This window comes from Notolepis coatsorum (genome assembly GCF_963971535.1).
Source record: "Notolepis coatsorum genome assembly, chromosome: 19".
Classification (NCBI taxonomy): Eukaryota; Metazoa; Chordata; class Actinopteri; order Aulopiformes; family Paralepididae; genus Notolepis; species Notolepis coatsorum.
In genome coordinates, this window is record NC_140183.1 from 92,862,903 (window position 1) to 92,934,991 (window position 72,089).

Sequence of the window (72,089 nt, forward strand, 5' to 3'; positions counted from 1 at the left end):
CCTCTGGCCTCATCTGCCTTGTGTCTGTTGTGTGTGTGTGTTCCCCCGGGCACAGACATTTTAAACCTTTTCAGACCTGCGCCCCCCTGCATGAAGGACACCCACCCTCAACCAATCAAAACACTCCTGAGGCCGTCTCTGGCCTCTGTCCGAAAGAAGATCCTCCCTCTAGTAATTTCTCTAATATTATAGTTTTCTAATTAAAGCCTTTTTGGTATCTTAAAAACTACATAATACTTTCTAGTTTATCCAAATCTCCTATTTCAGCCTTTACAAAATGTTCCTAGTACGTTTTAAACATGATTTATCCTAATTGAGTCCTTAATTTAATATAAGAAGTATTTGAATATTCCAATCTATTGCTTACTTTATTTGTCCTTTTTCTAGGTATAGGCTAATCTACTTTTGCAGTCTGTTTTAAGTTCTAAACACACTATTTTACTTAACTTGGTTTCCCCGCTAGTAATAGTCTTAAATATTAGTTCTAAATTAACTAGAATCTTATTTCTTTAACAATGATATGGTTCTCCTATTTTATTAATGTTTTTAGTGGGTATGCCAGCGTTTGATCCAATATCCACCCTTTCTCTTTGTCTCCCAAAAATGGAGGGAAAATCTACATGTGGCTTCTAGCAGTGTCTGTTTCTTATTCTCGTTTGAGGCTGGTCATAAACCCCTCTTCCCAGTACGTTCCCATGGCAACCTTACTTATCAATCACACTCTATCGCGGCCAGGCTGACAGAACCAATCCAAAGTGGTTCCACAATCTGTTTTTAACTGTATGTACTCTAAGTTTCTAAAGTGAGTGTCCTGTTTACTTTACTGCCGTGTTGCTCCATTCAGTATTTAGCTTTTGCAGACAAACTGATCTGTCTTTCAGGGTCTTCCCAGCTTTCTACTCAAGGTCTGTATCTGACCAATGTGTAACATTTACATGGAGTATTAGATTGTACGATTACGGATACCAAACTACAACAATAGGTCATTCATATGCCCCATTTGAAGGCACCACTAGACACCACGGGTCTGAGCGAAGAATCAAGCATAGGAAATGTGGGAGGACCGCTGTTTCTTGTTGTGGATGGTTAAAACCTTTGTCTACATGTTGTGGTGTGGAAGTGGAACTGAGGATTAACCTTTTTTTGTTTTGAGACCCTGTTTGCTCCATGTTCGCTCGGAACCCGGCCAGAACTCCGACCACCGGACTCTGTAAGTAAGCTAATGTTTATGTATTGACTACACTACTGACACGTATTTCATACAATTTACTGTCAGAAAATCCTAACGTATCCTTTTTAACACATAGATTTTCAATAGAATCCAAGTGCATCGCAAAACTGTAAAGAAAGTAAAATAATAAGTAGGCTACTATCTGTTTAGGCCCACGTTTCACATTATGTCCTTCTGAAAATCTACATGTATGTGTCTACTAGAGTGGACCTTGTACATACACAATACAAAATAACACATTTTCAATCACTGTCACCTACTCACAGATCAATTTAAAACTGCTTTTCAAATGGGTAGTGGGAATCAGTCATTTTTTGACACTGAGAAAACGGCATCCCTTAAGAGGAGGAGGAAGCAGCAGCCTCCCACCTGGCTGTCCCCGCTCCAGCCACACCAGAGCCCTGACCAGGTCCAGGTGAGAACCCTTTACACCACCGTTCATTAGTTATATTGAATTTAAGTACCGTGAACTGTTATCCATGATTCCTTTTCAAATGTTTTCATGATCAGTTGAATTAAATTGATTTACATTTTCTCCAATCTCTTCTTTCAAGGCTATGGAATGGATGACAAGCTCCAGTGTGGAGAAGGTCCCGGATATCTTTGATGATTTGCTGCGACCCTCTCAATCTTTCGTGGACTTTCAGCCCTCTGGGGCTTCATCACGCTATCACTTGCCCAGCCCCCATCTCACCTCACACTGGGGTGCTCAAGTTTCTCCACCTCGGCTGTTGGATGATGGTTTCAACAAGGACACAATTAGAGAATCACCTAGGTTGGATTGTTCTAAAAATGGCTTTATTAACCAGAGAGAAAGAAGCATTGGGCCTCAGTATCACGAGAGCAGCAGGTACCCCTTACACTACCTAGCAGGGCTGCCAGATAGACATCCAACAGATACTAGGCAAATGCCTCAGGAGCAAGATCCATTTGAACTTGATAAGCAGCAATTTTATCCTTCCTCCTCTGCTCAAGTTCAACATTGTCGAGTGAGAAACCAGCTTCACCCTTTCTCCCTTTCCAATCGGCCTCCAACCAGCCCACTCCCCAGGTCCCACCACAGAGATATCATGCATCATCCCCCATATTACAGGCTCCACAGAGGCCCTTCTCTTCCTTCCTTTCCAAGCCCTGAGTGCTGGTCATTCCCCCCAATGAGACTTTACTAATGTACGAAGAGGCAGGTCATATACTGTACACCTGCCTTTGCAAAGTGCTTGGGATTTCCTATGTTAGAAGTAATACTGTTTAAACTGAAATCATCAAATCATACTGTTCACAGTCAATGGAATAGTACTTGGTTATTTGCTAATGCTGTACAAACAAACACACAGTACTACTGTAAATGTGATAGTTTAAAATTCTATGATTCTAGATGTTTTCCCCTTTTTTTTGTATTTTTTTTTTTTTTAAATTTTTTAAACAAACACATAAACTGTTATGGTTTGACACCGACCCCAAACGCTACGACACAAAGAGAGTTGTTTCAGAGTTGCCAAAACAAGGGCTTGTTTTATTTCACTAAATAGCAGCATAAACTTGGTTGAGAACAAACAAAGACTGGGATACAAGCATAGAAGAATGTTGCTGCTCTGCAGCTTCTCCCGGGATGGTTCGTCTGAGGAATCAGACGGTGACGTCAGAGCCGCTCTGCAGAATCCTCTCGGCAGCTCTCCGAGGTGGTAACGGGACCGAGAGGGAGAGAGGGAGCGGGTTAGCTCAGAGTACAGTTGGGAACAGAGCAGGTGACAGGAGAAGTGACTTGTCCCAAGACAGAGTAATCCAAGTGACTGAATCTTCGGTGTAAATACACACTGTGAGTAATGTCCCAACAACAAATCCACGTGATAGAATCTTCGGTGCTAATACACACTGTGAGCGAAGTCCCAATAATAATCCAAGTGATAATATCTTCGGTGTGAATACACACAGTGAGCGAAGTCCCAATAATAATCCAAGTGATAATATCTTCGGTGTGAATACACACAGTGAGCGAAGTCCCAATAATAATCCAAGTGATAATATCTTCGGTGTGAATACACACAGTGAGCGATGTTCAAGCAAATATTATCCCAAATGAACAATCCAAAAAGCAGGCACAGGGTGAGTGACAGTCTGACAAAAAGCAGGATCTCTTCAGTGTTTAACACACACGAAAAACGAATAGGGTCAAAGACAGTCTAGCAAAACTCACCCAGGCGCTGTGCGTAAAGAGAGCAGGATCAAACAGGGCGAGCGCGTCGCCACGGGGAACGGGTTGTCCAAGCGGAATACTTCTTGAATATCCTGGGAGGCAAAGCACAGGGGAAAACAGCAGGCAAGGAAGGAACGGCGAATGCTGATGATATATCAAAACGATCCAACAACACTTGATGGGGAATCGGGGTATATATAATCAGAGGAATGCTTAATGACAAGCTGTGACAGCTGCGGGATGAGATTGACAAGCGTGTGGTTGGGGAAGCACCAATCAAACGGCGTCTACGGGAAGAAGCGTGTGAATAGGAGAATGCAATTGATTAACAGAAAACTAAAGGAACAGAGCGAGTAGGCTTAAAGGAACAGAGCGAGTAGGTGAGCAACGGACAAAACCTCACAGTACCCCCCCCTCCACGGGAGCCACCCGGCGACCAGGCCGACCCGGCTCGTCAGGATGGGCACGATGGAAGTCAGTGATCAAGCCGGGATCCACGATGAGCTGTCGGGAGACCCAGCTCCGCTCTTCAGGGCCGTAACCCTCCCAGTCCACCAGGTACTGGAACCCCCGACCCCGCCGTCGAACGCCCATCAACCGGCGAACCTGCCACTGGGGGTGACCATCCACCATCTCGGGAGGCGGAGGATCAGGAGCTGGAGGCATCAGGGGACTGAGGGAGACGGGCTTAACCCGGGAGACATGGAAAACGGGGTGAATGTGCATGGACGCAGGAAGCTTCAGACGCAGGGCCGCCGGACTGAGTACCTTCAGAACCTCGAAAGGTCCGACGAAACGGGGGTTAAGCTTCTTGGCCGAGGACCGAAGCGGGAGGTCCTTCGCGGAAAGCCACACCCTCTGCCCAGGGTGGTACGTCGGTGCAGGAACCCGGCGCCGGTCGGCCCCACGACAGGCGCGCTCAGATGTCCGGAGCAGCGCGGTCCTGGTGATCTCCCAGACCCGTCGGCAGCGGTCGAGGTGGACCTGCACGGAGGGAACTGCCACCTCCGTCTCCTGTGCGGGGAAAAGAGGCGGTTGGTAGCCCAGGGAAACCTCAAATGGTGAGAGGCCGGTGGCGGAACTGACCATGGAATTGATGGAGTACTCGACCCAGGGAAGGAAACGGCTCCAGGAAGCTGGTCTCTCGGCTGCCACACACCGAAGAGCAGACTCCACGCTCTGGTTCATCCTCTCCGTCTGTCCGTTAGTCTGGGGATGATAACCAGAGGAAAGACTGACCGTCGCCCCCAATCCCTTGCAAAAAGCCCGCCATACCTGGGAGGTGAACTGGGGCCCCCGGTCAGAGACGATGTCCTGGGGAAAACCATGAAGGCGGAACACGTGGTGAGTCAGGAGGTCCGCCGTCTCGGCCGCCGAGGGAAGCTTGGAAAGGGCCACGAGGTGAACCCCCTTGCTGAATCGATCCACCACGGTCAGAAGGCAAGTGTTCCCCTGGGAGGAGGGAAGACCTGTGACGAAGTCTAGCGCCACATGTGACCAAGGACGGCTCGGAACGGGAAGTGGCTGTAAAAGCCCGGAGGGTGCCTGGTGCGAGGCCTTGCTGCGGGCACAGACCGCGCAGGCCAATACGAACTCCTTGACGTCGTTCCGCATGGTGGGCCACCAGAAACGACAAGCCAGGAAGGAGAACGTGCGATGAACGCCCGGGTGGCAGGCGAACCGGCTGGTATGGCCCCATAGCAGCACCCGGGACCGGACAGAGTCGGGGACGAAGAGACAATGAATCGGAACGTTGCTTGGAGCACGCTGGAAGCGTAGGGCACGTCTAACCACCCCCTCGATGCCCAAGGTGATGGCTCCAACCACCCTGGCCTCCGGGAGGATGGGAGTCGGGTCCTCAGAGGGTGGAGCCCCCTTGGAGTGTAACCGGGACAGGGAGTCGGCCTTCGTGTTGCGGGAACCAGGACGGAAAGTCAGCGAGAAGTCGAACCGACTGAGGAAGCTGTCACGAAGGACGTCGTTCATGAGTGCCTGGAATACCGCCGGGGCGTTGGTGAGGCCGAACGGCATCACCAGGTACTCGTAGTGGCCCCTGGGGGTCTTGAAGGCGGTCTTCCACTCATCGCCCTCACGGATACGGACAAGATGGTAGGCACTCCGGAGGTCCAGCTTGGTAAAGACGGTAGCCTGGGTGAGAGGCTCGAAGGTGGAGTTCATGAGAGGAAGAGGGTACTTGTTCTTGATGGTGATCTCGTTGAGCTGGCGATAGTCGATGCAGGGTCGAAGGTCCCCGTCCTTCTTCCCAACAAAGAAGAAGAGGTCGTGGTACTCGGGAGGTATGGATGAAGAGTCCGGAGACGACTCACCAGCGGTGTTGGTCCAATGCAAAGATCTCCAAGGGCCTCACAAGGTCCTCAAGTGGAATGTTGGCCCGGGTAGCAAACTCGAAGTCGAGGAAATTCTCGTCTGCCCCAGAGTCGATGAGTGCCTCCACCGTCGCTCGTTGGTCCGCCCAGGCCAGGGTGACGCTCATCAGATGGCCAGGTGGTGCGCGGCTCTGGGAATGGGAAAAACGGCTCACCAGGATCTCCCGGGGTCTCGGCGAGCCTGGTCTTTTGGCCGGGTGGGGCAGTTGGCGATTCGATGTCCCTCCCGACCGCAGTAGAGGCAGAGACCGGACCTGAACCTCGCCTCACGTTCAGCCTGGCTCAGATGAGAGCGTCCCAGCTGCATGGGTTCCTCCTCGCGAACCGAACGGGAGGGTACGCTACCACCAGTCGTGTTGAGGGCAGGGCGACCAGCAGTAACGTCATGAGTACGGGGGGTCCGGGGTCCCTCAGGAGGTACCAGTCGGGTCCTCTCACGCCTTCTCTCCTGGAGGCGTCCGTCGATGCGGATGGCGAGGCTGAACAGGTCCTCGAGGGAGTCAGGCTCCTCCCGGGTCGCGAGCTGGTCCCTGACTGCGTCACTGAGCCCCCTCATGAAGGTTAGGCGAAGTGCTGGGTCGTTCCATCCACTCTCCACCGCCGCCAGACGAAACTCCAGGACGTAGTCAGTTACCCCGCCGCTCCCCTGTCGGAAGGTACCCAACCGGGCTCCAGGGTCCAGACCATGCTCCTGAAGGAAGTGAGGGTACAATTAAAGCGTTAACGGTGTCGCTCAGCGTGTGAAGCTGAACGAGTATACTTGACTGTTGTCCTGCCAGAGCGGCCAGGGACCCTTGAATAGGCTGGACCTGTTCCCTGAGATCATGCACCGCAGCCGCAGCCCTCTCTAGTTGGTGACTGTGATCCTTGGTCAACTCGATCTGATTAGCTAGTGCTGTTCTGACTCTCTCTGTGTCGGCTGGGGTCGTCATTTTGGTTGGATCGTAATGTTATGGTTTGACACCGACCTCAAACGCTACGACACAAAGAGAGTTGTTTCAGAGTTGCCAAAACAAGGGCTTGTTTTATTTCACTAAATAGCAGCATAAACTTGGTTGAGAACAAACAAAGACTGGGATACAAGCATAGAAGAATGTTGCTGCTCTGCAGCTTCTCCCGGGATGGTTCGTCTGAGGAATCAGACGGTGACGTCAGAGCCGCTCTGCAGAATCCTCTCGGCAGCTCTCCGAGGTGGTAACGGGACCGAGAGGGAGAGAGGGAGCGGGTTAGCTCAGAGTACAGTTGGGAACAGAGCAGGTGACAGGAGAAGTGACTTGTCCCAAAACAGAGTAATCCAAGTGACTGAATCTTCGGTGTAAATACACACTGTGAGTAATGTCCCAACAACAAATCCACGTGATAGAATCTTCGGTGCTAATACACACTGTGAGCAAAGTCCCAATAATAATCCAAGTGATAATATCTTCGGTGTGAATACACACAGTGAGCGAAGTCCCAATAATAATCCAAGTGATAATATCTTCGGTGTGAATACACACAGTGAGCGATGTTCAAGCAAATATTATCCCAAATGAACAATCCAAAAAGCAGGCACAGGGTGAGTGACAGTCTGACAAAAAGCAGGATCTCTTCAGTGTTTAACACACACGAAAAACGAATAGGGTCAAAGACAGTCTAGCAAAACTCACCCAGGCGCTGTGCGTAAAGAGAGCAGGATCAAACAGGGCGAGCGCGTCGCCACGGGGAACGGGTTGTCCAAGCGGAATACTTCTTGAATATCCTGGGAGGCAAAGCACAGGGGAAAACAGCAGGCAAGGAAGGAACGGCGAATGCTGATGATATATCAAAACGATCCAACAACACTTGATGGGGAATCGGGGTATATATAATCAGAGGAATGCTTAATGACAAGCTGTGACAGCTGCGGGATGAGATTGACAAGCGTGTGGTTGGGGAAGCACCAATCAAACGGCGTCTACGGGAAGAAGCGTGTGAATAGGAGAATGCAATTGATTAACAGAAAACTAAAGGAACAGAGCGAGTAGGCTTAAAGGAACAGAGCGAGTAGGTGAGCAACGGACAAAACCTCACATAAACAAACATGACAACACACGATAAGATATACAAGCATTAGTTGTCAGTGCACATCCAATTAAATCACATTTTAGTTAATTGTCTTATATAGGATATACCCTTAATACCTGTTATCTAAAAACCTACACACATATGCTCCAGCTTGTACCCCCCCCTTCCGGACCCCCCATTGGATAATCCATCCACTTTCCCTCACTCCTAACCAGACATTACCATTATATGCTAGCTTTTATTTTCTCCACCACTTCTAACCACAATGTCATTTTGGATTCATTGAGACCCAAAATTCTTGCTGTAGATATTTCTTGATAGATCACATCGAGATATGTAATAATCCAGACCTTTCGGCACATTTTTTCCGGTTGGAACCATCGTGATGCTATCAGCTTTTTAGCCACTGTAATACCCGATAAAACCAATCTCTTTAGCTGTGGATGTACTGCACACTCAAAAACATCATTCAGCAGTAGTACAGAGGGGTGTACAGGTATATTCCAAGTTAAGAGATTTGATAGTTGCTGGGTCACCTCTTTCCAGAATATCTTAACTGGTGGGCAGTCCCAGTACATGTGCATAAATGTCCCCTCGTCCCCATTTGTACATAAGGAGCATTTGGAGTCTTGTATAAGACCAATTTTTTTCAGTCTTATAGGAGTCAAGTATGTCCTGTGAATATAGTTAAGATTGATTTGTTGATGGTCCGGGTTCCTTGATGTGAATCGAATATTTGCCCAGGCTTCTTGCCAATCAAAATCACTTTCCAGGTCTGGTATATCCCTCCTCCAGACGGAGTCTAGGCGGAGGGTTTCATATGAGGATGTTAGTAATTGATGATAAAAATCTGAAACAAAACCTCTTGATGTCTCTCTTTCATAGAAGAATTTGTGGTATCTGTGGTGTACAATTGGTATATTTAATGGAACACCGTGAGCCTTCAAACATGTCAATAACTGTGCGTAAAAGTAATATGTGGACTTGGTGAGATTACATTTTTTGCGTATTTCCTTGAAATTACAAAAACCCTGTTTATTGAAGATGTCTCCTAATGAGTGTATGCCTTGCTTTTCCCATCTAGGGAATCTTATAGGTTGTTTTCCTATCCAGAGTGTATTGTTATTGAATAAGGGAGTATGATTATGCCATTTATGTAGGGTAGAATATTTTTTTTGTGTTTCACGCCCTATCCGGATCGCATGAGTGATTATGGGGCCAAATTTTCGTTCGCATTGCTTAAATGCTAATTTGGTGTATACTATGCCCTTCAGCTTGTGTGGAGCTACTATATTTTCTTCTAAATTTCTCCAGGATACTGATGCTTGGGGATCAAACCATGTTGTCAGTGGTCTTAAAGTGTACGCCTTAAAGTAGTGGTAGAAATCTGGAAATGCCATACCTCCGTCTGCTTTGTTTCTCTGTGCGGTGGATCTTTTTATACGTGGTGGTTTGTTATTCCAAATAAATTTGTATGTGGAGGAGTGTAATTCTTTCCAGTAACCCTTTGGAGGGGGTAACGGTAGCATTGAGCTGAAGAAGTTGATTCTAGGTAGGACGTCCATCTTGATTATTGATATACGTGCCTGTACTGAGTTTTTAAGTTTCGACCACCTGACAAGGTCGTATTTGATTTTGTTTTGGATTTTTATGTAATTGTGCTTCACAGTTTGGCTTATGGTGGGGAATATCTCAACTCCCAAACATCTAAATTGTTTTACCATCTGTATCTCTTTTGGGAGGGTTATATTTCTTTTTGCAGGGGCGTTAAGTGGGAGGAAGGCCGACTTCGGCCAATTTATCCTAAATCCCGATAGATCTCCAAAGTCCTCAATCAGCTTGAGAAGATGAGGCAATGCTGTGTTGGGGTTTTGCATGAACAGTATTACGTCATCCGCATATAAACTAATTTTGTGTTGTGTGCCCTTGATTATGATTGGTTCAATGGATTGGGATTGTCTTATATATTGTGCTAAAGGCTCTAATGATATATCGAATAGTCCGGGACTAAGAGGGCAACCCTGTCTGGCTGAGCGTGATACCGGAAAGATTTTGGAGATGATTGTACCTGTTGTAATCATGGCCGATGGGTTTTTGTATAATACTTTAATCATATCAATGAATCCTTTTCCTAACCCCATCCTTTCTAATACTGCCCATAGATACGACCATTCCAACCTGTCAAAAGCTTTCATTGCATCCAGGGACAGCATCGCCTTAGGTATGGTGTCGTCCTTGTTGGCATCTAGTACGTGTAGTAATCGTCTTATGTTATCGGTGATCAAGCGACCTCTTATGAAGCCAGTTTGGTCCGGGTGAATTAAAGATGTCATATGCTTTTGTAGTCTGAGGGCTAATACCTTAGAGTACAGTTTGATATCGGTTCCGAGGAGGCTTAAAGGTCTATAACTACCGCACTCGGTGGGGTCTTTGTCTTTTTTAAGGAGGACTGTTATGAGTGCAATATTGTCATTCTTATGGAAGTTCCCCTCCTTAACTGAGTATAAAATCATATTTAGTAATAAGGGTCCAATTATGTCCCAACAAGAGAGGTACATTTCTGGTGGGATACCGTCTCTTCCAGGAGCCCTACCACTTTGCATTTCAGATATGGCCTCCCTAAGTTCATCTAGTGTGATCGGTGTTTCTAACTGTTTAGCGTCATCCTCTGAAAGTTTAGGGAGAATAATTTGATTAAGATATGTGTCCATTTTGTTTTGATCGAAGGTCGTTTCTGATTTATATAAGTCGGAGTAGAATTCTTTGAATGTATCATTTATTTTTTCAGGGTCTGTTTCAAGTACTTGTTGTGCTCTAATGGTAGTTATATCTGCAAATTTTGCATTAATTCTTAATCGCATGGCTAATAGGTGACTAGGTTTAGAACCTTGGGAGTACTGCTGTTGTCTTGTGCTACGTATTTGTATTTCCGATTGTTGTCTGTATATTTCATTGATCTCTTTTTTTAGTACCTTAACTTGATTTTCTAGTTGAGTTGAGTTGTTGTATTTTAAAGAATTAAATAATGTTGAGTAAAGCGTTTCCAGCTCAGCCAGTTTTGTGCATCGATTCTTGCGCATTTGAGGAAAAGCTATCAGTGAAATCTTTGATCATTCCCTTTACCGACATCCATATTATTCTGGGGTCTTGCACCGAGTTTGCATTCTCCCATAGGAATACTATAAGAGCTTCTTTGAGTTGTGTAATGAATTCCTTGTTATTAAGCAGCATCGAGTTAAATCGCCATCTTGGGGCTCGGGAAGATAGTATACCAAATGTTCCTTTTAGGAGTAAATAACAGTGATCTGATAGTGTATTGGGTATCATTTCCACTTCATAGTTATCAAATAGTCTCGGGGATGCAAAGACATAATCTATTCTGGATAATGTGTTATGTCTCGCAGATCGACAAGAGTACTTTCGGGTCGTGGGATTAAGTGATCGCCATAAGTAATTTACACCTGTAATCTTCGACCAATCCTTTAATGCATTAGATGAATTATTTTGTTCGCTGGAAAAGGCGAGGTAAGATTTGTCCATCCTTGGATTCCAAATGGCATTAAAATCCGCACCTATTATAAATGAGTAATCGGGAAGGTCTAACATTGCATTGGTTAGTGTAGTGAAGAAACCCACTTCGTACAAATTTGGGGCGTATACCGCTACCAACGCTATTTTCCTGTTCTTGTGTACAATCTTAGCTATAGTTATCCGACCATCTACATCAGACCATACTCCCTTTAATTCAATATTCAACTTACGTTTAACTACTATGGCTACACCCCGGGTTCTCGTACCAATAGAAGAGTGACTAATATTATGATATGTGTTGTCCGCTAACTTATCTATGTCTTTCTCTAGAATGTGCGTTTCGCTTAGCAGAGCAACGTCCACCTGTTCTTTTTTCATTAGTGTGAGCACAGTTTTGCGTTTGAGTTGGTTATTTATTCCCCCAGTGTTCCAGATCATTATATTCAAACTAGCCATAATCTATACATGTTGTAGTGTAGTTTTTGGTAATGCTTCTGGAGTGCGAGGCAACAATAGATATACATCCAACTAGTGAGGTCCCGTTGAGAGCCGAGCTTAAAAACATACATATATACAAATAAAAATCCCCTTCCCTCCTCTCCCACCGAGAGTCGTACAGGATTGTGTTCCATGAACACAACCTTCGCGTATGACTCCCTCCCTTAAACCACCGGATATCCCAGAATGATCCAATTATCCTTAACATTCCTATGTATACCATAGGATCTAACATTCTAAATTCTACCATAAGTAGAATGTCAACTGTGGCTTGGCCACTTTCCCGTTAAATAAAAATTCAAATAAGATAAAACTAAAAATAAAGACCAAAAATAAGCTTCAATTATCATGCCATAATCACTTACATTTTATATGAACTCATATAAAATGAGTTGTGTGACTTGGAGACTTGTGTGACTTGTGTGACTTGTGTGACTTGGAGACTTGTGTGACTTGGAGACTTGTGTGACTTGTGTGACTTGGAGACTTGTGTGACTTGTGTGACTTGGAGACTTGTGTGACTTGTGTGACTTGTGTGACTTGGAGACTTGTGTGACTTGTGTGACTTGTGTGACTTGGAGACTTGTGTGACTTGTGTGACTTGGAGACTTGTGTGACTTGTGTGACTTGGACTTGTGTGACTTGTGTGACTTGTGTGACTTGTGTGACTTGTGTGACTTGTGTGACTTGGAGACTTGTGTGACTCGTGTGACTTGGAGACTTGGACTTGTGTGACTTGGAGACTTGTGTGACTTGTGTGACTTGTGTGACTTGTGTGACTTGGAGACTTGTGTGACTTGTGTGACTTGGAGACTTGTGTGACTTGTGTGACTTGGACTTGTGTGACTTGTGTGACTTGTGTGACTTGTGTGACTTGTGTGACTTGTGTGACTTGGAGACTTGTGTGACTCGTGTGACTTGGAGACTTGGACTTGTGTGACTTGTGTGACTTGGACTTGTGTGACTTGTGTGACTTGGAGACTTGTGTGACTTGGAGACTTGTGTGACTTGTGTGACTTGGACTTGTGTGACTTGTGTGACTTGTGTGACTTGGAGACTTGGACTTGTGTGACTTGTGACTTGGAGACTTGTGTGACTCATGTGACTTGGAGACTTGTGTGACTGGGAGACTTGTGTGACTTGGAGACTTGTGTGACTTGTGTGACTGGGAGACGTGGTAAATACACAGGTCACAACATGTTTACGGGAACGTTTGGGAGTTGTATTTTGATTGTATTTGGAGTATATTTCCTGACTGTAGTGAACTAGGTTAGATGTCTGCCCCACTTCCAGTGATGAAGTTGAGCTAGGCTAACTGTCCAGGCGTTCCCTAAGCCCAATGCATGCAGAGAGACGAAAAAGGTATGTATCTTCTTATAACTCCAGGGAAGATGTCAAATAAGCTAATTTCACAAAATGTTGGAGTTTTCCTTTAAATGCTTCAAAAATGCAATGTGTGTAGTGCACTTTGGCTTTGTAGGACGGTATGGGAATGGCTTGTAAGGAGAGATCATTATGAGTACCGTAAATTCTCATTTCAGCCCTTTGAAGATGAATGGTGAGGTGGTGCTGTGGTCAGTTGTACAGTTCCCAAATGGTGGGACAGCAGTAGTTCTAGAGAGCTGGTTCGACCTATTCTATTATTATTAGTCTATTATGTATAGTGTATCGTGCGGCTACCGTTCTACAGTGACCAGCATTACCAACGTTTCCTCGTACCAGCTAGTGTGCTTATCCAGGCTGGGCTGCTTACCCAGGCGCTTTCACCCGAGGAGCCCTAGACGAGGACCGTGTGGATATGTACACTGGATAACCTACACCGACGACTACAGACAGAAATAAGGCTGGTACTATAGATTATTCACCTTACGTATAAATACGTTTCAGGTGGATACAGCAGTTAGTTACCCCAATAAGTTGAAGCCTTCACCATGATACAACGTGCTGTGAAGTGTGCCCGTTTTGCCCCAAAATAGAGCCTTGAGACCGCGTGCAAATTGATAGCTGAAGTGTCAGAGTTTAAAGCTGTATCGTTGAGTTCGACCTATTCTATTATTATTAGTCTATTATGTATAGTGTATCGTGCGGCTACCGTTCTACAGTGACCAGCATTACCAACGTTTCCTCGTACCAGCTAGTGTGCTTATCCAGGCTGGGCTGCTTACCCTGGCGCTTTCACCCGAGGAGCCCTAGACGAGGACCGTGTGGATATGTACACTGGATAACCTACACCGACGACTACAGACAGAAATAAGGCTGGTACTATAGATTATTCACCTTACGTATAAATACCTTTCAGGTGGATACAGCAGTTAGTTACCCCAATAAGTTGAAGCCTTCACCACGATACAACGTGCTGTGAAGTGTGCCCGTTTTGCCCCAAAATAGAGCCTTGAGACCGCGTGCAAATTGATAGCTGAAGTGTCAGAGTTTAAAGCTGTATCGTTGAGTTCGACCTATTCTATTATTATTAGTCTATTATGTATAGTGTATCGTGCGGCTACCGTTCTACAGTGACCAGCATTACCAACGTTTCCTCGTACCAGCTAGTGTGCTTATCCAGGCTGGGCTGCTTACCCTGGCGCTTTCACCCGAGGAGCCCTAGACGAGGACCGTGTGGATATGTACACTGGATAACCTACACCGACGACTACAGACAGAAATAAGGCTGGTACTATAGATTATTCACCTTACGTATAAATACGTTTCAGGTGGATACAGCAGTTAGTTACCCCAATAAGTTGAAGCCTTCACCACGATACAACGTGCTGTGAAGTGTGCCCGTTTTGCCCCAAAATAGAGCCTTGAGACCGCGTGCAAATTGATAGCTGAAGTGTCAGAGTTTAAAGCTGTATCGTTGAGTTCGACCTATTCTATTATTATTAGTCTATTATGTATAGTGTATTGTGTGGCTACCGTTCTACAGTGACCAGCATTACCAACGTTTCCTCGTACCAGCTAGTGTGCTTATCCAGGCTGGGCTGCTTACCCTGGCGCTTTCACCCGAGGAGCCCTAGACGAGGACCGTGTGGATATGTACACTGGATAACCTACACCGACGACTACAGACAGAAATAAGGCTGGTACTATAGATTATTCACCTTACGTATAAATACCTTTCAGGTGGATACAGCAGTTAGTTACCCCAATAAGTTGAAGCCTTCACCACGATACAACGTGCTGTGAAGTGTGCCCGTTTTGCCCCAAAATAGAGCCTTGAGACCGCGTGCAAATTGATAGCTGAAGTGTCAGAGTTTAAAGCTGTATCGTTGAGTTCGACCTATTCTATTATTATTAGTCTATTATGTATAGTGTATCGTGCGGCTACCGTTCTACAGTGACCAGCATTACCAACGTTTCCTCGTACCAGCTAGTGTGCTTATCCAGGCTGGGCTGCTTACCCTGGCGCTTTCACCCGAGGAGCCCTAGACGAGGACCGTGTGGATATGTACACTGGATAACCTACACCGACGACTACAGACAGAAATAAGGCTGGTACTATAGATTATTCACCTTACGTATAAATACGTTTCAGGTGGATACAGCAGTTAGTTACCCCAATAAGTTGAAGCCTTCACCACGATACAACGTGCTGTGAAGTGTGCCCGTTTTGCCCCAAAATAGAGCCTTGAGACCGCGTGCAAATTGATAGCTGAAGTGTCAGAGTTTAAAGCTGTATCGTTGAGTTCGACCTATTCTATTATTATTAGTCTATTATGTATAGTGTATTGTGTGGCTACCGTTCTACAGTGACCAGCATTACCAACGTTTCCTCGTACCAGCTAGTGTGCTTATCCAGGCTGGGCTGCTTACCCTGGCGCTTTCACCCGAGGAGCCCTAGACGAAGACCGTGTGGATATGTACACTGGATAACCTACACCGACGACTACAGACAGAAATAAGGCTGGATTATATTAGTTTAGGACGGTATGGGAATGGCTTGTAAGGAGAGATCATTATGAGTACCGTAAATTCTCATTTCAGCCCTTTGAAGATGAATGGTGAGGTGGTGCTGTGGTCAGTTGTACAGTTCCCAAATGGTGGGACAGCAGTAGTTCTAGGGAGCTGGTTTAATGCTAAAGACCAGACTGTGTTATGGCCCCCTAAACACATAAAGCTCACAAAAGCCCTTCGAGATGGACTGCAACCAGATGATAAATGGATCACCTATAAGGATGTACGTGAGCTTACTACGTGTGGTGAGTATTTCGTGCAACACATACACAAAAAGTGAGGACGCAAATTGTGACGATGCACATATGATAAGAGGTACATATATTTTTTCGTTAAACACTGGACTGCAGATATGTTAATTGTCATTTTCTCTCTGCTCTTTCCAGAGACCCATGATGAGGCCAAAAAACGAGAGACCAAGTACACCTCAACTATGTGTCCAACCTCTGAAATTGAATCTGAGGACGAAGGAGATCTCCGCCAGAAAAGAAGATCCAGGTACAGTGTTCACTTTGTTAAAGGGACAACTCTCCCTAGGGTGTTGTAAATAATGGCACTGCTGTTGTAGTTGCAAGTAGTGCTAAAAGGATAACACACAGTGGCCTGAGGGCCTATGTATTCAGACTTTAGCCTTGACTAATAAACGTAGTATCATAACTACATTTATTTATATGTGTGTATATATATACTTTTTTTTAGGCCAAATCAGCAGTATGTGCACTCGGACTCTGACTCGAGTGGCGACGCCAAAAGAAAACGTTTTGCCAAAGCACCTGATGTGGGTTTCCCAGGTATTGATGCAATGCATTTATTTTATATAGGCACTTTGGAAATGGCTACAGTTAATAATAATAATAATAATAAACAGTTAAACAAATTAGTCTGACCATGTACCGACAAATTGAGCATTTTAATTTGATTGGACTTCTGCATTTCTTGCAGTTATTCTATAGTTGGCCCAAAATATATACATTGTGAATAACATGCCAACTAAAATATGTTGTAGGACAGACTCCAAAATCGAGCCGGTCTCGTAAGGCGCTAAGATCCGTCAACCCTCCAGTTGTTGGCCAAGACCCTACAATGAATGGTATGTTGCTATGCATGTTAAAATGCCAACTAGATGACTGTTTAAACATGATTTGTAGCATCTTCAATTCTCACCCTGGCTTACCTTTTTTAGATTCTTTGGATGGTGGCATGATCTACAGCTATTTAGATTCGTTGCAGACTCCTGATCCAAATAACAGTAAGTGAACCCATATCTGTGTTCTTGTGAGGAGATGGCTGGCAGGTCGCTGGCATCATGCATGCAACAGAATACATGTTTACAATGTGCATGCCAGCCCACTACACAAATTCAAAGCCTTCACAACTTGCAAGCAATGTCACAATACAAATGTGTAGTTGTACATAATGCTTTTATATTGAGCACAATTTCCACCATGTTTGAGTCGCAACTTATTTTACATTTCCCCTTTGTAGATCTGGTTACTAGCAACTACCGGCAATCGCTAACTCAACATAATGGTGAGTTATCAAGCAATCTCATAACATAATATTCTGGCATGTTTAAAATATCTGTATTGTCTCGCATTGTCTTTGATATTTTTATTAAAGTAGTATTTGGCAGTGCACGTGAAATCAGCTGAATGGAAATCAAACATTTTCTCACATGGGGGATTACAATAGCGTCATTTGCTAATAACTTTGTGTATTTCCTACTGTGTTTCAGCCGAGATGCCAGGATTTGATATTGTTCAGTATCACCAGCAGCAGCAGGCCTCACATGTCCAGCAGCTGCAAGATCGACAAAGTGCAAGTAGTGGTATGATACTGTACTCTTTCAGTAACAGTGTTTTGAGAGACGGGGATACAACTCCTTACACCCCTTCCTGACATAGAGCGACGCGAGCGAGCGAGAAAAAGTGATTAAAATGTATTCGTTTCAATCAGACTATCCTGACCTGCCGCGAGCGACAGTGAACTGAGCAGCGATGTCGTTCACCCCTCAAATATTCGCTCGCTGTGTCTCTAGTTGAGCGATTACGCGGCCGAGTCCCGCCCCTAAACACTTTTTATTGGTCGAGAATCCAGGTAACACACACTCGGACACGCGCTGCGTCATATCAGGACAGTGTCGTGTGCGATTTCGTCTCCAGTTCGCTCGCTTGCTGCCTGTCAGGAACCGGTGTTAGTGATTGTGACATGTATGTTAATTTGACTGACAAGTCAGATTTTGTATTTTTAAATATAATGATTTGTTTCTACAGGGATGTCGGGATGCAGCTCGGGGCAATACTACAGTCCCCCTGGTCTCTCACAACATGCACAAAATGGTATGCCATTTTAGAGGGAACTACCACCAGTTTGATCCAATGCAGTCAAACTAGTGAAATATATAACTATGATTTTGTTTCTACAGCGATGTCAGGACACAGCTCAGGGCAATCTGGTGTTTCACAACGTAGACAGATGGCCGGCGATGACGGGCAGCTTATGAAAGGCAAGTCTATTGGACATGGTGTAATTCCTCGTGTGATTTGCTGCTTATCTTTATTTCTCACTTAATGATTTTAACTCTTCTTCTGAAGACCTTACCATCCAGAAGATGAATTCAATGCTTGCTGAATTACTTGTCGTGGTGAAGGATCTATCCAGAGATGTGCAGTTCATCAAGACCGAGTTGGCTGAGGGCAACATATCTGGTGGGACCAGGGGACACGGGGTGGCCACCACAACCACTATGCTCCCCTTCCAGCTGCCAATCGCCAGTGAACAAGACTTCAATGAGGCAGAATCATTACTGATGGAGCAATCAGTCCGTCAAAAGATGGTAATTTATTGAACTGCATTCATTTATCAAATGTAGATCGTTTCAGTGTGGTCTTGTTCAGGGGAAAAATGTGTTTAGCACTTTCTAGTTCAAAACGTGTTAGAGCTTGTATATCTGCTATTTATGAAACGTTTTGAAATTGTTCAAATATACCGTTTACATATGGACAGGAGGGTTAATGTGGTTAAACCTAATGACTGGCATGGGCTGGAATATCAGTGCATGCATAAAGTGTGTGTATAAACAAGTTGGTTGCTCTGTGTTCATAAAATAAACGTTATGCTGTTTCTAACGCAGGGCCTTCATTTTCTTCTCTCTGATTTAGATTTCTCGCCTGGCTTTGGTAGGAGGCACCAATTCAGAGAACCTGATCAGACTGATGTTGAAAACTGCTATGACCAACGCCCTGGCCAGTGGGTTCAACTGGGCTGGAAAGAAAGACAAGCGTTGTTCAGAAAGCAAGAAGCCATTCAAGCACACCACACTACAAGCCTGCATGTTTGGTGAGCTTCCTCCCCTGCAAACTACTTCATAGGTTAAGTTTAGGTAGTGCGGTGGTGATGCTGGTGATGCTGGTGATTCAGAATATAATTATGCTGTTGCAAATGGAAATGGAAATGGTGAGCTTTAGAGGTGCATGGATACACATTGTATTGCCTAGATGGTGTCAGGCTAGGCGATTGCTTAATTCTCTTTCCTGTCCAGTCTAACTGGATGCTGACTGTAGCTTGTTACTGTAGACCTACAGAGTGAGTAATTGAGTGATTAAAAAAAATCGCACTCGTGTTAAGTGAGAGCCGGGTGCTCTTATCATCGTACATCATCTCACCCACCTCTCTTCCTCCCTTTTTTATTTTTGTGTCTATCAGCTGCTGCTCGACAGTTTGACCCCAAGCTGACCGACCAGGACTACAGCGAAACTGTCAAGAAGTGGCTTCGTTATGCGCCAGACCGGGAGGGAGGCATCTCAAGGAACCGAAGTGACCCAAACTTAAGTCAAGCGAACCAGAGTCAAACTTAGGGTACCCCAGCACAGCACAGCACACCACACACTGTTTCCCTGGTTCATACAGTACAAGGAATTACCCTGGCATCTACTTGAATGACTTATGCTGCTTCAGCCTGTTCTTGGAACCGAAGTGACCCAAACTTAATTGTCAAGCGAACCAGAGTCAAACTTAGGGTACCCCAGCACAGCACAGCTACCCCAGCACAGCACAGCACACACTGTTTCCCTGGTTCATACAGTACAAGGAATTACCCTGATGGACACTGTTCTTCCATGGACGGCATCTACTTGAATATGCTGCTTCAGCCTGTTCTTGGAACCGAAGTGACCCAAACTTAATTGTCAAGCGAACCAGAGTCAAACTTGGGGTACCCCAGCACACTGTTTCCCTGGTTCATACAGTACAAGGAATTACCCTGGACACTGTTCTTCCATGGACGGCATCTACTTGAATGACTTATGCTTCAGCCTGTTCTTGCAGTGTTTATTTTTTAAATTTTAAATTTTAACCTTTATTTACCCAGGGTAGGTTCGCTGAGCACAGATGCTCTTTTTCAGCTATGCCCTGCTTCACATTCACAGAGTTCCATTCACACCTGGGAGCTGCCCAGGCCTAACAAAATTAATAGTTGGTTTCAGGTTGCCGACCGACCCTGCCGATTTAGGTGCGACCCAATATATTTTATGAGTTTTTAGAATTTTTTTTAAAAAACAAAAAAAAAAACGTTCATAGAAATCTTAGTCAAACATTTAGTATTATGGATATTAAACATGCTGGCAGAGTACATGCATCCATGTTGTTGTGAACATTTTAATTAAATAAAGAAATTCCCTATCCATAGTCGCCGTGGGAAAGAATAAAATAAAAAAATAAAATTAAATAAATTCCCTACCTACCCATGGCCAAACTGACAACCAACCTGAAACCAACTATTAATTTTGTTAGGCCCCAGTACAACCACAGTCTGACACTGTTGGCCACTGAGCAACTCCACTGGAGCAGTTGGGGGTTTAGTGCCTTGCTCAAGGGCACTTCAGCGGTTGGTGTTAAGGGTATGGGAGAGAGTTATATGGGAGAGAGTTATAGAAACATTAGGGGTGTAACGGTACACAAAATCCACGGTTCGGTACGTACCTCGGTTTTGAAGACACGGTTCGGTATTATTTTCGGTACAGTGGGGGGGGGGGGGGGGGGGTAATAAAAAAAAATGCTTTTCATTTATCTATTTATTTAACTGTATTAAACAATATAAAACGAATTGGCCATAATTGACTGAGCAAACTAATGCTTACTGCTGTAACCTACTAATAACACTTAAGTAAATCTGAAGATTATTATATAGCAGATGCCTTGGAGGATAAGTCGTGGACAACTGTAGATCATCTAAGCTCCACTGTGTTTAAATTCAAATCCTATGCCATTGTTTATATTTAACCCTTGTGTCTGAAAACTAAAATATTATACTCTTATTAGGGGACTAAATTGAAAAACTCCATAAAAAGATTATGTTGAAATAATTTCCCACTTTCTTTTCCATAAATATTGTATTCAACTTCAGCCCTGATCATAACCATTTTTTATATTATTTTTGTAATGAAATACTCCCACTTTTCTGAAAAGAGTTGTTAAATATGACAAAAAAAAGAATATGTGGTGGTTATGATCGGGCTGAAGTGGAATAAACAATTTATGAAGAGTAAAAAAAAAATACAAGATAATTAAAAGATTATGCCACATATTATGTTGGCTCATCACTGCAAAGTTATCAAACAAATACGAATCTGATCAGACACAAGGGTTAAGTTGTTGTTCCCTTTCTAATTTCCTCAAACATCTAGTCTAGTTAATGTTAATGTGTCTAGTTATTTGACAATTGATGCTTTTTGTTGGACATTTCAGTCAGTAGTGAGCTCATACTTTGAGCTCATAAGTTTATAGTTAAAATGATTGCAATCTTGTCTTCGTTGTGCATGAATGCGTGTGCTCACCACACACAATATGTGTGTCACTATTCTGGCAGTGGCTATATTGTTAATGAAAGCCTGTTATAAGGTCTGTTATTTGTTTTTTGTAAAAAGTTTTAGTCACTAAGTTCTGATACCCTAGAAAAAAATAGATTTTCATATTAAAGCCATGTTGTCATTTTTGTTCACTCATTTTTGGAAATATGGTCATATAAGAATTGTATTATTATTTATTTAACAATAGTGTGTTAACAGCAGGAAAAAAATATGTAATGTTATGATGTATACATATCAGCAGCAATATTTTAATGTAAAATGTACATTAATCAGTATTGATTCCTTAACTTTACAAGTTACAAGTAGATGTACAAGTTACAAATGTACAAGTAGAGTACCATTTAGATTATGGTTGAATAAACATTGATGTCTAACATTGATTCAATATAAAATCAACTAAAATGTGCATGTAGATTACCATTTAGATTATGGTTGAATAAACATTGATGTCTAACATTGATTCAATATAAAATCAACTAAAATGTGCATGTATATTACCATTTAGATGATGGTTGAATCAACATTGATATAGTATCAGCTATGGTTGACACCTAACGTTGATTCAACGTTAGGGTCATAGACAACGATCTATATAATTTAGATGTCAGGCTTCAACATAGATTCAATATTTCTGCTGAACCCTATTTCAACGTTGATTCACTCATTTTTTGCTATCTGGGTATGCTACTGTAAAAGCCATCCAGTTGTGTGTGTGTCTGGATTCTTTTTATGTAGGAAAGACTTTTGCACATTTATGCAATTTTGCTTTGTAATCCATACAGTGGAATGTCATATCAAGCAAATGCTCAGTATAGAATAAAATTAAGCACAAGACAGATTGAGATTGCCGTTTTGCACTTAATTCATATTTCAGTTAATTGATTAACACCAAAGAATCTTTTCCTGCTGCCATACCTCATTTATGGCCCCTACTATGACCCCTTGTTTCATTGTAATGAAAAACATACAGAGAATTAGGAGTGTAACAGTCTCAATATAGAATTGAAAATGATAAGAAGAAAGATACCTTCAATACAGAGTCGGAATTTAAAACTATAGACAATTCTCCCCTCATTCTCTCTTTCTCAGTTTAACTGGTGGTATTGTATGGCTACTGCTAATTGTTTATGGCTTTGAAATAAGAAAGAATCAAGCTGTGTATTATATAAAATAAATAATTAGAGCTTTGTAGTATACATATATTTTAATAAATGAAAATCGTGTTTCTCAATCTCACTGCATTTCATATTTTTTGTATACAAAACACTTACTCAAACCATTTTAGATATCCAATCTGCTTCCCTGAAAACCGTGTATGGTTCTTCCACACGCTACTGAGGCTCCTGACTGTTAAATTCATAAATTGTAAAATTGCCAATATGTCTAGTTTCTTCCTTGTTACTGATAGACTTCAATCATCCAATCCACCAAACGAGTCAATAGCAACAGCAGAATAAGCTGTTTGAATAAGATTTGTCACATTGTTCTTGGGCGCAACCCACATACTGTGCTGTGCTGCTCATCCCACAAATGCATGTTCCTTACAAATGGGGCACCGTTTAAAAGGTAAATAAACAGGCTTTCCAACGGTATAAAATGTATTGCCAAGAAGCATTGTTACAACAGAGAAATAATCTACCAAACACAAATGCCAAAACTTTATGTTTTATGTTTATTATGATAAACCTGACATGAACAAATAACCACGGCCCCTCAACATACCAAGAGTTGGTTTAGCTCAGAGAGGGTGCTCTAAAACAATTTAACAAATCAAATAATCCATCTGAAAATTATACTCCTGACATTGATATTCCACAAAACGATTTTTCTGACTGAATTAACATCACTGTACTGGTTCTTTTAATCTTATATATCTATTTTAAGGTAGCAAGTAATAATTTTCATCTGAGGTCTGATTCACAGAATATTCTGTCTCCTCCCCGTCTGCAATATCATAACCTTGATTTCTCCCAGTCTCTTCTTCTCCCTGGAGTCTGCTCTCACTCCTCAGCGCCCTCCTCAGCTTTGTCCAAAACAGCTCGTGGGCCTGGGCTGGGTCACTGCAGTCTGAGCCAGGCCACTGTAGATACGTCTTATTTAGCATGACCTTCCTCATGCGGTGGTAGGATGACAACTGCCTCTCGGATATGGGCTCCAGAAACACGAGCAGGAGGATATCCCGGTGCTCATCGAAGAGTCTGTAGCTGGCCAACTGAATCTCCAGAGAGCACCACTCACTACGCAGGAAGTTCCTGCTCACCACACAGATGGTCTTGCGGCTGCCATATACAGCAGAGACAATGTTGCCCACTATATCGCGGCCCAGCTCGAAGTCCCGATGATGCAGGCAAAGTCTGAAAGAAGATCCATTACCCTCCAGGTTGGGGAGCAGCTGTTCCAGTACCCAGCTCTCATCAGCAAAGTTATAGGAAACAAATGCATCATATTTGCACATTTCTTCCTCCTCCCTCAGTCTGCGCCACTGTTCGCCAAACTAGGAGCGAAACACGTAATAGCTGTACTTAATTTTCCAGTAGAGCTTGACATAAAGTAAAGGAAAGATGGTGAACAGAAAAATCATAATTGCTGTGGTGAAAAAGAGGTACTTTCCGAGGTCTATGTAGCAAACTTTGGTGTAAAAGTTGTGGAAGGACAATGTTTGATCGTCTCCACACGGCAGACTGTAGAGAAGTACTGACTGAACTCTTGTGTTATTCAGTGTCCAGTTAAATCAAATCAAATCAAATCAAATTTATTTATAGGGCCCGACAACACACGTTAATGTCCCCATGGGCCGTACAGGTCTTCTTTAAACAGGTCAAGAAGACAACATAACAATAAGTCAAGAACAGAACAAGAACACCATAGGGTCCAAACATTTTTTAGATGAATGCAAATAAATGAAAGAATGCAAGCACTCCCAGACATACCCCACGCGAAGGTAAGGAAAAACTCACTAAAACCTAACAATAGGGAAAAAAGCTCCACAGGCAGTGTGGAGGAGAGAAACCTTAGAAGGGCCGTTCAAGGGGGGATCTCCCTTCTTAGATGTTGGTGATAGTAGTGTTGCAGACGGACAGTTGGTAAGCATGCACTCATGTGTGTGGTGAAACACAGATGAGTGCATGCAATAGCAACTGTACATTTTGAAAAATTAAAGATAGAGCTAATAGCGATAGCAACTGAACATTTTGAAAGATTAAAGATAGAGTTGATAGCGGATCTATTTGAGGCACAGGGGCGGCGCAGAGAGGGTCACGTCCTCCCCGTCTTAGTCACGGGACATTCAACACTCCGGTCGTTGCTCAGGGACAGCCGGAGACAGGGAGATAGGGGGTGGCGCAGAGAGGGTCGCGAACTCCCCGACATCATCGCGGGACATCCGGCACTCCGGTCACCACTACGAGACCTCCGGAGACAGGGGGGCACGCAGAGGGGGTCGCAATCTCCCGGCCTTCGTCACGGGACGTCCAACACTCCGGACAACACTCCAGGACAGCAAGTCATAGGAAGACAGGGAGACGGGACAGGCGTTAGACAGCTCATGAGATTGTAGTAGGCGGACATAGCAATAGATACAAGTGGTAGGCATATATGTGAATGGAGTAGATATATGAAGTAAGCGTATTATGTGAATAGAATAGAAGTACTTAACCCAGCAATGAAACCGCGTTGACTGTTAATCTGTTAACAGTCTGTTAATCAGTTGACAGGACCACGGACAGACGGCGGAGAATAACTGATCCAAGGCCTCGGAGGTGCATGTAGAGCAGTCACTACAAGCTTGGCCAAGACCCCGAGGCATCCATCACCTTGGTCAGCGCCAGGAGACGGGTACTCAGAGAGAAGGGGGAGGGGGGGGGGGGGGGGGAGGGGGGGGGGGGGGGGGAAGAGTTAGAGAGTTCCCATGTTTGTGGTGCTGCAAAGGAGCAGACATGTAGTACCCTGTAGTGCCATGTAGTACCCCGTAGTGCCATGTAGTACCCTATAGTACCCCATAGTGCCATGTAGTACCCCGTAGTATCCTGTAGTACCCTGTAGTGCCATGTAGTACCCTGTGTTGCCTTGTGGTACCATGTAGTACCCCGTAGTGCCATGTAGTTCCATGTAGTGCCATGTAGAGCTATGTAAGCCATGTAGTACCCTGTAATGCCATGCAGTACCATGTAGTACTCTGTGGTACCATGTAGTACCCTGTACCCTAACTAAACTACCCTATAGTAAACTACCCAGTGGTACCATGTAGTACCCTGTACCATAACTAAACTACACAGATTAATCTAAAGGTCAGTCCCCGACCAGGTGAGATCAAGGTAGGTTGAAGGAGAGAGAGAAAAGATGAGTCTTAAGCAGGGATTTAAAAGCTTCGACAGAGCAGGCGCCCCTGATGACGGCAGGTAATTTGTTCCACAGGTAGGGAGCGCGGTAGACAAAGGCTCTGTGGCCGGCGGATTTCTTTTTAACCCTAGGGGTCGATAGAAGCCCCGCATTTTGTGAGCGCAGAGCACGAGCGGGCGAGTATCGGGAGATGAGATCGGATAGATAGAGCGGTGCAAGCCCATTTAAAATTTTGTAGGTGAGGAGTAGCACTTTAAAGTCAGAGCGGGCTTGGATAGGAAGCCAATGTAGGGCGGACAAAACTGGTGTGATGTGATCAAATTTTCTAGTTCTAGTTAGTATCCGTGCAGCCGCATTTTGCACGAGTTGAAGATTTTTGGTGCTTGAATTAGGTAGGCCTGAAAAAAGTGCATTACAGTAGTCCAGACGTGATGAGACAAAAGCATGAATCAGGGTTTCAGCATCAGCCAGAGTTAAAATGGGGCGTATTTTTGCGATATTACGAAGATGGAAGAATGCAATTTTGGTGACATTTTTTATATGTGCATTAAATGAGAGGGAGGAATCAAAAATGACTCAGAGGTTTTTTATGGTGGAGCTCTGGGATACATGACAGGTATCAAAGTTGAGGGAGATGTCCTGAAACAGGCCTCTGTGGTTTGGGGGGCCAACAATTAACATCTCAGTTTTATCTGCATTAAGGAGTAGAAAGTTTTGCGACATCCATTTTTTGACGGCAAGCAAGCAGGCCTCAAGGTTTTGTAGTTGGGAGGAATCATTTGGCTTAATAGGTATATATAATTGGGTGTCATCAGCGTAAAAATGAAAGTTTATGCCAAATTTGCGTATGATATCGCCGAGGGGTAGCATGTAAATCGAAAATAGCAAAGGGCCCAGGACAGAGCCTTGTGGGACACCACATTGCACTGGGAGGGTCTCAGATGTTAAATCATTATAGACCGCGCAGTGTGTTCTATCAGTTAAATAGGATTTAAACCAAGCTAGTGCGAGACCCCGAATGCCAACATGGTTCTCAAGCCGACCAAGAAGAATCGAGTGATCGATAGTGTCAAAGGCTGCACTGAGATCAAGCAATAAGAGCACAGAGGTGAGGTTTGAGTCAAGAGAGAGCAGTAAGTCATTTGTGACTTTGGTAACCGCCGTTTCGGTGGAGTGTAAGGCTCTAAAGCCAGATTGAAATGATTAATTAAGATTATTGTTTGATAAATGGTCAGTAAGTTGCGTTGCGACGATCCGTTCTAACACTTTGGATAGGAATGGGAGATTGGAGATAGGTCTGTAATTTTTCAAGATTAGAGGGTCGAGGTTCGGTTTTTTAAGTAGTGGTTTAATGACGGCTGATTTAAAGGCCAGGGGCACCACGCCAGTAGACAAAGAGGTGTTGAAGATATTGAGTAGGGCAGGGCCTAGAGTTGGGAAGAGTTTTTTGATGAGAGTTGCTGGGAGAGGGTCAAACAGACAGGTTGAAGGTTTAGCCGCGCCAACCAGTTTAGAGAGGGCACTAAGTGAGACGTTTTCAAGGCAGCATAGCGTATGACTGGAATCAAAGTCAGGGGGAATGCCCGTCAAAGGTTGGGAGGGACTCTGATTGTTGAGTAAAGCAACAATTTCATCTCTAATGAGGTCAATTTTCTTGGTAAAAAATGTCATGAATTCGTTAGCCGAGAACGCATGGTTTAGGGCACTTGGTTGTTTCTGCGTAAGTTTTGCAACTGTGTCAAACAGAAACTTTGAGTTGTTTTTGTTTTCATTTATGAGCCTGGAAAAATAAGAGGTTTTGGCAAGTGAGAGTGCCTTTTTGTAGTTACGTAAACTATCATTCCAGGCGAGGCGGAATACTTCGAGTTTGGTCGAACGCCATTTATGTTCAAGTTTGCGACAAGCCTTTTTAAAGGAGCGCGTTTCCTCCGTAAACCAGGGAGTTAGTTTTTGCGGAGCACGTTTAATTTTAGGTTTAAGGGGAGCGACAATGTCGAGCGTGCTACGAAGGGCGGCATTAAGTTTGTCTGTAAAGAGATCAAGGGGGCCAGAGTAAGAGAGGAAGGGAGAGAGGGTGTCTGGTAGGCAGTTAACTAGAATTGGGACAGTTGAGGCGTTAATACGACGGCTCATGTAGGATTCTACACTGTCTGGGCGAGAAACCGTCAGATCAATTTGAAATTTGATGAGGTAGTGGTCTGAGAGAGCAGGAACATAGGGGGAGACGGTCAAATTTGACACAGTGAGACCGCGGGCTAGGACTAGGTCAAGGGTGTTCCCACCACTGTGAGTGGGTTGGTCAACGATTTGAATGAGACCGACAGAGTCAATGATGTCGGTAAAAGCCTTATTTAGGGGATCTAGAGTTTTATTGGAATGAATGTTAAAATCACCAACAATTAAAATGTTATCTGAGCGCATAACAAGCTCAGAGATGAAAGTTGAAAATTCATCTAGGAAGAGGGTGTAAGGGCCTGGGGGGCGGTATAGGACAGCCATTACAAAGGATGCAGTGGAGGTAGGAATCAGACCGCCACACTTTCTGTTGGGTGGAGAGGGATGCAACAGGAGCACCTCAAACGAGGAAAACTTACAGTTTGCGTCGGATGTAAAGTTGTGCTTAGAGTCATAAATTAGAGCAACTCCGCCTCCTTTCTTGGAGGTGCGTGCGATGTGGGAGCTACTAAAATTAGGGGGTGAGGCCTCGTTTAAGGGCAGAAAATCATTAGGTTTAAGCCATGTCTCAGTGAGGCCAAATAGGTCGAGACTATGGTCTGTTATCAGTTCATTTACCAAAAGAGCTTTGGTTGGCAGAGAGCGGATGTTGATAAGGCCAACCTTCACACTCTCTGTATACTTAGCAGCGCGGTTTTCAGCCATGCGGGTAGGTTTAATCGCAATTAAGTTGGCATGGTTTATCGCACAAGGACGAGCTGGGTAAAGCGGAGCGTAACGGGATATTCTAGTTTTGATTGGGTATACAGGTTTAGGGGTAGAGATAGAAAGAGAGGAGTGGGGAGCCTGGTGGAGGAGGGACCGAGCAAGAAAGGTATAAGGATTGGCAGGGTCCATCAGTTTAGCATGACTAGCAGGCTCGCTAAGAGCCTGCACCCTGGCATGCTTGTGGGGTGGCTGTCAGCCCGAAGCTATAATCTTGTCTATATTGCGAGATAAGAGAGAGGCGCCTTGCATGTTAGGATGCACGCCGTCCTTTCTCAGCAAGCCAGGGTGCCCCCAGAAAGAGGACCAATTATCCACGAACCCTAAGCCCTGTTCTTTACAGTATTTTTCCAGCCATCGGTGTAGAGAAGCTGTCCTACTCACGAACTCATCATCATGCCGGTTTACAGGCAGGGGGCCAGAGAAGATTACTCGATGCCGACTCATCTTTCTGGCGAGGTCAGAAAGCCTAACTATGTTGATCTTTGAGAGACTTTCATCCTACAGTCATTATTTCCGACGTGTATAACAATATGGTCGAATTTATCTTCAGTGGGTGTGATACGTGGGTTACCTTTTGCCTTGACTATGCTATTCGCCAGAAATCTCAGGTTGGCTTCAATGTCGGTAGCTCTGGCTCCCCCATAACATTTGATCTCGGCTGGCTTGTCTAGCAAAATATGCCGGGTGATGGAGTCGCCAATCACAAGGACGGAACGACGGGGTTGCAGTGGAACCGGCTGCGTACTGGGACCGGAACCCGCAACACGTGTAAAATCATGTTGCGGAGCAGGTGCTGTTGAGGCCGAGGCCGAGCGGTTACACTGCCGCTTCGTAGTGGGCGCAAAGGCCTTGTCCTGAGCACTATGTCTGGGACTCTCCAGACGAGAAGACCTCGCTAGAGGCTCCTCAGAAAAGCCTGTAGTGTCCAAGACGTCTAAAGCTGACTGTTTTCCTGACTCAAGTTCAAGGACACGACTCTCTAACAGAGTTAACCTTTCTAGGAGAGAGGGACAGACAGGACAGACAGAACACATAGCCATGCTTACACCAGGTAGAGCAGGAACAAATAAAGATACGAAGTACTATGGATCAACTGCTAAAGGCTATGTGTATGAAGCCGATTGAAGGTTTAGCTAATGAGCTAAAACCAGTGGGTCGAGTAAGTTGACAAGCTAACAAGGCAAGACCAGAAAATGCAGGTACAAAGGAGTGGCCTGCTAGAGGGCAGGTGAGGGGCAGTAGATACTCTAGTGCACTCGGTTGCCTCCTCGGATAACTCCAGCAGGAAAACTCCAAGTCTTTGTCTGTCTTAGTCGGTCGCCGGCGCTCTGCTGGCGCTTCGATAGACTACACTTAAATCCCTATTGAATATTGTCCCACACCTGTAGGGGGCTAGTCTCTGACTGATTGGACTAATTACCACAGGCTGCTCAAGTCAAACCCAATGGGGTTGAAGAGAGCCTGATTGATTAAGAACAAACAATTATCAAAATATACAATGGATTGAGTACTAACTTACATTACTCAGCAAGAACACAGTGAAGTCAGCTCAGGTTTTAGAGAAATGTGTGCACAGGCAAATGTATTTAACAAGCTTTGCCTCTGACTGATTGGACTAATTACCACAGGCTGCTCAAGTCAAACCCAATGGGGTTGAAGAGAGCCTGATTGATTAAGAACAAACAATTATCAAAATATACAATGGATTGAGTACTAACTTACATTACTCAGCAAGAACACAGTGAAGTCAGCTCAGGTTTTAGAGAAATGTGTGCACAGGCAAATGTATTTAACAAGCTTTGCCTCTGACTGATTGGACTAATTACCACAGGCTGCTCAAGTCAAACCCAATGGGGTTGAAGAGAGCCTGATTGATTAAGAACAAACAATTATCAAAATATACAATGGATTGAGTACTAACTTACATTACTCAGCAAGAACACAGTGAAGTCAGCTCAGGTTTTAGAGAAATGTGTGCACAGGCAAATGTATTTAACAAGCTTTGCCTCTGACTGATTGGACTAATTACCACAGGCTGCTCAAGTCAAACCCAATGGGGTTGAAGAGAGCCTGATTGATTAAGAACAAACAATTATCAAAATATACAATGGATTGAGTACTAACTTACATTACTCAGCAAGAACACAGTGAAGTCAGCTCAGGTTTTAGAGAAATGTGTGCACAGGCAAATGTATTTAACAAGCTTTGCCTCTGACTGATTGGACTAATTACCACAGGCTGCTCAAGTCAAACCCAATGGGGTTGAAGAGAGCCTGATTGATTAAGAACAAACAATTATCAAAATATACAATGGATTGAGTACTAACTTACATTACTCAGCAAGAACACAGTGAAGTCAGCTCAGGTTTTTTTTATTCCAAGATACGAGTTTTGATATTTGTTGGGTCACATCTTTCCAGAATGCCTTAACTGGTGAGCAGTCCCAATACATGTGCATAAATGTCCCTTCATCTCCATTTGCACATTGGGTGCATTTGGAATCTTGTTTAAGCCCCATTCGGCACAGTCTTATAGGAGTCAAGTATGTCCTGTGAATATAGTTAAGATTGATTTGTTGATGATCCGGGTTCCTTGATGTAAGTCGGACATTTGCCCAGGCTCCTTGCCAATCAAAGTCATTTTCCAGGTCTGGTATATCCCTCCTCCAGACAGAGTCAAGTTGGAGGGTTTCATACGAGGACGTTAGTAATTGATGATAAAATTCTGAAACAAAACCTCTCGATGTCTCTCTTGCGTAGAAGAATTTGTGGTATCTGTGGTGTTCAATTGGTCTGTCTAATGGAACACCGTGAGACTTCAAACATAGCTCTAACTGTTTGTGAAAAAGCCATGTGGACTTGGTGAGATTAAATTTTTTGCGTATTTCTTTATCACTACAAAAACCCTGTTTGTTAAAAACATCCCCTAATGAGTGTATGCCTTGCTCTTCCCATATAGGGAATCTTATAGGTTGTTTTCCAATTAAGAGTGCATTGTTATTGAATAAGGGAGTATGATTGTGCCATTTTTGTGGGTTAGGATTTTTTTTTTGTGATTCACGCCATATCCGGATCGCATGAGTAATTATGGGGCCAAATTTTCGTTCACAGTGCTTGATTGGTAGTTTAGTGTATGCTATGTCCTTCAGTCTATGTGGGGCTACTATGTTTTCTTCTATTTTTCTCCAGGATGCTAATGCTTGGGAGTCAAACCATGTTGTCAATGGACTTAATGTGTACGCCTTAAAATATAGGAAAAAATCTGGAAATGCCATGCCACCATCTGCTTTATTTCTCTGTGCGGTGGATCTTTTTATACGTGGTGGTTTGTTATTCCAAATAAATTTGTATGTGGAGGAGTGTAATCTTTTCCAGTAACCCTCTGGAGGGGGTAACGGTAGCATTGAACTGAAGAAGTTGATTTTAGGTAGTACATCCATCTTAACTATTGATATCCGTGCTTGTACTGTGTTTTTAAGTTTTGCCCATCTATCAAGGTCGTCTTTGATTTTGTTTTGGATTTTTGTGTAGTTGTGCTTCACCGTTTGTCTTATGGTAGGGAATATTTCCACTCCCAAGCATCTGAAATGTTTTACCATCGGTATCTGTCCTGGGAGGGTTGTATCTTTTTTTGCAGTCAAGTCAAGTCAAGTCAAGAGTTTTAATTGTCACGGCATACAGGTATACAATGAAATGCGGCTGGTCTTGCCCGCGACGATGTGCAATACAGTGGTACAACATATAATAGAATCCAATAAAATACAGTGGTACAACATATTAATAGAATCCAATAAAACAGTGCAATAAACAGGTACATGGTGTGCCATCTCGGTATCTGTACATTAGTATTTACAGAGCATATAGGACATGCTAGGTAGCTTTAGTAGTGCAATACACTGTTCCTGATGCTATACTACTTTAAGTGGCCTTTCCTCTGGCCATAAGTGTGCGTGTGTGCGGCATGAGTGTTAAAGTGGCTGCTAGTGTGTGAGCGTGCTCAGCGTGCGTGTCGTGTATGTGCTTGTGTGTGGATAGTTCAGTTTCTGTGTCTCTCAATGTTCATTGTTCAAGGCTCTGATGGCCTGGGGGAAGAAGCTTAGCCTAAGCCTCTCCGTCCTAGTAGCTGGAGTTCGCAGGCGTCTGCCTGACCTCAGCAGCTGGAACAGGCTGTTATTGGGGTGGTGGGGGTCTTTCATTATCCTGCAGGCTCTGGATTTGCACCTCTTGTTGTATAGAGCCTGCAGGGGAGGTAGCGCAATACCCGTGGTACGCTCGGCTGAGCGCACCACACTCTGTAGGGCCTTCTTGTCCTGTGCCGTGCTGTTCCCATACCAGGCAGTGATGTTTCCGGTCAAGATGCTCTCTACAGCTCCTGAGTAGAAGGACTGGAGTATCTTCCCCGATACTCTGAACTTCCTTAACTGTCTCAGGTGGTAGAGGCGCTGCTTCGCTTTCTTTACTACTGTGTTTATGTGTGTTGACCATGTCAGGTCCTCTGAGATGTGGACCCCCAGGTACTTGAAGCTGCTCACCCTGTCCACGGTAGCCCCGTTAATCGTCAGTGGTGTGTGTGTCTCCTGCTGTCCTCTCCTATAATCCACGATCAGCTCCTTGGTTTTACCAATGTTCAGGAGCAGGCTGTTGTCCTGGCACCAACGTTCCAGTACCTCAACCTCCTCTCGGTAGGCCTTCTCGTCGTTGTCCGAGATCAGCCCCACCACCACCGTGTCGTCGGCGAACTTCACAATGGAGTTGGAGCTGAACTTGGCCGCACAGTCGTGTGTGTAGAGTGAGTACAGCAGGGGGCTTAGAACACAGCCCTGGGGGGACCTGATGCTCAGGGTGATGGTGTTGGAGGTCTGACCCCCCACCCTGACCGCCTGGGGTCTTTCACTCAGAAAGTCCAGTACCCAGGCGCTCAGGGCGGAGCTCAGGCCTAGCTCGATCAGCTTGTCCACCAGTCTGGTGGGGACTATGGTGTTGAACGCTGAGCTGTAGTCAATGAACAACAGTCTCACATAGCCCCCCTTCTGACGGTCAAGGTGGGAGAGAGTGCTGTGCAGTACCTGGGAGACCGCGTCATCAGTGGACCTGTTTGTCCTGTATGCAAATTGCATAGGGTCCATATCACTGGGGAGAGAGGCACAAATGTGGTCCTTGACCAGCCTCTCGAAACATTTCATGACCACAGAGGTGAGTGCCACCGGTCTGTAATCATTTGGACATGTTGGGGAGGGTTTCTTCGGTACAGGGATGATGGTAGACATCTTGAAGCAGGCAGGGACTACTGACTCCGCCAGGGATTGATTAAATATGGCGGTGAACACCGGGGCAAGCTGGTTTGCACAGGACTTAAGTATGCGTCCTGTTATACCATCTGGGCCTGCAGCCTTCCTGGTGTTCACCTGCATAAATGCTCTTCTCACACTGTGTTCCGACAACGAGAGAGCGCCCCCGCCCCCCCGCGGTTGCCCCCCCCCCTCCACAACAGCCGGTGCGCCAGTGACGTCACTAGCCAGAGGGCTAGCGGCGACACTGTCTACACCGAACCGAGCGTAGAAGGAGTTGAGTTTGTCCGCTAGAGAGGCGTCGTCGCTCCCCATTGAGGGGGCGCTGACTTTGTAGTCAGTTATTGTCTTCAGTCCCCTCCACAAGCCTCTTGTGTCGTTTTGTGCCATTTGTGTCTCCAGTTTCTCAGCATATGTCCTCTTAGCAAGTTTAACAGCCTTGCGCAGAGTGTAGACTGAAGCCTTGTACTCTTCCATATTTCCTGACTCTCTGCCCAGGTTATAAGCCGTGGTGCGTGAGTTTAGGGCTGTTCTTATAGTGCTGTCCACCCAAGGTTTCTGGTTTGGGAAAACCCGCGCCTTCTTTGTGAGGACAATGCCGTCTACCACTGTTGCTATGTAACAAACAACGGTATCAGCGTACTCGCTGACGTCACTGGCGCTTCCTTTAAACATGTCCCAGTCTGTATCCGCGAACGCGTCACAGAGATCGGTCTCTGATTCGTCAGACCACTTTTTTGTCTCACGTGACACGACGACGTCACGCGATCTTTGTTTGTATGCTGGAATTAAAAAAATGGAGTCGTGATCGCTCGCGCTTGTAGAGCCCATCAGTGGCGGAGCCGCTACAGCCTTGTAGGCAGCTCTGAACGGGGTGTAGCAGTGGTCGAGTGTGTTCCCCCCTCTTGTGGAGCAGGCGATGTGCTGAAAAAAGGTCGGCATCACTTTTTTCAGGTTTGCCTGATTGAAGTCACCAGTCACTATCGTCGCGGCTTCTGGGTGCTTGATCTGCTGTTTGTTGATGTAGTCGTGTAATTCCCCCAGCGCTTTGCCAGTATTTGCCTGTGGGTGAATATACACGACGGATAAAATGACCGCGGTAAACTCACGGGGTAGGTGATACGGGCGACACAGGATCTGGAGATGTTCCATATCTGGGGAGCATGAACTTGAGAGGACATGTACTTCCTTGGGATTAACCCAGAGATTGTTCGTGAGGATGCAGACCCCACCTCCGATGCTCTTCCCAGAGGCTGCCGTGCGATCTGCTCTCAGGACGGTGAAATTGTCCGATGGAGAGACGCTGTTGTCCGGCGTCGCTGGCTTGAGCCATGTCTCAGTGAAACACATGACGTTAACGTCTCTCATCTCCCGTTGGAATCGGACCCTCGCTCTCAAGTCGTCCATCCTTCCCTCCAACGAACGTGCATTCGCCAGAAAGATGGATGGAATTGCTGGACGGTAAGCAGATCTTTTTAATCTAAGTCTGATACCGCCTCGTCTACCTCTATGCTTCTTTCTGCCGTTTCCTTTGTTGTCGTTCTCCCGCTTGATTTCTGTTAGCCATTCTGGGCATAAAGTGTCTACCAACTCCTCTTTGAGTCCGGAGTTTAGGTCCATAAGTGTCTGGCGGTCGTATGACATACCCGCCAGTGATGTTTTAATAAAAAAAGTCGAAAAAACAAACATAATAGCTAAAAATGTGCACAATCGTCGCGGAGCTAAACCAAAGGCGACTGACCGGGGTCGCGCCATAGTAAGGGGTGCAGGGGTGTTAAGTGGAAGGAAAGCCGACTTCGGCCAATTTATCTTAAATCCCGATAAATCACCAAAGTCCTCAATCAACTTGAGCAGATGAGGCAATGTGGTGTTGGGGTTTTTCATGAACAATATTACATCGTCCGCATATAAACAAATTTTTTGTTGTGTGCCCTTGATTACGATTGGTTCTATGGATTGGGATTGTCTTATATATTGTGCTAAAGGCTCTAATGATAGATTGAACAGTCCGGGACTAAGAGGACAACCCTGTCTGGCAGAGCGTGATACCGGAAATATTTGGGAGATGATTGTGCCTGTTGTAATCATGGCCGATGGGTCTTTGTATAATACTTTAATCATATCGATGAATCCTTTTCCTAACCCCATCCTTTCTGTGATGTGGTTTTCTGTAAGGTAGAGAGCTCTCAGGGAGTGGAGGCCACTGAAAAAAGCACGGGGCAAAAGGCTGATTCCATGGGGCATTTGTCCACCTAATTTCAGATCATAGAGCTTGGTGAGATTAATAAATGGCGAATAGGGAGTGTCATGGAAGAAGTGAATCTGATTCCTCTCTAGGTCCAACACTGTCAGTTTATCTTGGAATAAACTAAACCAAGTGCTGTCAATCTGTTTTAAATAGTTGCCATCTAGATATAATTTAGATAGACTTGTCAGGCCATAAAGGCCAGCTCTGTCAAAGTGAGAAATGTTATTCCCTCCAAGGTCCAGGATACTCAATTGATTGAGTTTGAGGAATGTCCCATTGAAAATGACTGAAATGCGGTTGTTACGTAGATTAAGATTTTGCAGGCTGTACAAATCTTCAAAGCTGTTATTGAATAAATCCGTTAGGAGGTTATTGTCCAAACGAAGTGTTGCGAGATGCTTTAGCCCTTTGAGAGCTTTGCGGTGTAGAAAAGCAATTGAGTTTATATTGAGTTTCAGGGTCTTGATGTTAGGTACGTGATGAAAGGCAAACGTGTTTACCGAGAGGATGCGATTGTAACGATAGCTCAGCTCTGTGAGATGTAGGAAAGAATGGGTATCCCTTTTTTTACAGGGCCGAAGGAATGTGAGATGGTTATGCTCTGCATTGAAGCTTTGTATATATTTCTGTCCTTTGAGAAAGGGAAGACAACCCATAGTTTTCAGTTGGTTCCAGGAGATATCTAAGGCATGCGTGATTTGAGGACATTTGAGCAGTGTGTTGTTTTTTAAATTCTTGATCCCATTACTGCTCAGCATCATATTTTTAACCATCTTCACCTTTCCCCGCAACAGTGTGCAAAGTTGGGTGATCAGACTATCATTTATTAGGCCCGTTCCAGTGAAGTCTATGTGTCCAGCATTAACATTGCTTATATTAAAAAGCTCAGGTACCCTGACATTAGTTGAATGCAAACGTAGATAATTTATCCGTCTCAAGTCCACTCCTTGAAAAGCCACTGTAGAGAGTGCATTGTTGTAAGATAGATCTAGAACCTCGATCTGCCTGAGGAACAGCAGTTCACAAGCCAAAGTGTGGAGATTATTTCTACATAGATACAACGTGGTGAGAGATTCAGGTAATGAAATATTTGAATGCCTGAGAGATGTTAACATGTTAAAGCAAAGATCTAGTTTTGTCAAACTCTTTAGGTGTGACACAGATTCTGTAACGGCAGAGAAATTAGTAAGACAATTTTGACGCAATATCAACGTGTCTAATTTTAGGACTTTGGAGAAAATACTCTTGGGGAGGTGCTTTAGTGAGTTAATGGCAAGTGAGAGAAAGGTGAGGTTATCCAGGTCCTGAAACAAAAAAGAGTTAAGTTCACTTATGTTGTTACAGGACAGGTTTAGGCTCTTAAGTTGATGTAGGTTTTGGAAAGCCAGTCTGTCAATGAAGGTCAAGTTGTTATGATCTATTTTAAGGTTTTCAAGCTTTGGAAGATGAAAAAAGCTTCCATTGTGTATGTAGCGAACAGGATTGGTGGAGATGGTAAGATTGATGGCAGAGTGTGGCAGGTCGCCAACAATAGCAGATATGTCCTTTGCCTTTCGAAGTATGCAACTGAATTCCTTTAGGTATGAGCCAGAGTCTTCAATGCAGTTTTTAAAGCTGTCGCCATTAATGAAGTAGAAAACATTAACTACAAATGCCATTGACGCCAACAACAAAATGATTAGGCTCGCCATTGTGTCTAGTTATTGTAGTAAAGAAATATAATTATTCCCCAGGTCTCTCCAAAAAATGTCCTTAAAGTTTTCTTTGACAATGCAAGGATGGTTTGCTGGCTTGGATGTGTCCGTGTACAAGGCCTCTTGAACATCGGTTGAGCTTAGTTGTGGTAGAGGAACCTATAAGAACAGCAGACATAATTGACATGTTAACATGATCCACCTGTTTCAAGTTTCATGTTTGTTTATTATTTGTCACAATAAAATACAGAATACTTTATGATGAAATGCTTGTTTCTGTATGAGCCCCTGAGAGTGTGCTTCATACAGTAAAAAAAGTAAGTAAAAAAAGTCATTAAGAAGTAGGTAAAAAGTAAGTAAAGGAATGTTCAATATACATATATGAATGAATGAATGAATGAATGAATGAATGAATGAATGAATGAATGAATGAATGAATGAATGAATGAATGAATGAATGAATGAATGAATGGATGAATGAATGAATGAATGAAAACTTTATTTAATAGATTGCAGAATGGGTACAATACAGTACGGCTCAATACATACAATTGTTAAGGGGATGCAGACCAGAGAAAGACGTTTGTCTTGTTTACATCAGGGTCCCCCATTTTCAATTCAGTGACATTTATGACATACACAACATACATGACATCATGACATTTATGGCATAGGGACATACATGACATACAGGTATATAGTACTGTTACATTTGTGACATATGATATGCAAATATACAGTACTGTTACCCATAGATCCTGACAGAGAGTATATACATATGATGGGGAGGAGACTGTACATTAGGAGGGGTGGGTGGGTGGGAGAGAAATATACATACGGTGGGGAGAGAATATATAATAATAATAACTTTATTTGTATAGCACTTTTCATACAGAGGTTGCAGTTCAAAGTGCTTCACAACAGCAAAAAATACAGGCATAAGCGAGCATAAAAAAAGATAGACAGGTAGAATCACAGTGTTTCACATTAGGATCTAGCATCCCAATAGGCTCTCCGCTTACAGTTTTCAGTAACACAAATAGTAAAAATAGTTTAAAATGATTCAGTTTAAAAATAGTCAAAAAATTATAAAATAGAACGGACATAAAAAATACAGGCATGAGCGAGCATAGCAAGATATGGCAAATCACAGTGTTTCACATTAGGATCTAGCATCCTAATAGGCTCTCTATTCAGTAATACTCCTGTAATTCATGAACAAATAATCACAGTGTTTCACATTTGGATCTAGCCAATAATAAGAATAAAATGATTCAGTTTAAAAATAGTCATAAATAATCAGTGTTTCACATTTGGATCTAGCAAATAATAAGAATAGTTTAAAATGATTCAGTTTAAAAATAGTCATCAGTAAGAAGTAAAAAGTGCAATAACCGACACATGAATTTGATAGGCAGTGTAAAAGAGTAGGCAGGGTAAGAATAAATACAAGTTGTGTCAGGATATCCCTGATGTTTCCTCTTGCCACTAGGTGGTAGCAGATATCTATCAGTGAAATGCCTGAGCAAAGAGATAGGTTTTAAGCTGTCTTTTAAAGATGTCTAGCGAGTTGGCTTCCCTGATGTTTTGGGGTAGTTTGTTCCATAGTTTTGGGGCATAGTTGATAAAGGCTGCATTACCGATCCTCTTTTGACTGCTTCTGGGAGCCTCTAGTAGTCCAGCAGCTGATGATCGCAGTGTTCTTGCTGGTGTGTAATTTATTAGAGTGTTGGCGATGTAGCTAGGTCCCTGTCCATTTAGAGCTTTGTATGTAAGGAGAAGGACCTTAAAGTCAATTCTAAATGTTACAGGAAGCCAGTGTAAAGCGGCTAGGACTGGACTAATGTGCTCTCTCCTTTTGGTTCTAGTTAGCAGTCGGGCTGCAGAGTTTTGGATTAGCTGAAGCCTCTCTGTGGTTTTCTTAGGGAGACCTGTGAAAAGTGCATTACAGTAGTCTAACCGGCTAGATATGAATGCATGAATTAGCTTCTCAGCATCGTTCTGATTAATAAATGGTCGTACTTTTGCTATATTTCTGAGATGGAAGAACGATGTTTTCGTCACTTTGCTAATATGAGAATTGAAGTTCAGTTCTGAATCTATGACAACCCCAAGACTAGTGACCTCAGATTTGATCCAAGGGGTTAGCCCTCCCAGGTTCTTTATTAATGTTTCTTTTTTAGTTTTGGAGCCGATAATTAGAATTTCAGTTTTGTTCTCGTTTAGTTTCAAGAAGTTCTTACTCATCCATTTATTTATTGCCAGTAAGCAGTCTGTAATGGAGCTAATCGCTGTATCATTTGGTTCAGCAGATATGTACAGTTGTGTATCATCCGCATAGCTATGGAAATCTACATTATGTTCTCTGATGATATCACCCAGCGGTAACATGTAAAGGGAGAAGAGTAAAGGACCTAAGCAACTCCCTTGTGCAACTCCATAGTTGTTGTCGTATATATCAGACATGTGATCTCCTAGTTTAACATAGAATTTCCTCCCTCTGATGTATGTTTTAAACCAGCCCAGCACATGGTCTGAGAAACCGACATGGTTTTCAAGACGATCGATTAGAATATCGTGATCGATTGTATCAAATGCTGCACTGAGATCTAACAGGATAAGGATGGAGATCTTATTCTCGTCAGAGTTTAGTCTGAGGTCACTGATTATTTTGGTGAGGGCAGTTTCAGTGCTATGATATTTTCTGAATCCTGACTGAAATTCTTCTAAGATGTTGTTTTCTTCAAGAAAGGAATTTATTTGAACTGAAACTATCTTTTCAAGTACTTTACTAATGAATGGTAGGTTGGATATTGGACGATAATTTGCCATTTCATTACTATCCAAGTTAGGTTTTTTTAGTAATGGCTTTACAACTGCTGTTTTAAAGGCATCCGGGAAAATACCAGTCCTAAGGGAAGTGTTTATGATATCTAGCACAGGGCTTGAAACACTATTAAATACCCGTTTGAAGAAAGCTGTAGGTATAGGGTCAATGTCTGAGGTGGAGGAGTTACATTCTGAGACAGTTTTGCAGAGTACATCTAATGTGATGCATGTGAAACTTCTCATGGTTACATTGCACGGTTTGCCGCAATCAACTTTATTTCCATCATGAGTAATGCTGGCCCTGATCAAGGTTATTTTGTTGTTAAAGAATAGTGCAAGTTCTTCACACTTAACCGTTGATGACTGAGGAGGTGTAGGGGCAGTGTTGAGTAGTACATTAATAGTGGAAAAGAGGATTCTGGAGTTTCCAGCATTTTCTGTAATGATTTTAGAGAAGTAATCTTTCCTTGCTAAGCGGATGGTTTTATTATAAGCAGTTAAAGCATCTTTGTATATATCACAGCATATGGTGGTTTTTGTTTTTCTCCATTTTCGCTCCGCTGCACGACATTTCCTTTTTTCTTTGTTGACCGTATTATAGTTTAACCAGGGCGAGGCTCTAGTTTTCTTCTTTTTCGTTTTTAATGGGGCGACAGAATTTAATATAGATGACATTGCATCATTGAGATTTTCTACCATTTCATTTAGAGAGCTGTCATGATTGTGTGGTTCATGTAGTCTGATAAGATCAATGAACTTTGATTCAGCTTTGTCGTTTAGGAGCCTCTTTTTAACTATGATTTCTTTTTTTGTTTTAGTAAGGGTTATTTGAGTATCAAAAAATATACAGTGATGGTCGGAGAGAGGTAATTCAGTTATTGAGATATTTGTTATGCTTAGCCCAGTTGTTGTTATAACTAAGTCTAGTGTATTCCCAAGCCGGTGAGTTGCATTTGTTATATGCTGTATTAGGTCAAAGCTATCCAGTAGATTTTTTAGTTCCATAGTTTTGGAGTCTGTTTTCTTATTAAAATGGATGTTCAGGTCTCCATTTAGGATCACCTTATCATATCCGGTAACACATAGTGAGATCAGTTCAGAGAGCTCCTGTATAAATATTGGTGAGTGTCTAGGCGGGCGGTATATTGTGACAATAATAGTTGATTCTGTTTTTAGTTCAATGGCAAGATATTCCATTGACATGAACTCGCCTAGTTCTGTGATTCTAAACAAGAGTTTTGAGGAGAAGATTGCTGCAACTCCTCCGCCCCTTTTATTTTTTCTGGGTATTTGAAAAAAGTTATAGTCTGGTGGACAAGCTTCTATCATTATTGATGTAGCTGTGTCATTATTTAGCCATGTCTCTACTAGGCAGATGCAATCTAAGTTATTTTCTTTAATCAGATCATTTACTAAGAATGTTTTATTATTCAGTGATCTGACATTTAGGAAAGCTAATTTTATTTGTTGGACTTCTTTAGAGGAGGTCTGCTTTGGTTTGACCGTGATGGCCCTGAGGTTAATAGCAGGTAAACGCATTGGTGGCGTATATTTTTCACCATGCCATTGGCTAGTTATGATTACTTGTATGTTTTGAGAGATGGCATGGTAATTGTGCTATACTGTACCGTACTGACTGCACTGTGCTTTCGGGGACATTTGATCAGACGAGATGGCCTTGTGTGATATGGGGGACGGGGACGGGGACGGGACGTCTTGTGCTGTACTTCGTGGTGAGATTGTGTCCTTCATGACTATCTCTCGTGCTGGTATGAGCTTAATATTCTTGGAGGCCATCAAGGCATGACGCATGTTTGCTGATAGGAGCTTTGAACCTAAGCGATTTGGGAAGAAGCCATTTCTTTGAAAACGTTCTGGGTTATTCCAGAAAACATTGAAGTTGTCAATGAATTTCAGGCCGTGTACGAGACATGCAGCCCCTAACCATGAATTAAAATTTAGGAGTCGACTGAATGCTTCCTGTCCTCTGCGAAAGCATGCAATTGCTCCACTGATGGACACATCAGTGTTTGTGTACACAGACTGATGTTTGTCTAGTGTGTTCATTAAACGTGTGAAATCGTCTTTCAAAGTCTCTGTGCCAGTCTTCTTTCGCAGGATGTCAAACGATCCAGAGTGAATGACAATTTTTGTTATTCCTGGTCTGATTAGTGTTGGAAGTTTTTCGGCTAGCTCTTTCACAGTTGTATTGTCTAGACAGATATTTTCTGTGTTTGCCATCTCCACATACTTTGTTATGGAATCTCCAATCAGTATGCAGTCTATTTTCTGTGTGAGGTTAGCATTTTTCTTTCCAACAGTTTTGGGGCCGTTTGTTTTTGGGCTAGGCCTAGTCTGCCGGTTCTTTCCACAGTCCTGTGGCCTTGGTGAAGCCTCGTTAGCCTTCTCAGTAGCCGGCATGTTAACGCTGGTCCCGTACCTTCGGCGTTGGCTACCGCGACGTTCTCGGCGCATGATAGTCTCTTCGCTGTTAGCCGTTCGCTCGGTCTGGGTCGTGTTTGCCAGCCGTGTCGCTAGTGGCTCTGTTTTCCTCGTCGTCTCGTTGTTAGCGTGTGCTTCGCTAGCATTAGCGTGAGCTCCGGCATGCCAGCTGTTTGCTTCGCTAGTGTTAGCGTGAGCTCCGGTATTCTTGCTATTAGCGTCGTTAGCGTGAGCTCCGTTACGCTCGCTGTTTTCTTCGTTAGCGTTGTTAGCTACGCTTCTATGTCTCTTTGCCTTGGGTGTTGATATGCGTGTTTCCGAGAGTAGGTTGAAACTATTTCCTGGCGGTACCGGGGGTGAGGTCCTGGATCGTTTATTTCTCCTTTTATCCTTGACGGTGATCCACTGCTTTGGTCTAGCTCCTTGGTTGTGCCAAGGACCGTCTTTTGGGTGGTGCTGTTCTGTAGTTACTAGCATAGGCCAGTTCTCAATCATGGTATTGTTGGCTATATTTGTAGTAGCTTCATAAATAGAGTCAATGAGTTGCTCATCCTGCTGTATTTGGTACAGGGTAGAAACCCGAGCCTCCAGCTCTACAATCCTCTTTCTCATCTCCAAGCAATTAGTACATTCTGTGGGAGAGCCGAGTCCCGGCATCTTCCTTTATTTCTTTTCAGGTTAGGCTAAGCTGAAGCTAAGCTAGGTACTTAGCTGGTGGTGGTGGTGGTGATGATGATGATGGTGGTGGTGGTGGTGGTGGTGATGGTGGTGGTGGTGGTGGTGATGGTGGCGATGGTGGTGGTGATGGTGGTGGTGGTGGGTCACTCACTTCACAACCGGGGTCTTTATGAAATATCATACAAGAGAGCTGTCCGTCGCTCTCTCCTAAACGGGGCAGCTTCCGTCGCCCCGGATATGTCCGTTTCTCTCCCCTACACGGGGCAGTTCCGTTGCCCTGGAGCTGTGCTATTACTCACACTGTCGTCTTCCGTCTCGTTAAAACTCAAAATAACAAGGAAAACCTTCCTCGTCTTTCATAAATATCCTTGCCTTCCGACATAGTCCTTTGTGTGTAGCTGATAAGACGGCTCGCTATTCCTCCCACGGAGAATCTTGCTACTCGTCCTTTCGACTGTGGTAAAAAATCTGAATAGATAAGAAGATTCACAGTTCTGGAGAAGTACCATAGGAATTGGGAGTTAACGTACAGAGTAATTAAAGTTGAAAGGGCTGTAATAAATCATTATAATAGCGATAGGCAAAAGCAGCGGAGCGGAGCGACAGTAAAAGCAGCTTGCTTTGCTGAAGCAGGAAGTGATAGTATAGTGGTTAGTACTCTGCGTTGTGTATACATACGGTGGGGAGGAGACTGTACATTAGGAGGGGGTGGGTGGGTGGGAGAGAAATATACATATGGTGGGGAGAGAATATATACATACGGAGGGGAGGAGACTGTCTATTAGGATGGGGTGGGGGGGTTTGGACATTTACGGTGGCCAGTTTCGAATTGCAGTGAATGTGGGTAGGGATTCACATTCCTTTACAGCTTTGGGTAGGGCGTTGGTGTTGTGGTTGTGGTATTCACTGACCTTTGGGAAGTATTTTGACATGTACATGGGTACCTTAGTCGTATAGTGTATCTTGTAGACCAGGCCCATTGCAAGTTGCTGTACTATGTCGTAGAGCTGCCGCGGTATCGGTATTACCGCGGTATCGCTGTTACATCACGCCCACCGCAGAGTTGGGCTGAATACAGCATCACCGCTGTTTTTTATAATAATAATAAAGTACCCTGCTCTCGTTGGGCTTGCGGCTCTGCAGATATACCCTACTTCTCTGTCGAGGTTCCAAGCGACCCTATTGGGTACCAGAAAAGTCACATGAAACACTGCAGACCACTGATTGGTCAGAAGAGAGACGCGTCACACGTTGGAGCGTCCTGCAGTGTGTTACCACCAATCGGCAAGCGCGTATTAGGTTTTTACTTCCTGAATGTCAGCCATTGATCAGAGCTCACAACACGGCTAATACGTTAGCTCCCGCCGGAGACCGGAGTGGATTACCGTCGCTTCTCAGGGGGAACAAGGCATAATGATTTTACTGCAACGAAATGTTATAATAAAAGCCCTTCGTTCTATACACTTGTCTGATTGAACTTTATTAACAGCCCGCAGAATGGGTACAACTCGGCACGCTCTGAGCAAAGAAAGGAACTGAGTATGAATTGAGTAACGCTTGCCTTGCTATGGTCCGGTAAATACGCTGATGTTATTGAACGTGTAACTATATAACGTTAATGCCACAAAACAAATGCCTTTGTAATCATAAGTAGTAACGTTATAATAATAATAATAATAATAAGAAGAAGAAGAAGAAGAAGAAGAAGAAGAAGAAGAAGAAGAAGAAGAAGAAGAAGAAGAAGAAGAAGAAAGGGTCGGGGGGGTACCGACACAAAGTGAACGGCGCACGACCAGAGGGGAGATTTCGAATCCGTGTTTCACTTTTAATAACGAATGCGTGCTTGCCGAATCCCAAACAATATTCATGCTGCAAAGTCATCCTCTAAAGATAGACATTTAGACTAGAGGCAGGCTATATGCTATAAAGAGTAGACTACAAAAAAAAATGTATTCAAACTTTTTTTTTTTTTTTTTGTGTGTGCTGTAATAACCACAGCGGTAGGAAATATTTCGCAAATTTGTGCGGTAAGGAAAACATCGATACCACGGCAGCTCTACTTTGTCGTCTACTCTAAGCCATCCTAGGTAGTCAAAGTGGGCAGGGGTGAGGTGGGTTCTAGGAGTAAGGTCAAGTAGTAGTCTGACCAGTTTGTTTTGTGATGTTTGTAATCTTGTTTTTAGCGCCTTTGAGGTGCTTTGGTACCATGAGGTGCAAGCATAGTCGTAGTACCCTTGAATGAGTGCTCCTGCCAGAGTCTTCAGGGTATTCTTGTTTACCAGAGAGGAGATCCGGTACAAGAATCTAGTTCGTTGGTTAACTTTTTTTATTACCTTGGATGCCATTTTGTCACAGGAAAGATTAGCCCCTAGGTATGTAATTTCATCTTTCCTTGTGACAATATTGTCACCCACTGTAACTGAGAAGCCGTCGGTCTTGCTGAGTTTGTTATTTGATCCGAAGAGAATGGACTCTGTTTTACCCAGGTGTAATGATAGTTTGTTATCAGCGAGCCAGGTGCAGATTCTGCCGAGTTCTGAGCTGAGGGTTTTTTCAACCTGTAACTTGTTCTTGTCAGAGACCAGCAGGGCTGAGTCGTCCGCGAACAAGAACAAGTTGCAGTCACAAGCTGACGACATGTCATTTGCATAAATTAGGAACAGTAGCGGTCCTAGTATGCTTCCTTGTGGAACACCACAGCTCACTGTGAGGGGGGGGGGGGATAGAGTACCGTTTACCTCCACCATCTGTTCTCTCCCCTCAAGGTAGGATTGCATCCAGCTCACTGATAAACTATCAAAACCAATAGCTTTTAGCTTGTCAATCAGAATGGAGTGATTGACAGTGTCGAAGGCCTTTTGTAGGTCCAGCATGACCATGCCGCAGTATTTGCCCGCGTCCACCTCTTGTTTGATGTGGTCGTTCAAATAGAAAAGGCATGTGTCAGTGGAGTGGGATGTTCTGAAGCCAGATTGGAATTATTAGATTTTTTTCCGCTAGGTACTTCTCGACCTGTTCGTAGACGGGCGGTAGTTGCCTGGGTCTAATTTGCTGCCCTTTTTGTGCAGAGGGGTCACTCTCGCTATTTTGAAGTCCTTGGGGACGTGTGATGAAGCCCCTTGATGTAACTTCACTCTTAAAGGGATAGTTCTGATTTTGGAACCCTGGCCCTATTTCTTACTTACCAATAATGATATAGTCCTTTCTCAGCCTTGGGTTCCAAAAATCCCCACTTCCTATTTTAAGATGGATTCCCTGCAAGTGTATTCATCTTCCATGGTCACATAGTAGCAGTGACCACTGGTTACACATGTGTAGCCTGTGGGACCCATGAATATAAGCTACCATGTTCAGGCAAAACAGAAAGAAGCATTTTATATAAAAGTATTCAGTACTTCTGTATGACACCTAATAAAGAAACTTGAACTTGATAGCATTAGACGACTGTTGCCCGGTCCTCCTGCTACACCCTGGTCACAATAGTTCGCGCCATTTGTTTGTGCTTTCAAGGTAAGCCGATGTTTCTTTAACTATGCTTGGTTAAGTAATTGTTTGTGATTAAAATTATTTAGACATATGCCATGTTTTTGTAGACAATTCCTACCATGTATGAACGCAGGTACCAAGTAAACAAAGGTAGGCTTAGCTAGGAACTCATTAACAATGTAGTTAACCATGTTTTTCTCTGTTGGCCTTAGGGCCTCACCCTCGACTGGAAAAGGCTATGGGCCTACGTTTGCCATTATGGTCTTGAGAAAGTGGCTGGCATCAATCTCCAGGATGAAAGGCTTCTTAAAATAAGAATAAGCTAGGAGCTGTGATCAGGCCTTCCCTCAGAGCCAAAAATGCTTGCTCGCAGTGTTCAACCCAAACTGAAGACAAAGGGGTCTTACCCTTCTTGTTTGGTCCACTTAGCTGTGCCACCAGACGATGAAGGATGCTGCTGATTTGGCGAAACCCTCCACAAACCTATGGTAATAGCTAGCAAAACTGAGGAAGGAACATAGCTCAGCTAGGTGCGAAGGCCTCTTCCATTCACACACTTCCACCACCTTGTTCAGAGACAACATGGCCGAGGTACTTTACTTGTTTTTGGAAAAAGTGACATACTTTCAAGCCTTATTTTGTGAGACAGGAGAAGACTTCTTCCAAACGTTCTAGATGTTGGTGAACTGTAGATGAGAACAACAATGTCATCAAGGTATAAACATAATATGTAAATAATAGAGATATTGGAAACATATGCTCCATTAAGCGGTGAAAGGTCCCGGGCATGTTACATAAACCAAAGGGCATTCGGTTCAACTTGAAAAGGCCAAATGGGCTACAAAATGCAGTTTTAGCCCGATCTGCTTCAGCCATTGCCACTTGGTTGTACCACTGGCATTCAGCTGCCAGTAGTCGACACATATGCGGAGGCCTCCTCCTTTGTGTAGGGGCTGCAACTTGGCTGTCCAGTAACTGCTTAATGTGTGCTCTGACTGCCTCGTATTGTGAAGGGGTTTTGATGCACCAGCACTTCCGTCTGTCTAGAGTGGGATCAGGTCGATACATTCAATATCACCCACAGAGACAATTAGATAGATACCAGTTTCCTCTCTGTGCGTTCAGTAGAAAGCTATTTGGCTGCATGTCAGCCTAGCTTAGCACAATGAATGGCAGCGGACATGGCCGGTTAGCCTTCGAGAGAAGTGTTAGTTGGACAATGCCTAGGCTAACCGGTCATGTCCGCTTCCATTCATTGTGCTAAGCTAGGCTAACGTGCAGCCAGATAGCTTTCTACTGAACGCACAGAGAGGAAACTGGTCTCTATCTACTTGCCTCTCTCTGGAGAAGACGGTGAGCTAATTTCCCAAAAGGTTGGCGTGTTTCTTTAACATCAGCAGTTTCATCAGAGGTTAGACCAGGAAAGTTAATACACCCAGAAACTTGTTTTCATAATTTCCACTTGAACATCAGTTTTTAATTTACATACATGCAAGTGTAACAATGGCTTGTTTTTTTTATGAATTTTAATGTATACATTTCCTTTTTGACCACCTCTAGTAGCTTCTGCAAGTCCTTCCCTGAATACAAAATATTTGTCATCTGCAAATACAACACATTTCAATACATCAGATACTTTGCATATGTCATTTATGTATAAAATGAACAATTTGGGGCCCAAGACTGACCCCCTGACATTTTAAGGAAGCTCCTCGGACAATAGGCAACAGACTTCTGTTGTGATGTCTTTCATATCCTCATTCAACCAGTTGCACTTCTATTTAGAATAGCTCACTTCACTATCCATCACATCCCACCCCATACCGTATAGCTCTGAACTCTCCATTGCCTATAATTTAGGCTCTGTTACCCATACTGTACGAACTATACTGTGTTGCCTATACTCAATTTATACTTGCCTACTGCCTTCACTGTCTACAACTGCCTTACACTGTAATCATAACTACCTACCTCAAACTATAGTCTACCCATATAACTGTGATACTACCATACAGTATATACCTGCATATAATCATTTTTACATACCTGTAGATACTATATCTGTACATATTCCTTACCTACTCTTACTAGTTATATTGCTGGTCAGTATGACTTACTACCATAGGGTATTTATACCTGTACCACTGTCTGTACATAATAATACTATAACACTGTACACAAGGCCGGATTAAGACTTCAGAGGCCCCTGGGCCAGATTCTTGTGGAGCCCCCCCCCCCCCACACACACACACATACAGTGCACAGTGGCGTTTTTATGTCACTTTAAAAAATATATAGAATATTTAGAAGTGGTGGGCTCTGAGGGCCAAGCTAAAAGGACTTTGATCACCCCTGCCCACTTTGACAACCTAGGATGGCTTAGAGTAGACGACAGAGTACAGCAACCTGCAATGGGCCTGGTCTACAAGATACACTACACAACAAGGTACCCATGTACATGTCAAAATACTTCCCAAAGGTCAGTGAATACCACGATCACAACACCAGAGGGAGCTCCACAAATCATGTTAAACCCAGATTCGGCTCAAACAAGGGACTAAACACGTTTCGCAATTATGCCACATCAATGTGGAACGCCCTACCCAAAGCTGTAAAGGAATGTGAATCACTACCCACTTTCAAAAACAGTCTCAAAGAACGCACACACTTTGGAGACAAGAATATAATATTAGAATAGTAAGCTTACTTTTACGTGAATGTCAATTTAAATTATAATTAGGGAAGGGAGGGGGTTGAAATGTGTTTTTGTCCTGTGTTACTGTCTGTGAATGAATGAAATAATGAAAATTGTATTTAACAGATTGCAGAATGGGTACAATACAGTACGGCTCAATACACACAATTGTTAAGGGGATGCAGACCAGAGAAAGACGTTTGTCTTGTTTACATCAGGGTCCCCCATTTTCAATTCAGTGACATTTATGACATACACAACATACATGACATCATGACATTTATGGCATAGGGACATACATGACATACAGGTATATAGTACTGTTACATTTGTGACATATATGATATGCAAATATACAGTACTGTTACCCATAGATCCTGACTGTAAGAATCTGGTTGTTGGTGTGTGGACCCAGGCGCAATACAGGAATGAGAGAGAGGCAGGACACAAGCGGGGTGTAGTTGAGAAGAGGCTTTACTTCACTTCTTTGGAGTACAACTACAACAACAAAACAATAAAGACGAGTACCACAGCCTAAGCTGGCAGATAATGATTATATAACAAAGGGTACGAATTAGAGACAACACGGAAGGGTGCTGAATCACAACCACAATGGTATAATAATGTTCTGACAACAACGGAAGACACAAGATACGTTTACAAACCGACAGGGAAGTAACAGGACAGCACAGAATATATAGGAGGACTAATCACACTGATTACTAAACAGGAACAGCTGGGGAAGAGAGAAACATGAATATGGATACACACAGGAACATGAATACACAGAGGGGACAAGACTAGACACTAACAATAACAGGGATAATAGGGACACATAATACAATGAATACAAGGACACTAGACTAATAGGCAGACATCTGAACATACTGGGGAGCACACAGGACCGATAACAAATACAAGGGGAACACATTAATACACACATTCAATAATCTCCAGAGTAGGCACTCCTGCAGTACCGCAAACAGAGCACCAGAGGGTGGCAGAGTATTGTCTGTGTCCAGATAGTTCAGATTATGACAGTACCCCCCCTGAAGGGGAGGCTCCCAGACGACCCATAAGACCGTCCAGAGACAGGCAGGGCGAAGGGCAGAGACCCCGGAAAAAACTGGGGACGAGGACACGGAAAACTGGAGCCGGGGGGCCGGGGAACAGGACCAGAGGGGAGCCCGGAGAAGGGCGCACAGGACACGGGACCATGGGCACTGGAGAGGGGGACAGAGACAGAGGCCCGGAGAGGCGGGCTAGAGACAGGGACAGAGGCCCGGAGAGGGGGGCTGGAGACGGGGACAGAGGACCGGTGAGGGGGGCTGGAGACGGGGACAGGGGCCCGGTGAGGGGGGCTGGAGACGGGGACAGGGGCCCGGTGAGGGAGGCTGGAGACGGGGACAGAGGACCGGTGAGGGAGGCTGGAGACGGGGACAGAGGCCCGGTGAGGGGGGCTGGAGACGGGGACAGGGGCCCGGTGAGGGGGGCTGGAGACGGGGACAGAGGACCGGTGAGGGAGGCTGGAGACAGGGACAGAGGACCGGTGAGGGGGGCTGGAGACGGGGACAGGGGCCCGGTGAGGGGGGCTGGAGACGGGGACAGAGGACCGGTGAGGGAGGCTGGAGACGGGGACAGAGGACCGGTGAGGGAGGCTGGAGACGGGGACAGAGGCCCGGTGAGGGGGGCCGGAGACGGGGACAGGGGCCCGGTGAGGGAGGCTGGAGACAGGGACAGGGGCCCGGTGAGGGGGGCTGTAGACGGGGACAGGGGCCCGGTGAGGGGGGCTGGAGACGGGGACAGGGGCCCGGAGAGGGAGGCTGGAGACAGGGACAGAGGCCCGGTGAGGGAGGCTGGAGACGGGGACAGGGGCCCGGTGAGGGGGGCTGGAGACAGGGACAGGAGCCCAACGGCGGAGGCCAGGCACTGGGACAGGGGCCCGGTGAGGAGGCCCGGAACAAAGGGGCGAGGGCAACAACTCCAGAGCAGGACCCCGGACGGGGACCACTCCGGGTGCAGACCCCGGGACCGAACGAGAGGGCCCGGAGATGAAGGGCGGAGGCGACGACCCCAGAGCAGGACCCCGGACGGGGACCACTCCAGGTGGAGATCTTGGGACCGGGCGCGGGGCCCCGGATGGGAGCCCCTCCCGGCATTGACCTTGGTGCAGACCACGGCGTCGACCACGGTGCAGGACTGGACCAGACGACTCTCCAGGTGCAGATCGACCTCGGTGCAGACCTCGGCGTTGACCACGGCGCAGGGCTGGATCAGACGACTCTCCAGGTGCAGATCGACCTCGGTGCAGAACTCGGTGCAGACCTCGGCGTTGACCACGGCGCAGGGCTGGATCAGACGACTCTCCAGGTGCAGATCGACCTCGGTGCAGACTTCGGCGTTGACCACGGCGTAGACCACGGGGTGGACCACGGCGTCGGGCTGGACCAGACGAGGAGCCGGAGGCAGGAGACTCCCCGGGGACAGGAGCACGACCCGGACCAGACGTCGGGGTCTCCCCGGGAGCCGGAGGAGGAACAGGGAAAGCTAGAGTTGCCCTAACAGGGGCTAAACTGGCAGTAGAAACTGGGTTAGCTACCTGGGATATGCTAGCTGCCGGGCCTGTGCTAGCTGCTAGGGTTACACCAGCCGGCGGGGCTAAGGCGCTAGCAGTAGGGACTCTAGCGGACAGGACTAGGTGACTAGCAGCAGGGGCTCTAGCGGACGAGACAGAGGGGTTAGCCGACGGGGCGGCTCCAGGGAAACTGACCTTGCTAGCTGAAAAGGCAGTCCTAGCAGTGGGGAGACTGACCTTGCTAGCTGAAGGGGCAGTCCTAGCAGTGGGGAAACTGACCTTGCTAGCTGAAGGGGCAGTCCTAGCTTTGGGGAAACTGACCTAGCTAGCTGAAGGGGCAGTCCTAGCAGTGGGGAAACTGACCTTGCTAGCTGAAGGGGCAGTCCTAGCAGCGGGGAGACTGACCTTGTTAGCTGAAGGGGCAGTCCTAGCAGTGGGGAAACTGACCTTGCTAGCTGAAGGGGCAGTCCTAGCAGCGGGGAGACTGACCTTGCTAGCTGAAGAGACAATCCTAGCAGCGGGGAGACTGACCTTGCTAGCTGAAGGGGCAGTCCTAGCAGTGGGGAAACTGACCTTGCTAGCTGAAGGGGCAGTCCTAGCAGCGGGGAGACTGACCTTGCTAGCTGAAGGGGCAGTCCTAGCAGTGGGGAAACTGACCTTGCTAGCTGAAGGGGCAGTCCTAGCAGCGGGGAGACTGACCTTGCTAGCTGAAGAGACAGTCCTAGCAGTGGGGAGACTGACCTTGCTAGCTGAAGGGGCAGTCCTAGCAGTGGGGAAACTGACCTTGCTAGCTGAAGAGGCAGTCCTAGCAGTGGGGAAACTGACCTTGCTAGCTGAAGGGGCAGTCCTAGCAGTGGGGAAACTGACCTTGCTAGCTGAAGGGGCAGTCCTAGCAGTGGGGAAACTGACCTTGCTAGCTGAAGGGGCAGTCCTAGCAGTGGGGAAACTGACCTTGCTAGCTGAAGGGGCAGTCCTAGCAGTGGGGAAACTGACCTTGCTAGCTGAAGGGGCAGTCCTAGCAGTGGGGAAACTGGCCTTGCTAGCTGAAGGGGCCGTCCTAGCAGTGGGAGACATGCTGGTGGTAGAGGCTACATAGGCAACCTGGAGTACGCTAGCAGGGGCTGAGCTAAGTGCAGGAGCAGTACTAGCTGCAGAGAGTCTGCTAGCAGTGGGGGATGTGCTAGCTGTAGATGCTACACTAGCAGGAAGGGCTAAGGTGCTAGCTGTAGATACCACACTAGCAGGAGGGACTATGCTAGTCTTCTTAGCTTTGCTAGCCTTCTGAGACCTGCTAGAAGTGCGTGCTACGCTAGCAGGTGGGGCTCTAGCGGACTGGACTGAGGTGGTAGCTACCAAGGCTACACTAGCGGCAGGGGCTGTGCTAACCACGGAGGCCGTGCCGGCCGAAGGGGCGGTCCCAGCATCTGAGGCTACGTTAGCTATAGGGCCTGTGCACGCGAGGGCAGCTAGGTAGGTAGCTACTGCAGAGGCTGCTCTATCACCAAAGGTTCTGCCAGCTGCGGAAGCCTCGCTAGCAGTAGCAGGATGGAGTAAGCTAGTGGTAGAGAACAAGCCTAGCCTGAGCCTCCTAACAGAATAAAACCTTGACTTAGCTGTGGGGGCAGAGGTTCTGCTAGCTGTGCAAGCTACGGGAGCTAGGCTAACCACAAGGGCCTTGCCGGCCGACGAGGCGGTCCCAGCATCGGAGGCTTTGTTAGCTATGGGGCCCGTGTCTGTTGAGAGAGCTAAGGGGGTAGCTGCCAAAGCTACATTATCTACAGGGGCTAAGCTAACCACAGGGGCCTTGCCGACCGACGGGGCGGTCCCAGCATCAGAGGCCTTGTTAGCTATAGGGCCTGAGCTGGCTGTCTGGGCAGTGTTAACAGCCTGGGCAGTGGCAGTACTAGCTACTGGGCTTGTGCTAGCTGCCGGGGCAGTGAGGGCTGCGGGACCTATGCTAGTAAGACTAGCTGTGGTGCTAACTGCTGCAGTGGCAGTACTAGCTACTGGGCTTGTGCTAGCTGCTGGGGCAGTGAGGGCTGCGGGACCTATGCTAGTAAGACTAGCTGTGGTGCTAACTGCTGCAGTGGCAGTACTAGCTACTGGGCTTGTGCTAGCTGCCGGGGCAGTGAGGGCCGCGGAACCTATGCTAGTAGGACTAGCTGAGGTGCTAACTGCTACAGGGGCAGTACTAGCTACTGGGCTAGTGCTAGCTGCTGGGGCAGTGAGGACCGCGGGGCCTATGCTAGTAGGACTAGCTGAGGTGCTAACTGCTACAGGGGCCGTACTAGCTACTGGGCTTGTGCTAGCTGCCGGGGCAGTGAGGGCTGTGGGGCCTATGCTAGTAGGACTAGCTGAGGTGCTAACTGCTACCGGGACAGTACTAGCTACTGGGCTTGTGCTAGCTGCCGGGGCAGTGAGGACCGCAGGGCCTATGCTAGTAGGACTAGCTGAGGTGCTAACCACCGGTGGTCTGGCAGGTGGGGCTAAGCTAGCTTTTCTAGCACTACCAGCTCTCCGAGACCTACGCACAGCGCGAGCTACGCTAGCAGCACTAGCTGTGGAAGCTAGGCTAACGGCTGTGCTAGTAGCATGGACTCGGTTAACGGAGCCGGGGTTAGCAGTACCAGCTGGGGAGCCTAGGCTAACGGCTATGCTAACGGCTGGGCTAACGGTCTGGGCAGTGAAGGCTGCGGGACCAACGCTAACTGCTGCGGTGGCAGTAGAGGCCTTACTTGTGGAGGAAGGCGTGCTGGTAGCCGTGGCTTCGTTGGGAGCAGGGGACCAGAGCGCACGAATAACCATTCCCAGCAGGCGGTCGTATTCCGCGAGCAGTGGAGCCTGCTCTGCGCCGCACGTCTCGCTTCACCGGAGAGCAGCGCGTGTAGCTGCATCCTCTCCCACGTGGATGAAGAGCAGAAATCTCCCTGGAAGAAGCGCTCCATGGTGAGCAATACGTCGTTCGCTTGGTCTCTCCCGTAGTCCGCTGAATCCAGGTCTGGTTGTGTCATTCTGAGGTAGAGACGTCGCTGGTCGCGGCGGTCGCGCTGGAAGTGAGGCCGGTGGAGGAGGTTGTGCCAGTTCTCCCTCGTCCTGCTTGCTGGGTCCAATTTATGGTCGGTTTGTTCTGTAAGAATCTGGTTGTTGGTGTGTGGACCCAGGCGCAATACAGGAATGAGAGAGAGGCAGGACACAAGCGGGGTGTAGTTGATAAGAGGCTTTACTTCACTTCTTTGGAGTACAACTACAACAACAAAACAATAAAGACGAGTACCACAGCCTAAGCTGGCAGATAATGATTATATAACAAAGGGTACGAATTAGAGACAACACGGAAGGGCAGGGGCGGACCTTCCTACAGGCGATATAGGCAGTCGCCTAGAGCGCCACCCAGAGGGGGGCGCCAAAAAAAAAGAAAAAAAAAAGAAAAGAAAAAAATATGTTTTTTTTTTTTTATTTTTTTTATTTTTTTTTTATTTTTTTTTTCTGTGCAGTTTTGGCGCCCCCCTCTATATCTGCAACCATTATTTGTACATAAAAAAATTCTAACATAAGGGAAAATGAGCCAAAAATCTAAAACGGTCGGTCGGTCGGAGCCTCAGCTTTAGGTGTTCACAGTCAGAACATGCTAGAGCGCTGTGCATTGATGGGTATCGGTCAAGTGTTTATAGAATTGAGCGTTGAGGAAAGAAAGACTAACGTTAGAGAACTATGAAGAGGCAAAAGCCATAAAAAAAAATTACAAAAAAAAGTGGTGAATCTCGCCTAGGGCGCCAAATGTGCTAGGTCCGCCCCTGCGGAAGGGTGCTGAATCACAACCACAATGGTATAATAATGTTCTGACAACAACGGACGACACAAGATACGTTTACAAACCGACAGGGAAGTAACAGGACAGCACAGAATATATAGGAGGACTAATCACACTGATTACTAAACAGGAACAGCTGGGGAAGAGAGGAACATGAATATGGATACACACAGGAACATGAATACACAGAGGGGACAAGACTAGACACTAACAATAACAGGGATAATAGGGACACATAATACAATGAATACAAGGACACTAGACTAAGGCCATGGTTAGACTAGTGTATTCCTGGCGTTTTTTTATACGTTTTTGACGACGTTTGATGTCCCTATTACACAGAAATGCGTTTTTTGGCGTTTTTTTGTGGATACGGCTGAAACGCAAAATTGTGTTTGCGTTTGGAGATACGCAAAAAAAACGAATCGACAACAGCGTGTAGTCAGCACGGAGCCGTTGTTGCGAAAACGCCCATGCGCAGTAGATACCATCTGCGTGCCCTTCCGGTGACAACAGTGTGTGTGTTTGGGACATAGCTCCGTGTCCCAAATAGCTTCAGCTACCATGTGTTGTCAAGTTATTGTTATAAGGACCCCAGTCCAAGCTACAACAGTCTGCATTCCCTTAACAATTGTTTGTATTGAGCCGTATTGTATTGTACCCATATGCAATATGTTAAATAAAGTTTACATCCATTCATTCTGCTAGCATTACCGATTGCATGAGCAGCTGGCTAACGTGAGCTATCAGGATTCAGACCCTGTTAGCTCAGAGCTCCTCTTTCAACTTAACAAGCATTAAACAAAATGGCCCAGTCATCTATTCACCTTTGTTTAATACACACAGCGTTGTCTCTAATGTTATCTAACTACTGATAGCTCGCGATATCATCAGTTTTGGTGCTGGCTAAGTAGCGTGAGCTAACGTTAGCTTCTAGCCACAATGCTATATTGTTATAATGGCATACTCCATTGACGTTAGCATGCAGCTAACAATGCTACCGATCTTTTTTTAGACTAAACTATCCGCTCTTGGTGGTCACTTGTGTTGATGTTAGTTTTGTTTCATCAACAAATGACAGGCAGAACACACAGTGAATGTATCCGTTTTGTTTATTGCACTTTTATTAGGCTTTGCTGAAAAAGAATTGCTGCATTGGGTAACTAGGCAAAAGATGGTGGCCGCCTTGTTGACATTTGCTTTGCAGGCACATTCAAGTTCTGATTGGTTGAAATTGCCTTCATGTTTGCCACCTACTGCCACCTACTGCTTTGGCAGTGTACTACATCAGTGTGCTCGGGTGACAAAAACGGAAAAAAAACGAAAGTGTGACTCGAGGCGCACAACGTCGCGGCGATACGCATATGACGACGATACGAAAATGATACGAAAGGTGTAACCGACGCCTAATAGGCAGACATCTGAACATACTGGGAACATACTGGAGCACACAGGACCGATAACAAATACAAGGGGAACACATTAATACACACATTCAATAATCTCCAGAGTAGGCACTCCTGCAGTACCGCAAACAGAGCGCCAGAGGGTGGCAGAGTATTGTCTGTGTCCAGATAGTTCAGATTATGACACTGACAGAGAGTATATACATATGATGGGGAGGCGACTGTACATTAGGAGGGGGTGGGTGGGTGGGAGAGAAATATACATACGGTGGGGAGAGAATAATATACATTACATACGGTGGGGAGGGGACTGTCTATTAGGTGGGGGTGGGGCTGGCTGTATGTATGTATGTATGTATGTATGTATGTATGTATGTATGTATGTATGTATGTATGTATGTATGTATGTATGTATGTATGTATGTATGTATGTATGTATGTATGTATGTATGTATGTATAAAAGAAAAAAAATACAATAGAAATATTGACTGACGTTTCTTAGGCGACTCTTTCGAAGTTGGTTAAGGTTAGAGTATGGAATCAGGGCTGGTGTTCTATCGCCCTGCTCTAAGACAAACTCTAACCATAACCAACTTCGAATGAGTGCCTAAGCTTAACCGGTGAAAGAAAGAGGCGTCACACGATTGGCGCTACCAGAAACGTCAGTGGCCAATCAGAGCGCAGAACGCGAACGCGGAACTGGAAATCCGTTGGTAAAAATATTCAGGCGTCGGGGCTGGGATGTGGAGATGCAAGTTTTGACTTTTTATTGCTGTTTTTACCTCAAACGGAAAACCTCAAACTCTTATGAAGAGGAGAAAAAATACTCAAGATTAGCCACTTGCAGACGGCAGGGTGTGACGTACTGTATATTTTAGTTGATGAAATATTTTTGTTGATGAAATATGTTTTCATTTCAGTGTCACAGTATGACATCGATCTCCAAAATAAGAAAAAAAAATAAAAATGTGGGGCCTCTATTGACGAGGGGCCTCCAAAAAAATAAAAAAATAAAGTTAAAAAAAGATAAACAAATATTTGGGGCCTCTAGTGACGAGGGGCCTCGAGTGACGAGGGGCCTCCAAAAAATTTAAAATAAAAGTTAAAAAAAGAATAATACTAATTTGGGGCCTCTTGTGACGAGGGGCCTCCAAAAGGCCTCTAGTGACGTGGGGCCTTCAAAAAAATAAAAAATGTAAGTAAAAAAAAGATGTTGGGGCCTCTAGTGACGAGGGGCCTCCAAAAAAATTCAAATACTTTTTTTTTAAATACTTTTTTTTTTCTTTTTTTTTGATGCCCCTCATCACTAGAGGCCCACGGGCCGCGGCCCGGACGGCCCGGTCGTTAATCCGGCCCTGACTGTACATACATCTGATTAGTATTATTACTCAGTAGTACTCATTTATGTATATTCCAGTTGAATCACCTGTACATTGTATATTACTATTGCAATAAATTCTAATCTAATCTAATCGAATGACACAAAATGCCCTGACAACAACACTGGCAAGGGCCAGGCAGCCAATCTGTTGAGTGTTGGCAGGTAAATCCTCTTTGTCAAGAATAGAATGTGGAGTAATCTACAGAAACATACTGAGATAAGTGTAAGACGACGTTTCTAGTCACGGTAGCAGAAATCTTCATATAGAAATCTTTGCTTCAAATGCGGCACTTGCTATTCTTTTGACGAGGACAAACTCACATTTTAAAGCTCAAACTATTTGCTATTTTAGTAGATCTATTTGCAACAATAAGCCCCTTCTACATTATCTTATACTGTATCTTAGAATAAGAATGGAGATGCCACTGTCTTGAGTAATGCAATCGTAATCCATTCTCTCATAGTCTTTTACAGTATACTTGATAATTATATTACAGTATTTGATAACATGCTTCTGACTAATTTAATTAATCATTAAAAAAGAGCAAACATTAGAATTAAAATGTGTCTACTGTTTGTGTTGCTATTGCAGCCTTACCTTAATGATCTGTCTACTGTTCACTTCATTCTGATCAGTCAGAAATCCTCTTCTTGCTCCATGGTTAACTTCAATTCCAAGATGGTGTTGGCAGCTAGTCACCTGAGCTGGATGTTTGTTTGGTTTGTCCTGTTTGTATGTTCTGTGTTATGTGTAAACAGTGCAAAATCAGTGGCTGTGTATGATCGACATACCTTGCTGAACATACGTGAGACAGTGTTGTGCTCCCTATCCCACCGATCTGAGCAGTGGAATTCCCACTGGGCCCTGCGCAAGGAAATCCCTGGAAACATCTGGACGTCCTCCTGCAGCTGTCCTAGGACTAGGCGGCCCAGAAGACGCGGCAAGCGAGCTGGATCTGCGGTGAAGCGTCGGAGGTTAATCCAAGAGCGCACATCTCTGCCCAGTCGCTGTGCCTTTTCCACAACCTGGGTCTCTGGCGTGGGTCTGTCCTGCCTCCGGGCCATCCTTCCTGCGTCCCCGTTGCAGCTATCGGCCCCCACTCATGTAATCCACCGGCAAATCGTTCTTTTTTAACGACCTCTTCGTCTCAAAGGACTTGGACTACATGCTCATTTCTGAAACCTGGCAAAAAACAGATAATTTTGTCCACCTCAATGAACTGTGCCCACAGAACTGCGCTTATTCCTGCGCCCCGAGGTCCTCCGGCCGAGGGGGTGGACTGGCTGTTGTCCACCGGGACTGTTTCTCCTCACGGAGGGTGAGTTCTGGAACTTATTCATCATTCGAGGTACTTGTGAACAAAATTGGGCACACAAACCCCTTTCACTGTGTATTGATCTACCGACCCCCTGGGAAAAATAGCTTGTTCCTCGCTGATTTTGGTGACTTTCTAGCGTCCATTATTCGCTTGGACAGGGTCTTGCTGATTGGAGACTTTAATATCCATGTAAACAAGAGCTCTGATAACTTTGCCACTGACTTTTTAAATGTTACGGACTCGTTTCATTTCACCCAGCACATCTCCGGTCCGACACATTGCAAAGGCAACACGTTAGACCTTGTGTTCACGATCAGGTTAAAAGTCAGCAATGTTAGCACAGAGGAGTTATTGGTGTCCGATCACAGCTGTATTTTGTTTAGCCTAGCGTTCGATAATGACTTTGTTCCATTGAAGTGTGTTAAAAGCTCTCGTATTATTAATAGCACAGCTATAGATAGCTTCCTTGCTAGCTATGATAAAAATGTTTTGGTGTCCTCTGTTGATGACGTTGACTGTCTGGTTAACAAATTCAACACACACTGCGCGGCCATTTTAGATGACGTAGCGCCCCTAGCAACACGCAGCGTTCGTCCTGTGAACCCCTCCCCCTGGCTTGACAACAACATCTGTGAGCTCAGGCGTAACTGCCGCAGAGCAGAGAGACGCTGGAAAACCTCTCATTTAGAAGTTCATCGTTTATACCTCAAAGAGCTGAGGGCTGAGTTTAATAACTCAGTAAAGTCCGCCAGGGCTACCTATTTCAGTAATTTAATCTCATCCAACAAGCACAATCCCAGAGTATTATTTAAAACCATTAACACACTTGTCAGCCCCCCCCACCCCCTACACCAGTGCTGTCAAATGAGGACTGTAACCGCTTTCTTCAATTTTTTGTCACCAAGGTTGCAAACATAATGGCAAACATCACTCCTTCACTATCCCCCCTTCCCCTCCATCCCACCACTCAAGCATCCCTGAGCGATTTCTCACCTGTCTCTCTGGATGATCTCACCATCTTAGTCACCTCCATGAAGACCTCCTCAAGCCCCCTAGACATCCTTCCTACATCCATGTTTAAGGAAGTTTTCTGCTCTGTTGGCCCCAGTCTACTCACTATCATAAACTCATCCCTAGCTTCTGGTTCTGTCCCAATCTATTTTAAGGAGGCAGTCGTACAGCCACTCCTTAAAAAGCCCAACCTAGACCCCAACATCCATAACAATTTCAGACCCATCTCCAAGCTGCCTTTTGCATCTAAGGTGTTAGAAAAGGTTGTAGCCAACCAGGGCCCTGTTCCCCGTACCTGGTTCAACTAAGTCGATCAAGATGTCATTATCCAGATTCAGTTAACCCGATGTTTGAAGCCGGGATTTTCCTGTTCCTCGAAGGTGGATTCAGTCTCGTTAACTCAAGCCAGACTTGAGACCCAGGATAAGTGCGCGCGGCCGCTCCAGTTTAAAAGCCAGCACGTATCGATAGCAGAGATCCTGATTCTCTAGCGGCATTGATTGATTAATTGATTTAACACTTTGACTGCCGGGACACGTCTTTAGACGTCTTTGCTGGCCATGCTAAAGTTGCCGGGGGACGCTGTACAGCGTCCTTATATCAATATTTCAAAAATCTGCGATCGGATTCATAATGTCCCTCCGCTGGCCTGAGATCCACCAGCAGGACCCACTGAGCTCTCTGGCGGTTCAGGAGCGCCATCTGGTGGCCGATCGGCGCAATCGCCACACAGGATCTTGAATAGAGGTTGTCATGACGACCGTAGTACTTCCGGGCGCTCGCTATGGTTCATGGGACTCTGGCTCGTCACGCTACACGGTGATTGTAACTGAGAGGTACAATACCCTGACTGTATTGATAAGTATGGTATTATTAAACCACTACCGCTTGTACTTTAACTTCTGGCCATCCAGTACATGATATAGATATGATGAACACTTTCCCACCTGATGAAACGAAGTCCACACAAATGTATAAATCGAATATTTTATATAGCAAAGGGTATATACAACGTTCACTTAATGACATTTATGATTTGAAATGCACTTGTATGGCAAATGAGTATTCGTAGGTAAATCAACATTGAATGTCCAATCTCTGGTTACGCAGGGAGTAAGTATACAACCCGGTTCTTTAGGGAACTATAGCGATGGTACTTAAATGATTATAGCTGGATACACTAAAGGGGGGGGGGGGGGGTCCCGCTGGTTGTAAGACAGTAGGGGGGTTAGAAGAGCCGCTGGCGGTATCCCATCTGGCCGACGATTTCTTGGGAGAATTCAGAGTCCTGAACACGATGCCCACAGAACCTCGGTCCGCAGATGAATACAGCTGGACCCTCTGGTGGACGGTAGCTGCCGGTCCACAGATGAAGAGACGTGAGGCGACCTCACTGGTGTAGAGCGCCGTCTCACCTGGACTCCTCTCCGGGGGGTAGTTCCAACACTCAGCAGTGTTGGCCGTTATCCATGGAATAATCAAAGCACCCAAAGCATGTAGATAATCCAAGCCGTGGAAGGCTCGCCGTCGTCCGGGTAAAGTAATCCAATGTACAGGTCCACTCGTCCTGGCCCGGAGCTCCTCGGATGCAAGCACCACACGTGGTCTGCCCAGCCTGGTTAAGACTCCAAATAACGTCAGGAACGATGGGGGTACTGCTCACTTTATAACTCTAACCGAACGATGCACCATACATAATAGACTATTATTAGCTTAATAGAAATACGTCCAACTCGACGGTATAGTGCCAAACTATGACAATTCAACTATTAATCCACACGATGTCTCAATGCCTATTCTGAGGCCAAGTAGGCCTTACTGCACCACACGTGCGTCGTGGGTGAGGCTTCGCGTCTGTTACTAGGTTGGAGGGTAAAGAACTAATGGACTAAAAAAAGTTCTACTTTACTTGCGCCATATATATATGCGCTGTGAACAAATAGTACCATTCGTATTTCGCCAGACGTATTCCTACGCGGAACCGGGCTTGCCACGACATGTTGGTCGGCACGATTGAACTTGAACCAAGGGGTATGGCTGCTGGCGCCAGGTTCTCGTCCAATGGTAGAATGAAACTATTATGGGCTGTTAGTAGACTAAAGGGATATTCAGTGCATATTGTACAAGGAATATACAGGGGATATCAAACGATATACAAATACTATTAAATATATATATATAAATAAATATATATATTCGGTTTAATCTGATCCTTCACAACAGCCGCCCCCTAATTAGTCCCACCTAATTAGCTAAGCAGAGACAGATTAACCGCACTGTCTACCACTCAAGGTCCGCTGTAAGGGTCAGTCAACTCACAAAGTCATGGGGTCATGGTCATCATCGATAGTGTCTGGGAGTCGGGGCAGTTCTATTAGCCTCGCCACGGGTCGTGTGTAAGTTCGCCCTTGGACGAGCACTTCAGCTGATCGGACCTTGCCATCGGCACCGGTGATCACTTTGCTTACGCGGCCAGCCGGCCACATAGCTCTGGGTAGTGACTGGTCGATAATCATGACGACTGTTCCTTCGGTCAAATTGTCTCTCTCTTTTACCCACTTCTGGCGGGTCTGTAGAGACGGTAGGTAGTGGAGTAGAAAGCTGTTCCAAAACTTGTCAGCTAGCACTTGACTGTACCTCCACATTCTTCGGCCGTTCGCTTCTTCAGGCCTGTACATTGTCGGGGGTAGCGCGGGGTCCAGCCGCCCCATTAAGAGTGTGTTGGGGGTGACTGGGTCGACATCTGCTACATCACTGGAGACGTAACCGAGGGGCTTGGAGTTCAATACTCCCTCGATCTCCGTGAGGACTGTCATTAGGACTTCTTCCGCCACAGTCTGGGCCCCAAGCACGGCGTACAGGGCTGTCTTTATGGAACGTACTTCTCGTTCCCAGGTTCCACCGAAGTGGGGTGCGTTCGGGGGATTAAACTGGAAGTCAATCTGGGATGGAGCGAGGTGGGTCTTAAGTTCTGGGCCCATAGCTTGGAAGCTCTCTCTCAGCTCTCTTTCTCCGCCTTTGAAGTTTGTCCCGTGATCAGACAACAATGTAGACGGTTTTCCTTTCCGTGATGTGAATCTTCGGAAGGCCATAAGGAATGAGTCTGTGCTCATAGTCGGAAGGAGTTCGATATGTATCGCTCTGGTGGTCATGCATTTGAATACAATACCCCACCGCTTCTCGGTTCCTCTTCCTCTCTTTATATACAACGGGCCAAAACAGTCCATGCCTGTGGAGTGGAATGGCTTGTCGCCAAGTCGGAGGCGACAGGGGGGTAGGTCAGCCATCCGTGGTATGCTGGGCTGCGCGCGCCACTTTCGGCAGTCTAGACAGGTTCGCTGGAAGCGTCGCACTGCTTCTCTTCCTTGAAGTATCCAATAGCGGAGTCTGATCTCCGCGAAGACTCTCTCTGCTCCTGCGTGGTGTACATCCTCGTCGTATTTCTTTATGATCAGCTCTGTGACCTTGTGTCGGCTGTTCAAGACTATCGGGTATTTAATGTCATCCGGTAGATCGGGGGCTCTCCGCAGGCGACCACCCACTCTGATGAGATTATGGGCGTCACTCTCGGGTGCCAGGTGGAGCAGTCTGCTGTCTGATGGGACAGGCTTTCCTCCCTGTAGACAGTCTAGCTCATCGGGGAACGAGTCTCTCTGGGCTCGTTGTAGTAGAAGAAGCTTCGTAGTCAGCTGCTGAAATGTCAGTGGTGGACTGAATCTCTGGGTGGTGCCACAGGAATGTCTTTAGCTGCGCACTCTGCAGGGTAATGCAATCATCTATGTTGGGGTCTGTGGAGGCGACTGTGCTCAGTCCACAGAACATAGGTTTCTTGTTCTCAGCCTCCTCTTTACTTGCTTCCCCTGGGGTGTGCGTAGGCCACTCTTCTTCCGGGAGCTTGAGGAATTCTGGTCCGTCACTGTAGATGTTGCGACGGGTGAGGTCATCCAGGGACATTCCCCGGGTGATGACGTCAGCTGGGTTGTGTTTGGTGTCCACATACCGCCAGCTCGCTGCTTCTGTTAACTCTTGAATCTCGGTGACTCTGACTCCCACGAAGACTTTGTATCTGCATGAATCAGACTTGATCCATGTGAGTACTGTCGTGGAATCTGACCACAAGATTGTTCTGTGCACCGGGATGGTGAGTTCACGTTGGATTAACGTGGCTAGATGCGCTCCTGCTAGGGCTGCGCAGAGCTCTAGACGCGGGATAGATTGTTGCTTTCGTGGGGCTATTCTTGAGCGAGCCAGGATGAAAGCGGTGTGTATCTCTCCTCCCTTCTCTTGGGCACGCAAGTAGGCCACCGATCCATAGGCTACTTCGGAGGCGTCGCTGAAGACGTGTAGATCCATCTTGCATGTCTCTGGCCTCACCGTGGGTGGGAAGTAGCTGCGGCGTATATTGACGCCTGGGAGTGAGCGGAGTTCCGTCTCCCACTCTCTCCATGTGGAGGCAAGGTGTGCGGGTATTGGGTAGTCCCAGCCCTGGTCCTTGTCCCATAGTGCTCGTACAATCATCTTTGCCCTGGTGGTGTAAGGTAGAATACATCCCAACGGGTCATATTGTCTGGCGAGTGTTCTGTACACACTCCGTCTGGTGGTCGGTATCGCCGTCGACCTTCCCTGCTCTGGAGTCAGGGGTTTGTGTCTATAGTGGAGCGAGTCTGTTTTGAAGCGCCAGACTAGTCCTAGTGTCATTTCTTGGGCTTCTCCTGGGATGGTCGCCATCCAGGTCTCGCTGCTGGCAGCCTTGTCCGCGGGGGAGAGGCTCCGCAATACGTGCGGGTCACTGCTGGCCCACTGCCTGAGATCAAAGCCGCCTTTGATCAGGGAGGCGCGTAGCTTGATTAGGAGAGCCTCGGCTTCTTCTTGAGTCGAAACGCTTTGTAAACAGTTTTCCACGTAGAAACTGTTCTTCACACTGTGTCGGACCTCTTCATCTGCTGCTGGGTCCTCTGCGACCTCTGGGTTGATGTTGCGCAATACTGGGGGGTCGCTGCTGGCCCGCTGCCGGAGATCAAAGCCGTCTTTGATCAGGGAGGCGCGGAGCAGCGCACGACGTCACCAGTCAATTTTCTTCTCGACATGCTGCAGGAGTGTGGTGTCTCCTTCTGTCACTCTGGAGTGGAGGCAGCTAGTGGCTGCTGTTCGGTTGAGAGATTTAGCGAGGGGGCCTTGTAGTGTCCACCCTAGGCGGGTCTCGACTGCTGCAGGACAGCCTCGGGGTCCTGTATGGACCCGGTCAATCGGGACTATGAGTTCTGCATGGTCGGAGCCTATCAGCAGGGTCGGGGTGGCGCCGTCTATGAGCGGGATAGGTAGTTGACGCAGGTGCACATATTTATCCATCAGCTTGGCGATGGGGTAGGTGTACTGCGATAGTCCTATTTCTTGGCTGGTGAAAGCATTTGTAATCCTATACCGTCGCTCTGGCTGCCCGCTTGCTGCGATAGTGAAGGAGACATTCTCGCCCTTGATCGTCTTTAAATCTCTTCTTATTGTCCGAATCGTCATTTGGTTCTCGCTCCCCCGCAGTCCCAGCTGGGCCGCAGCGGACGCGAGCAGAAGGGTCTTCTCTGACCCGTCATCAAGGACGGCGTAAGTGTCCATGACTTTATCTTGGTAGCTCAATGTCACACGGACTACCTTTAAGAGCACTTGGGCGCCGCTGCTGCTGGCGGGGTCAATGTACATGACACTTGCCTTGGTGCCGCTCGATGGTGCAGGTGTAGGCCTTCTTCTGTTACTGTCGTGTAGTATATCTAGATGGGCTCCGTAGCACCGACTGCACCTTTTCTTTAGGCGGCATTCGGCTGCCATGTGACTGCGCGCACATCGGTAACAGCGCCTGTTGGACTTTATCCATTGACTCACTTCTTCTGCATTCATCTTTGTGAACAGGTCACATTGTGACAGCCAGTGTTCTTTCTCACAGTAGGGGCACACCATCTTCCACTTCTCTTTTCTCGAGGGGGTGCTGTGGCTCTTACTGCTCGGTACTGACTCTGATTGGTGCATGACAGTCACCGATCTTCTTCCATCATTTATTCTCCTGGGTCCCTCTCTGGAGCTTGGCGTGCTCCGCCCTAACGTATCCAGTCGTAAGCTGCTGACTTCTCTCGCCAGGAAGTCGGCTAGATCAAGGAGGGATGGTTCGGGGCCGTTAGGATCCCGGTAGTCTCTCTGCCGCCTAAAACGCTCTTGTCTTGCGGGTGGCAGCTTCTCCAAAATCCTCTCGACGTTAGAGTTGGCGTATAGCTCATGCATGCCCTTTTCCCGTTGCGCTCCCAGCATCCCTACCAGGGACTGCACTTTGATTGACAGGTCTTCTAATGAGCGATTGTCTGTTGCTGGGGGTAGGCGATCAATATGCCTTATCTCTTGGATTACGTAATCCCATATACGTCCATATCTCTGGTCCAGCGCTGCTAGAGCCGCGGTGTATGGGGTCGTAGAGGTGGCATAGGCTAGCGCTATATTGTGCGCTCGCGGTACTTTCAGGTGCTTCAGTAATATTGCATACTTGTGACGTTCATCAGCGACATCCACCATCATTGTCTCTAAGCACATCCGGAGCTCCGTGTACTGTGCTCGATTCTCATAGGTGAAGTCTGGAAACGACGGCGTGGCAATGTATGACGCCGTGGATGGCTGATACATCGGCGAGCGTTGGGGGAGAGACCTCCTAGGCGAGTCTCCTCTTGCGCCTCTCTGTGGGCTGGTACCGACAGGGTACCATGGCCCGCTGGTCCAGGTGCTATTCCTCGGGGCTGGTCGTGCGTCGTGCTCACCCGTGAATAGAGTCGGGGGTCTGTAGCGCAGCGCCGCAGGGGTATAGCCTGGGCTGTACTGGACCTCCTGGTCCGGTGGAGTACTGTGCTGTCGTCGGGCTTGGTTCTCCTCCTCTCCCTCTTCTTCTTCTATCAGGTCCTCTAGATCCTGTAGTCGTTTATTTAGCTTCTCCGCAGTGTATGCCGCTCCTTCCTTGTAGCTGGGTCTCGCTTGGACCAGTCTGGGAAGGGGGTCTGCGGGGGGTATAGGCTTGGTCTGTTGGTCAAGTTCAGGGTCGCTTGCTCGGTTAGGAGACGCTGCCCTTGACTGTTGTCTCGACGAGTTCCTTGAACCCCTGGCGGAGGGAGAGGGTGTTGCCTTGAGGATCAGCTGCTCCATTAGCTGCGCTTGTAACTTGTCGCGCTCGACTTCGCGCTTGGTGAGATCTGCTTCTCTTTGGGCACCGGCAGCGGCGCGCTGGGCGTCGGCCCGGTCTCTTGCCATATTCTCTTCCGTCTGAAGGCGTCTCATCTCCAGGCGTATGCGCTCTTCTTCGCTCCGTTGCTGTGCTTGGAGTCGATCGCGTTCGCCCTGAAGTCGATCGCGTTCACCCTGAAGTCGATCGCGTTCGGTAGAGGCTGTCAGGCTGACGAGGAACGCCTGTTGTAGCATCCTCTCCGCTTCGCTGGGGGAAGACGGTTGTAGAGGTGAGCCGCTCCTGGGTGAGCCGCTCGTTGGGGAGTCCTGGAGCTCTATTTCCTCGGCGCTCTCCTCCTCTTCTTCCGTGCAGAGTTCTCTCTCTGTAGGGTTGTCTTCCTCCCGGGGCTGGTCGGGGACTACTTCTTCGGTATTGGCGGGGGGTAAAGGCATGTCAGCTCCCTCCTGGTCCCCACCGTGAGCTTGGTCAGTTACATTAGAACCCACTAGGGCCTCTGTGGTCGGGGAAACCTGGTCGTTAAGGTCAGACATAATTTTACTTTCTACTTTTACCGCGTTTACCGTTTGTCGAAGGCTAGGTAGTTGACTGACAGCGTAGTCCTCTAAGTACTGAGGTGGCTGTCGTCTGCGCTGCGGGCGTTCTACGTTAGGAGGACCGTTTCGTGGAGTGTTCATCATAGGCCATTTTAATATTAATAACACTATATTAATATTACACTAGTTACCATCCGGCTCGAAGGACCAATTGTAACTGAGGGGTACAATTCCCTGACTGTATTGATAAGTATGGTATTATTAAACCACTACCGCTTGTACTTTAACTTCTGGCCATCCAGTACATGATATAGATATGATGAACACTTTCCCACCTGATGAAACGAAGTCCACACAAATGTATAAATCGAATATTTTATATAGCAAAGGGTATATACAACGTTCACTTAATGACATTTATGATTTGAAATGCACTTGTATGGCAAATGAGTATTCGTAGGTAAATCAACATTGAATGTCCAATCTCTGGTTACGCAGGGAGTAAGTATACAACCCGGTTCTTTAGGGAACTATAGCGATGGTACTTAAATGATTATAGCTGGATACACTAAAGGGGGGGGGGGGGGTCCCGCTGGTTGTAAGACAGTAGGGGGGTTAGAAGAGCCGCTGGCGGTATCCCATCTGGCCGACGATTTCTTGGGAGAATTCAGAGTCCTGAACACGATGCCCACAGAACCTCGGTCCGCAGATGAATACAGCTGGACCCTCTGGTGGACGGTAGCTGCCGGTCCACAGATGAAGAGACGTGAGGCGACCTCACTGGTGTAGAGCGCCGTCTCACCTGGACTCCTCTCCGGGGGGTAGTTCCAACACTCAGCAGTGTTGGCCGTTATCCATGGAATAATCAAAGCACCCAAAGCATGTAGATAATCCAAGCCGTGGAAGGCTCACCGTCATCCGGGTAAAGTAATCCAATGTACAGGTCCACTCGTCCTGGCCCGGAGCTCCTCGGATGCAAGCACCACACGTGGTCTGCCCAGCCTGGTTAAGACTCCAGATAACGTCAGGAACGATGGGGGTACTGCTCACTTTATAACTCTAACCGAACGATGCACCATACATAATAGACTATTATTAGCTTAATAGAAATACGTCCAACTCGACGGTATAGTGCCAAACTATGACAATTCAACTATTAATCCACACGATGTCTCAATGCCTATTCTGAGGCCAAGTAGGCCTTACTGCACCACACGTGCGTCGTGGGTGAGGCTTCGCGTCTGTTACTAGGTTGGAGGGTAAAGAACTAATGGACTAAAAAAAGTTCTACTTTACTTGCGCCATATATATATGCGCTGTGAACAAATAGTACCATTCGTATTTCGCCAGACGTATTCCTACGCGGAACCGGGCTTGCCACGACATGTTGGTTGGCACGATTGAACTTGAACCAAGGGGTATGGCTGCTGGCGCCAGGTTCTCGTCCAATGGTAGAATGAAACTATTATGGGCTGTTAGTAGACTAAAGGGATATTCAGTGCATATTGTACAAGGAATATACAGGGGATATCAAACGATATACAAATACTATTAAATATATATATATAAATAAATATATATATTCGGTTTAATCTGATCCTTCACAACAGTGATCGATTGGCAATAACTCGATAAACAACATGATTTGGACGTATATACCATTATACAAGCTGGAGATGGACCGGGTAAAAATATATCCCATAATGATAAAATTTCTACTCGACGATGATCGCCCAACGCCGCGCGGAGACTGGGGTGAGTTTTAGCGTGTAACGTTACCGTCTTAGATACTAACTGCTATTATCAACATTTGACCCACATTAGATGATTGGTATAACGCTGCCCACAGAATTATAAACGCCCCCTCGCCCATCCGGTCAACATCAGATGACGTGTAGTAACTTCTAGAAGTACGTCTAGTTGGAATTTTTTATATCGCGCTGATTGCCATCAAACTGTATTTCATCATCAATATAATGCATTTGGGGCTATATATCACGTTCTGGAGAAAGCTGCAGAAAGAGATGAAAACATACTTATACATTAGACCATACTTTACTATCAATATGTGAATGAAAAAGTTTAACGTTGCTACACAATGAACAATACATATAGGACTTTGAATGGGCCCTAATAATGGCAATGTAGCAATAGAATTTAAAAAGTTATAGCCCTGCAAAGAAGGGGACTTTCTCCATAGACAAATAGCGCTGGCAATCTATGGTATATCATTAATTTAACCCAAGGCAACCAAAGTGTTAACATATTGCAGTACGGCTCAATCGCCTCGCAGACAAGTTAAATGCGTTATCTATAGGCTAATTTTAAGTCCCTCATTACCTCAATCAATCAGATTATATTTCTTTAAACTTGCCTGCTGGATTGAATAATCAAATGAGATCTTGCTAGCGAAAATAATTAGTTAAACTGTTATACAGGATAACGATACGGCTCTCTTCCCATTGATTGATATATGGTCGATCTTTTACTTAAG

At 45.8% G+C, this 72,089-nt stretch overlaps 1 pseudogene across 1 annotated transcript; it reads right to left on the bottom strand.

The window, feature by feature from the left end:
* Positions 1–1,921: 1,921 nt before the first annotated feature.
* Positions 1,922–55,934, bottom strand: LOC311246636 (annotated as a pseudogene). The gene is made up of 5 exons: positions 55,793–55,934; positions 51,393–51,571; positions 36,420–38,074; positions 23,668–24,434; positions 1,922–1,959 (listed from the first exon to the last, which is right to left on the bottom strand). The product of its transcript is annotated as an uncharacterized misc_RNA (transcript).
* Between the last annotated feature and the right edge of the window lie 16,155 nt (positions 55,935–72,089).